Below are 68,894 nucleotides of genomic sequence, written 5' to 3'. Positions count from 1 at the left end.
CTCCCCCTCTCCCACCTTCCTCCCTCCTCTCACCCCACCCAGCCCCCTCCTCTGAGCTTTTCAGTACCTTGGGTGGCTGATCCTGATCCCAGGATGGCTAGCTGTGCTTAGGGTTCAGCATCTCATTTTCCCCTCCACCTTCCTGCAAGGGGCTTTGTGCACAGTAGGAGCTTAGCCAGGGCTTGTCGCTGAGGGCAGGCCCTGTGCTCTAGAAGCTTAGGCTCTTGTGGAATTAGATAAAGATAGGGAAGGGAGGTTCCATCCCAGTCCCAATGTCTCTTTGGAGACATCAGGATTTCTTGAAACAGCCTTCTTCCCCCATTTTAAACTCTGACCAAAGTGAATATCAAGTCCTACCTAGCTTTGGAGCAGAAAGGAAGGCCATTTGGCCAGTGAGGCCATTTAGCATAGCCAGGGCCTCTTCTGAGTGAGGCCAGCCAGTCCTCAGTCCCCCAGGCACACACTGTTCTGTGGAGACCTAATCACTGAAGTGGCTGGTGAACACCAGTCAAAGCCTGGGACCAGCCACCCTTCCCTGGAATCCAATCTTTAACAGTCCTCCACTGGCCTCTTTCCTCCTCCACCTCCTCATTCTGCTCTTATATGGGCTTGTACTATTCCTCAATGTTAAACCATTGGCGCCTGGTCCTGGGCCTGGCAGGGGTTTTGTAGAGACAGGGTCATGGGGGTCTTGGGCTTCGGGTCTGAAAGGAGGGGATCCTCTCCAAACAGTAGAGCCAAGATGTAGTTAAACCATCCCAAAAGCAAAGCAAAGTGAAGTTTTCCCCCTCTCGCATTAAAAAGATGAGAGCCTTCCAAGTAGCAAAGTATACAGCCCAGCTAAGTGTTAGGAAGCCAACCTAATGGATGGCTACGATGGGCTCGCTTCTCCTGTTGTGGCCACGAATGGCACCATGTCTCCCTGGGGAGCCCCACAACAGAGGCCTGGATGCCTCCCCAACACTCTCTCTAGGGCACTCTGTCATGTGGCCCTGTCGTGGTCACAGGCCCTCCCACAGTGAGCTGGCTTTCACCCAGACGCTAGACATGGGGCTTTCTGGGGCTGAGTCTGCCCTCTCCTAGCCTGGCAAATCTAAGGCTAGAGAAGAGGGTGCGTCAGGGGCTCTGGGCCCTGGACCTCTGCTCTTTCTGGTATCATTCAGAAATCCCAGCCTTGGCCACCACCCCATGAGAACCGGGTTCAGAGAAAAGCTTCTCACGGAATGGGCAGGAAATCCCAGCTAGCTATCCAAGGATATACACTTAGAACAGGTGCTGAATGGCAGCTGGACCACCCACCAGTCTGTCCCCTGTGTTTCTGCATGGAGGACAGGGGATTTTCATTAAGTCTCCAGGCTTTTGATTGACTCCCCATCCCTACATGGACTTTTAGGCTGTGTCTCCTGAACCCCTAAACCCACACCTGTTCACTCACATCACTTTGTGCCCAGCTGGATCAGTGGAGATTTCTCTGCTGAAGTGCCTGACATGATGTCATAGCCCCCACACCAGACTACCCTCTCCCCAAGGGGTCTCACTGGAACCTTCCCGCTCCCCCCCCCATATAAATTGTTGGGTCATTGGATTCAATTTATGAAATCAAGCTCAGGCTCTAGGCTGAACAGACTGGCCCAAGCCAAGTGGGAATGATTGTCCAGTGCTGTGAGCATCTGGTCATTTGTGTTTGCTTCCTGAACATTTACAATGTATTTTTTTATTCTTCTTCCAGTCCCAGAAAATTAACCTCAACCCCCTGTATGTCATGCTTCCCTGCACTCTGAGTTCATCTCTTGCCTTCATGCTGCCCGTGGCCACGCCACCGAATGCCATTGTGTTCTCTTATGGCCACCTCAAGGTTGCTGACATGGTAATCTAATTGTTCTGAATTGTAAGATAATGAGATAAGCTAAGGTGTGGGTGCTGTCCATGGTGGCTGAGTGTGGCCACCCGCATGGGAGGTGTGAACATATAGCTCAGGGATCTCTACTCCAAGCAACACTGATTCTGGCTTGAAAAAGAATTGGGATAAGGGGGCCACAAAGCCAGCTACCTGGAAATATCTATCTGCCTCCCCAGAGATTGCTCATCTAGGTTAGATCCAAGCTGCTTCCTGTCCCTTAAAAGAGAAGGGATATAGTTTAAACCCAAAGGCTTGATTAGAGAGAAAGAAGGCAGGTGGGGGGGGAGAGGGAGAAGGGAAGGGAGAGAGAGCCAAATTTCACTGGGGGTGGAATTGGGGGGTTCCTTAAGGTCTCTAGGGAGACAAGAGGATAAAGAGAGACATGTTGGGGGTGGGAGGGGCCACTTTCCCAAGTTTGTTCTTTTTCCTCCTGGATTCCTCTCCAAAGAAAGTCTGGAACTATATGTCTTCTCATGAAGTAGGAAGGTTGAAGGTCTCTCTGCTTCCAAGCTCTCATGCCAACTCTGACCCTGCTTCAGGCCTGTAATATCAAGTCCTCGTCCTCTCCACCAATAAGGGGAATCATGCAAATACCAGCATTCTTGAGCACTAGAAGTACAGTCTCGGAACCACTGCCCTTGGGTCTGAGGAATTTCTCAGAGTTCATGAAGATGGCAGAGGTGCAACAGGACTTGGGGCAGGCAAATATCTGGACTTTCCCAGAGGATTCCAGAAGTCACAAAGGATTCTGGTTAGGTGCATCTGGAACAGAGTTCTAGAGCTGTGTCAGGGACAAAGCAGGCCCTGAGGATGTAGAGCTGGGCACGATTTTAGTCTGTCCCAGATAAGCCCCCCTGCCTCCAGACTCAAGTTTCAGGTGGGACCTGGGAGGCCTGTGCTAGGCCCAGCTCCTGAGAAGCTCTCTCCCTCCCTCAGCAGCACATGCCCTCAGGGGGAGCTTCTGGCTGTTGGCCCAGTGGTACTGTCAAACTGTCAAGTCTGATTTCAGTGGTCCCTTCTTCTCTCAGCCCAGGCTTACTAGCTTTAGTCCTTGGTTACTTGACCACTCCCCTGCTTTCTGGCCTTTCTTCAGGGAGACCAGCCACCTCAAATCATTCTGAGTCCACAGAGCCCTTAGAAACCAGCCATGACCATGGTAGCATTTTAGGGACCCTGGATTCTTAGTGGCTCTCCCAGCTAAGGGCATTAGAAAAGGGACTGAGCTGTTTTTCCAAGGATCAGCCTAGCCCAGTGTGGAGAGACTCACTATCACAGGGCTTGCTCCATGGCAAAAAGTTAGAAGCAGCCCCTTGTGATGAGAGCAGAGGGGGCAGAGATGGGAGCCTTCATTGAGATGCTAGTGCTCCAAATGCGAGGTCTTGTCTAGTGTCCAATGAGTGCAGGTTTGTTTGTTTTTCCTTTTGTCCAGACCTAAGATTTCATCAGAACAGATAACCCCTCAGTGAGAGAACTCCAGCTTCTCTGAAACTTACAGCTTGGAGGCACTGAGAGTCGAAGGGTTTCATAGCCAGTCAGTGTCCCAGGTAAGACATGAGCCCAGGCCATCCTGACTTGGAAGCCCTCCTGCCTGTCTGACCAGCATTCTGAATTCAAGATTCCATGCTCCCCAAAGCACTGGGTCCTGACCATCTTCAGATTCTTGAGGACAAAAGGATTACCCACCTTGAAGAAGTGGAAGACGTAGTACCTTGGAGAAGCAGAGAAAGGCATTAGCACAGTTGGCTTTAGCGAGTGTGCAAAAGTAACCAGAAGAGTTGCCTCATGGACACTTGGGCCTCTGTTGCAGGGCTTAGGATGAGTTACTTGGCATGGAGGATTTAACAGTGGGGACTTTGACAATTAGTGACTGCAATGCAAAGGTGGCACTAGGCTGGGAGTGGGGAACCTGTGGCCTCAAGGCCACACGCAGCCTTCTGGGTCCTTGCATGTGGCCTTTTGACTGAATCCAGGTTGTACAGAACAAATTATTTTATCAGTCAAAGGGCTGTACCTGAGGACCTAGAGGGCCACACGTGGCCTGAGGCCACCCTGGATAGGCAACAAGAATGAAGACTACATTGGAAAGCATTATGCGGAAGTGAGAAATGAGTGAAGCCAAAGGTTTGTAGACCTATATATTGCAAATTCTTCAAGAATGGAGGCTGGAAAAAACATGGCAAACCCCAAAAAGTGGATCCACACACTGGCTGAAGTCTAGCCAGCAGCAGATGCTGGTCTCCAGTGTCTCCAAACACTCAGCGGGGAGTCATTGGACTTCAACTCTGTGATTCTCAACAAATGGATGAAAAAGCATTTTATGTGCCAAGCACTGTGCTGAGTGCTGGGTATACACGTATGAAAAAACAGGCAACTCCCGTCCTCACGGTGCTTTTGCATTCTAATGGGAGAACAGTGGCTGGGGGAGGGGGTGGAGCGGGGAGTGGGGGGGGTTACGTGGCTCCTGAAAACTGTTGTTGTGGTTTGTCCTTCATTCTCGAAAGAGGACCACGTCATGGGGAGGGTGAGCACGACGTGCAAGCGAGTTCGATTTAAGTGAGGGAGGGCTGTGCCAAGTCACCAGCCTCACCTTCTCCTCTGGAGCCATCTGGGTCCGGTGGCTTGATGTAGATTACGACTGGAGATGGACCTGCACGCAGTGGGAGACCTTGGCATTTTTAAGCTAAGGTCTTTCCCAGGTCTCAGTTTGTCTGAGGCAACACCCATTCAGTGATTAAGGCTAGGTAAGAAATGAGGCAGAGAATGACCTCTTTAACCTACTCAAAAAAAATAATCAGGGAGGGGAAGACCCTCAGAGTTTCTGGTCAAAATAGAAACAATTGCTATTTATATTCACTCTGCCCATCAGAACCTCAAACAATGACCAAAGTAGGTTTGGGCTTATTGTTAGCCCATCAGTGAGAACCAGAGTGATTAGGTTTAAGGCCTGGTCCTTAAAAAAGAAATCTAGCCAGTAAACCCCAAGATATCTTGCCAGTTTCATAGGGAACCAGGATGACATGCCCCACCCAGGCACAGTGGCTGTGCTGATTTGATCAAGGATTGTGGGGACAGACGGCTACAGAGTGTGAGTGGAATGGGGCCTCCAGGAAGCAGTTCCATAGCAGGTTTGAGTAGCAGGTGTGCTTGCTATGGATTCTCTGTGATTTTGGTCAGCTCTCAGGTTTTTGTTGCACAATGACAGGTTTTCTCTGCTGCTGTGTTAGTGTGTTCTCAGCGTAGGCAGAGCCTACCTAGGGCAGTTTAGTGAGGGGTAGGAGCTCGGGGTGGGGGTGTTTGGGAGGGTGGTCTGGCTTTGCTTTTGCTCTGTCCCCCCCACCCCAGCCTGGCCACTGCCCAGTTGCTGACTTGGCTTTTTTGTTCCAGGTGAAAGCAGGCTTGGTGATGAACATAATTGGCTTGATCGGTATCTCTCTAGCCATCAACACCTGGGGACGTCTCTTATTTGACCTGGATGAATTTCCAAGCTGGGCGAATGCCACACAAGTCAGCACTAGCAACTAAAGGTTCAGCTGGCCAGCTTCTGTGGTGTGGGAGGGGCAGGGGGAGGGGGGTGGGGGGAGGGGAGAATGGCAAGAGTCTCAGTAGTCAGTGTCCCCAGCCTGTGGCCTGGGAGCTCAAGGCTCTGTGGCTCCCTCAGCGTGGCCTCTCGGAACAGCCTGTGTCTGCAGGTAGAATTGAGAAGTACTTGCCCCAACTGGGCAAAGATGTACAGAGGTGATGTATCTGAGCAAGGCATGTGAGACAGAAGAAGGCCAGCTGCTCTTCCTAGTGTCCACTCTGAGTGGCCCTTCTGGCTTCCCTAGTAGCTGATGGAGTATCCCCTGGGCCCCCAGTGACCAGCAGCTTCTCTCTGCAGCAGACCCCAGAACCCACTGACCAGGGAAGCTCTGGCGCTCTGGTGCCTGTGTGTGCAGACCCAGGCTGTCTTGAAGCCTGGAACCATTCCCCACTGGGTTTGGGTATTTCCTGGGTATTTTGGGGTCTGCCCCTTGGGTTAGTGAGGGAGCAGGGCCTCATGGCTCTACCAAGGGAGTACCAGGCAGTAGCCACTGAGAGCCTCCTTTCACTGACTCTCAGCTGGCTCTGCTAGAGGGAAGGTCCAGGAAACCCTCCTCTTTCAAAGCCACACAAACCATCTCTCTTTCCTGAGCTCTGGGAGCCCTTGAGCTGTAGCCTCAAACAGCAGACCTGGAGCCCAGTTGCAGGACAAAGAAGGGCTCTCAGCCCTGCTCCGAAGCCCTAGGTAGATGTCATTGGCCCTCAGGAATGGTGCAGATGGCCAGGGTCCTTTGGCAGGTGTGGAGGTCTTTGCCTCTTCTGGCCCAAGACAAGTACAACTTCTCAGCACTCACTCCCTTGGTCCACACGTGGTCAGCAGCTTCTGCTCTGGCCCAGAGGCCCCCCAGCCCCTGAATATCTTGCTGGATTAGGGATGCAGGCAGAGGAGGTGATCGAGGCCTACTTCAAGGGGAAGTAAAAGGTCCACTTGGGCAGAGTGGGTCCCCTGCTCTCCTATGGTGGCTGGCCTGGAGCCTGAGCCCCAGAATGCATGTGGCATAAAAGAAACAAGGCCTGTTTGCACAAGAAATCTGTTTCCTATTTCTCAGCCATCATCCATGGGTGGTCAGTGGCTCTTCAATGTATGCTGGAGAACAAACCAAAATGCCTTCCCCTGTCCAGGCTTGTTGTAGAAGGCCAAGAATAAAGTTACCAGGCTGAAGAGATCACATCGCCTGCTCCGTGTATCTCAGCTGCCCAACACGCGTGCGCACTAATGCTGGCTCCCCTGGGAGGGGACTGCCCCACAATCCGGGGGGGAGGATCTAGGCAGGGTGAGTGGCAGTAAAGCTGTCCAGCAGAGGCCTGGTCTACCTCGACATGGGGTAAGCTCCTTCTTACTGGGGCTCTTCAAACAAAGGCTGGACAGCCATGTGGCCGGTATGTTGTCCAAGGTGGGTTGGCATGGATGTGCCATCAGTTCCCTTGTTCCTTCCCCCTTGCCTTCACACCCAGGATTGGTCAGTGTGGAAGGCAGGAGAGGGTCCACACAGAAGTCAAGGGCTTTTGCTGTTACCCAAAGGGGTGCAGGACATGGTCCCACCTGTCAGCTGGATGGAGGATGGATCGGAGTGGGAAGAAGCAAACCATCCATGAAGTGCCTACCGTATGCCAGGCACTGGGGATGCAAAGGCAGGATACAGTTCTTGCCCTCAAGGAGCTCGGTCTATGGGAGACACCATGCAGACAACACTTGGCTCTTGGAGACAACATCAGGGGGAGGGCCTAGAGTTGGAGGCTGGGGGAGGTGAAGAGAATCCCCAGAACTGATACCCAGAGACTCTTGTCAGAGGAGCAGGAAGGGGACCAGAGCTTTGGGATCCCAGAGTTTGGAGGGGAGGGAGAAGGCTTCTACCTGTCTTGTGGCCAGATACTAGTGGAAGCCAAGCAGGCAAAGCGGGGTGTATTGGAGAAGCTGCCCTCTGGTGTCTGAGCAGAGAAGGGATGGGAGGGGGCACAGATGAAGCAGGGAGGCCAACAATGAGGCAGCCTGGGGGAGAGGTGATCATGGCAGATGAGGTCTCCTGCTTGGAAGTCTGGCTTCCTGGGAGATTGAGAAGGCAGCTGGGAAGAGGGTGAGAAGAGCCCCAAACAGGGTGGAGGGCCCGCAGTGGGACTCAGCCTTCCACTCCAGCCAGAGGCCCCAGGGTGCCCTGTACCCACAGGCTGAGGTGCAGGTCTCAGGTGGCCGGCCCCACCAGGGAGGTACTAACCTGCCACAGTGCCCAGCAGGATCCTGGAGTGGTGAAAGGCCAGCCCCACCCCCATCCACCCCCTTCGACAGATTTTCACACCTGACTGCTCAGTTCCCCCTCTTGTAAGAGGCCATCCCTGGTTTTACCAGTCCATAGTGATCTCTCTTTGAACATGGGGGAAACCCTAACCATCTCTATGCCATTCAAAGAAGCCTATTTAAGAGCTGGAAACATTTGATTGTTGAATTTCCCTCAAGGCTTAGGACCCAGCATTGGCAGGTTGGACCCCTGGAGGCATGATTACTCCAGGTTCAAGGCACTCTGATTCTGCACTGCAGAGCAAAGCTCGCAAGCCCCCACAGGTGTGCTTCCGTGTGGTAGGCAATTTGTTTACACAATTAGCTCACCGTAAAGACATTTACTGAAGCGCCTAACACAAATAGTAGTTACAAACCGTTCCCCCCAGAAACTCAAGCCACACTTTGCCAGAAATACACACAGCTGGCACAGTAAGGAGAGCAGACACACACCTACAGAACACACACCATAGTGAAGTATGTGATCAGGGAAGAGTCAGTCAGCAAACATTTATTAAATGCTTGCCATGTGCCTGGCACTGTGCTAAGCAAAAACATTCCCAACTCTCAAAAATATTATTTTGGTGGGGAGATGAAATGTAAATAGTTAAATATATATAAGATACCTATAAAGTAGATGGAAAGTTACCTTAGGGGGGGAAGTCTGGGGGACAAGGATAAGCACCCCCATGGAAGGCTGAATTTTGAAGCAAGCCAGAAGGAGAGGTGAGAGAGTAGAGCTCTTCAGAATGGACAACATGAAAATGGGTAACAGGGCATTGTGTTCCCGGACTGGCAAGGAGGCTGGCACACTTGGAGCATCAAATGTCTAAAGGCGTAGGGTGTAAAAAGACAGGAAAAACAGGAAGAGATCAGGTCACCAAAAACCTTGAAAATCCAAACAGGATTTTATAGGAGGTTCTGGAGGGCCACTGGCGAATTCTGAGGAGGGGGGAGGGGTGACGTGGTCAGACCCAAGCTTCAGGTTTCTCTCCTTGGCAGGCATGTGGTGGATGCCTTGGGAGGGGGAAAGCCTGGAGGGGTAGAGACCACCTAGGAGAGAGGGGATGAGGGCCAGAGCTGGGGGAAGGTGGAAATGACATTTGCCTGATGCCAAGGTTTCAAGCCTGAGTGACCCTCCCTCCAGTCCGGAAGAGGGAGGGTGGGGGAAGGAGTTTTCTTTTGTAGAATGCCTGCAGCCAAGATGATGATGCATCTCTGGCACTATGGGTCCCTGCTGGCCTCCCCCTTCTTATGGCATCCTCAGGCCGCTTCCCCTGGGCTCAGTCTCTTCTGAGCAGGTCACTCAATTGGAGTTTGGGGTCTGCTCCTCTCTGAAGCTGCACTCCTGGTCAGGGCTAACTCTCTCCTTGGGGCTCATGAAACTCATGCCTTGACTTACCATGTGCCTGCCTCTTGCTGGGCAGTATCTATCTTCTGCTGGACAAGAGCTGCATTGCAAGATACCCCAGCCAGTGGTGAAATCTCACCTCCCTTCCCCACTACTCTACATAGGGAAGTGAGGAGCGAGAACCTGGAGGGAGGTTCTCTTCGGACTCAGCAGGGCTCATGATCCTCAGAGGGAGCCTAGCTCAACTGCCTAGAGAGCTGGCTGTGCGCCTGGAAGACCCTCGAGGGGCATGGATGACTCTTTGCCTCCCATGGCTCACTGAAGAGTCTCTTCCCGCCGGTGCAGAGATTTCATTTGTGCCTCAGCACTTTTCCTGTCTTGACAGAGCTTGAGGGTGGGGGGTCCCAGAAGGAAACATCTGGAGATGTTGCAGCAAGCTCCCCTGTGACCCTGACCATTATTGCCTCAAGCTCCAAGGGCCCCCTGAGAGAGTTCCTCCCTTCTCTCCCCCAGAGCCTGGTCACCAGGGCCATGCCCCCCTCCTACAGGAGCCACAGCCTATGTGGCCACATATGACATTATCCCAGCTCCAGCCGCTTTGTAAATGAGCCAGCCGGCCCATTGCCCTCAGGGCTGCTGTAACACTTATCAGAGATCTGAGCAGGATCTAGAAAACCCCCCAGCAGGTGCAGAAGTGTCTGCCTCTTTCTGCCACTTTCACTAGGGTGGACATTGAGTGTTCTAGGCAACAGGAGTTCAGCCTGGAACTCTTTGGACTCAGAATATGCTGTCTACTGACAGAGCCTGGAATGTGGTCTGTCCTAGCCCTGGATCACTCAGTACTACCCATCCCTCACCTCTCCTCCTGAAGGGACACCATCCCTGATGGAGTGGGAGGAGCTCAGAAAATGCCCATTTCAGGAAAGGTGTAGGAGAAAGCTCTCCCTGGCAGGCTGCCATCATGGCCCAGGGCCCTGAGAGTCCCCCATTTCCCCTCACACATTCACTCTGAGATCAGGGGTCAGTGCTAGCAGTGACCGGCCAGTTCTGCCCCTGCTCTGGTGTTCAGCCTTCCACTGAGCGGCCCTAATTGCTGTCCTTCCTCCCAGCTCCTACTTTACCCTGGGGGCTTATCCTTCACCCTGTCCCCACCCCCAACACCAAGGCCCAGAGCCTTCCCCAGGGTCCCTCCTGACTCCATACAAGGAGTCCTTCAGCACTGGCCCTCCAAGCGCTTTTCCTCTCCCAAATGGCGCCAGAAGATCCTGGACCTTGGACAGGGCCTGAGGGCAGATGAGATGCGACCTTTTTTCAATTGGAAAAATCACTGCCTTCCCTTGGGATTTCTAACCCAGGGAAATGTGATGGTAAGGCTCCAACTGGGTGACCTGGGATTAGAGCTCTGTTGCTTCATGCCCGCCCCGCCCCTCCAAGTCCTTCCTCCTCTCTACACCTACCCCAGGCCCCGGGACTTTATTCTGCTTCCTGCCTCAGTTCCACTCATCTGGACCCTGTCGAGGCCTCTTCCCTCCAATGCTTACTGAGCTTTCCAAGAGGCTTCAGGGCTCTCACAACCTCCTATTCTCCCTGTGACAGCTCCTCTGGCTCTGTCCTGGGAGCTCTGGCTATTCAGAGCCTAAGAATGCATGCCATATTACATAATTTGCTCACATTGAAACTTGAGGTCCGCTAATACCCCCCAGGTCTTTTAGGAATGGTTCATGCTTGGAAGTTGACTTTTTGAACCTTGACTTTTTTACTTTGCATTTATCTCATTAAAATTTCATCTTACTAGATTCACCTGGAAGCTCTGGCCTGTTGAGAACATTCTGTCTCCTGGACTCTGCCCTGGTCATGCCTCAGCTGGAGTTCTGTGCTCAGGGCTTGTGGGTGCCAGAGCTGAAGAATGACATAGATGATCTGGAGAAGAGGCCAGGGACTGAGTAAGCAGAGAAGACCGAGGCTGGGGTGGAGGTGAGAAAGGACTCATGAGCTGGCTCCTGGTATCTGCTGGATGGCTGGTACTGGGGGGAGGCTGACTAGATCTGACTTTCTCGGCCCCAGAATCAGGAACAGTGTGGGGAGTTACAGGGCTGGAGGTGAGCCAGAGTGTACCTACTATGTGCCAGTCCATGTTCCCCATGAGAGAGAGAGAGAGAGAGCCAGATGGAGTTACAGAATCAGAGTGTACCTACTATGTACCAGTCAATGCCCCCCATGCTAAACACCAGAAAGCCCTTGCTCTCAAGGAGCCCCCACACTAAGAGGGGAGGGGAGGGTTCCTCCCATGGCTGCCTGGCCTGAAGGATGCAGACAGGTGGCACAGAGGTATGCTGATAAGTGTTTAATATCTATCTCTCCAGAGGAAAAAAAATTAAGCTTTTAAACTTAATCTGCCTCATTAACATTCTTTCCACCTCTGTCTTAGGTCTAGACAGTAACAAAACAGTAAATCAAGCCTGGATGTGTAGCAATGTCCAATTTGTGAGATGTAAATGCACCTCCTGAAAATTTTAACAATCGGCTTTCAAGACATGCCCGGAGGGGGGACACCAGCTGAGAGGGCTGTCCTCAAAGCACTCTCAGACCAGCCCCTACTTCTCAGAGGCTGTGATTTCAAGGCCCAGGACCTGTTCCCTTGGCTCTCCCTCACATGTGACCAGATGGAAGGAACTCTTTCCCTACCTTGTTGTCTGGCTCTCCTCCCATCTTGGGTGCCCAGGCCCCCAGCGGTAAGGGCCAGTGACCTGGCCCGACCCTGCCTGCCTACAATGGGGATGGTGATTGTCTTGGGGCTGGGAGAAAGCTGACCAAGGAGGAGGGACCGGCTCCCCAGCCCTGCGGGAGTGCTCGGGTAATGACAGACCAGAGGTATACTTGGGGTTTACCACTTGGCATTTTTAGCTTCAGACCTGCCCAATTTATCATCATGCTGTCCTGACCAGCACTCCACAGAACCCCCAGGGCCTGCCCAAGAGGCCTCTAGCTTCTAGCCCTCCCCCCTGACTGTTCCCATGACATGTTACTCTTCCTCAGTGGGTCCTGAGTGACCATTGTGAAAAGCCAGCATGACCAGGCCTGGGGCTTCCTCCTGTTCAGGCCTCCTGACAGTTCCTTGAACCAGACCCTCCATCTCTTGGCTCCGGGCATTCCTTCTAGCCTGGACTCTCTCCCTCCTCTGCTCTGACCACTGACCTGGCTTCCTTCAAGTTCCAACTAAAATCCTCCTTCTACAGGAAGCTCCCCCATCCCCCTTTCCTTCCAGGGCTTTCTCCCTTCCCTACGATTGTTTATCCTGTATAGAGGTTGCTTTGTAGTTTTGTTTGCATATTGTCTACCCCAAGCTCCTTGAGGGCAAGGACTGTCCTTTGCCTCTCTTTGTGTCCTGAACACTTAGCACAGTGCCTGGTACATAGTAGGTGCCCAATAAGTGTTGATTGACTGATTGATGCCCCATGGGGAGCAGGAGGCAATCGGCAGGCAATCCAGCCTGTGAGGGATGTCTTTGACCCATTAGTCGGGGCTGGGATTGGCCGCCCACTGCCTGGAGGTAGCTGAGCACTTGTCCCGTTCAGGATGTGTGGGCACATTGGGCAAAGCACTGGACTTGGAGTTGAGAAGACCTGCATTCAAATCCTCGCTCAGACACTTACCAGCATGACTCTGGGCAAGTCTCTTCCCCTTTCTTTGTAAAATGAGGGGATTGGACCCAGTGGCCTGGAAGGTCCCTTCTTGCCCTAACTCTAGAAGCCTTGTTGGAATTGGGGGGGGCTCGGTCAGTGATGGAGAGGGTGGCGAAAGGCCCAGGAGCCACAGACTCCCTGTGTCTGAGGTGTTCCTGGGGCCAGAGTCATTGATGGGCTTCATGAAACCAGAGAACTCTCGAGGGCCCTGGCAGCAAGAGCAGCAGAGCCTTAATGCCCCCCACCCTTGGGTCTGCCAACTCACACGCAAGACTCCCTGAGTCTTGCCTGCAGACCACAGGGACTTGGACATGTAAACAAGTCAAAGAGATAAAATGTTTTCAATGTGGCTCAACCCTTCAGCTCCGCTGGCCCTGCAACGTGGGCCTTTAAGGGGACCTCAGCAGAACTGGGAGCCCAGAATCCCCTGGGGCTACCATGCACTGACCAGCTTGGTCACCTTGGGCCAGTTCCTGGCCCCAGTTTCTCCATCTGTCGAATGAAGGGGCTGGACTGGGTGACCTCTAAGGCCTTTTCCAGCCCTGGTAACAGGATCTGGATGGTCAAGGACTCCTGGTGCCTCCCCCCCCAGCCCAGCTTTCTTGCTAAGCCTGGGACCTTTCCTGGTCTCCCCAGTGACTGGTACTCTCCCCTCTAAGGTGAGCTAGTATCAGTTTTGTTGGTGTCTTGTAGAGACTTCTCAAAGTATATGTCATCTTCCCCAATGGGATGGAAGCCCCTTTAGGGTAGACCTTCCCTCTGGCCTTCCTTCTGTGTATACACAGCCCCTCATAGTATGCCCCTGGTGCTTAATAAATACTTGCTGATGGTCTGATCTTGAGGAATCAGCATGGTTTGGTGGATAGAATGCTCATCTCACTTATATTCAGTCAAGAAACCCTGGGCTCAAGTTCTTTCTCTGAAAAATACTGATAAGCCATTTCACCTCTGAGTTGACCCAGGCACTAACTCAAGGGGCATAAGTTATGGAGCAGGTGTTGCTGGGAGTTCCCTAATCAATGTAATCCTAAGCCCGGTCCTCAAGATCCCCAATCTTGGGAACAGTCATGAGGAGCAGTGTGCTGGGCTCCCTCTCTGGCTGCCCTGCCTGCTTTGAGAGTCTGGGCTCAGGTGGCCGCATCTCCAGAAACCATCCTAGGTTTGCTTGAATGTCAGCTTCCAGAGGGCAAGGGCTGTCTCTTTTTTGCCTCTGTTTCCCTGACACGTAGCAGTCTCTGGCACATCACAGGGGCTTAATACATCTTGTTGATTCAGATGGGGAAATCGGAACCACAAGGGAAGTAACTGATCACAGCATTGAGAGGTACCAGAAACTAAAGCTATCTAGTTAAACCTTCATTTCACTGAGGAGACAACAGGCCCAGAGAGAGAAAGTGAGCTATCCCAGGTTACCCTGGCAGAAAGGAGCCCAGGAAGGACCCATTAGAGCCGAGAGGTTTCTGAGCCAAAAGAAACCTAGCAAACAAACCGACCTTATCAAACAGGAAAGGGCTTTTGGGGGAAGCTTTCTGGGGCATTCTAGAGACTTCCCTCTGCCCCTTCTCCCTGAACCAGGTTCAGGATACCCCTTGAGTTGGGGGTGGAGCAGGCTGCTGGTCTCCTTCCCAAAGCGATGACAGTCAGCCTGGCCCGAGTGTGGTGGTCTTGTCCCACACAGCAAAGCTCCCAAGGGTCCATCTGAGTTACTCAGTAACATCAAACCTATGCGAAGTGATTTTCATCTCTCCTTAGCCTTCCTCTCAGAAAGATGGGTTTCATCTGACCAAACTGGGAGGGCTGGGCAAAAATCACAAAGGCAGGCAAGCCATTGATGTCCAGGGACTCCATGCTCCTGAGAGAGACCTGGGTGGTCAGCTCTAGGAGATCACACGAGCCAAGCTGAACTGAGCTCAACTTCCTGGAGGTGGGCACCTCCTGGCACCCCCTGCCCCCAACTCTACCTAGCTCCCCCCAGCTTTCCTCCTTTGAGAGAACTGCAGCTGACAGTCTGACTCATAAAGTGTAGCACTGGACCAGATTCATTCATTTGTTGTTCATTTGTTTATTCATTTGTTCATCTCTCATGCACTCAGACCTGAGCTAGACAGTCTTCATACAATGACCGTTTACTCCCTAAAGCTGAGCACATGCTTGAAGGACATTCCCTTTACTAAAAGTGTATTTGCTTTTAAATTGGGGGGCTAGACGAGGTGTCACTATAATTATGGAGGATTCCAGAAGCTAGAAGGCAGGTTCCCTACCTTTCAGAAGTCATCCACACCTATGAAGTTAGAAGGGACACTGTGGTCCCTGGTCTCTTACTCTGGCAATCCTGACATCACCTCATCTGCCCTCTGCCTGCCTCCAAGAAGATGCTAGGCAGAGGATGAGACAGTTTCTGAAGGGGAGAGATTCAGAGACAAGGAGAGACTTAACAGCCAACCTGTCCCAGACTACTGTCTGCATTGGACTTATGTGCCCCCCCCCCGGCAGTCAGCTGGGTATTAGGCTTGAGGTGTTTGCCCAGCATCTCCGGTTTAGTGATGGGTTCACAGAGATAGACAGGTGCAAGGGCCAGAGTCTGGAACTGGGAGCCAGTGCCCTGTTGGGGCAGCCATGAGCATCACTGAAGACTTCTAGAAATTCAATAGTTTCATCATGTCCAACTCCTTGTGACCCCATTTTGGGTTTTTGTGGCAAAGATACTGGAGTAGTTTGCCGTGTTCTTTTCTAGGTCATTTTACAGATGGGGAAACTGAGGCAAACAGGGTGCAACGATTTGCCCAAGGTCACACAGCTAGTGAGTATCTGAGGTCCGATTTGAACTCGTCTTCACGACTCCAGGCCTACCACTATCCATTAAGCTGGTAAAATGTTTAGACAAGCTGCCATGAATTGGCTATACCTTACTCCCTCAGTGCTGGGAGAGAGGAGGCCTCTCTGATTGGCCCTGCCCCATTCCTTAGCTGGGGCCCAGAGGCAGATGGGGTTGAGAGTGGATAGATGGATTCTCACCTGGGAAGGCTGGAAAAGGAAGCCCTGCCATGATGCATGTTTCTAGCACCATCATATTTGACCGTTTTTAGTCTAATCTAATTAAGTAGCTCGTTTAGCCAAAGCCTGGAGTGAAGGCCATCAGGTCGAGTTCTTATCCTAGAGGAAGGAAGCAGCATGACCTCTGTTTGTGGGGGTGGTTCCCAAGTGACTGATAGCTCTGACCGCAGGCCTCCCCACTGATGACCACAGCAGGACCCTAGAGTTGGAAGGGTGAAGACAGGCTGCTGAATGCGCTTCCCTGAGGCCCTGCCTTGCCCAAGGCTGCTCCCTAGGTCACACGGGAAGCACTCCAGGCTTCTCTGGTACCTCTCCCCTGGTACCCAGCAGAAGAGGCCCACACAGTGGCTGAGGTGCAGCAGCTGTGGGTCCACTTCATTTTATTCTCCAAAGTGAGGATCGAGGGAGATCTTGGGTGTTTATTGTGATACTAAGGATGAAAATGGATTCAGTGTTTGTTGGGGGAGGGGAGGAGGCACAGGGGTGTGTATGGGAGCCTGGCCTGAAATTTTCAAGGTACTACCCAAGCTCAAAGGTCAGCTCCAAGTCCCTGGTCCACAACTGTGGCCTCTCCTGGGATGTCCATCCAGGTTCTCTGAGGGTCCCTTGGCCATCTCCTTTTCCCTGCCTATTTCACAAACTCCAGCCGGACTTCGTAGATGACCAGAATAAGGTGGCTGCGGCCATTCCTGGCCCCAGCTAGCAGGAGTGCCTTCAGCTTTCTTCTTTGTACATCTCAAGGTACAAGAGTAAACAGCATGTTTGGGGAGCTCACACCCTACCATAACCTGGGTACCAGAAGCCAACAAGGAAAGCTAAATCCTCTGGTCAGACTTCAGGTCTTGCGCTGCCCAGGGCTTTCTGGGATGAAAGGGGCTCTGTCTGGGCTCGAGGGCACAGCCCACCTTGAGTATTGCTGGGCTTTTAAAGAGAAGTTTACTTCAGGTGTATTTACAGTACTTAATTTTGGCCTCTAGCATTCCCTGCCAGCAACTTTTACAATCCCGGCTCCTGTGGGGTGACCTGCAGTGATGGCTGGGGAAGAGACCATTCTGGGGAGGATTCAATGACGTGGCTGCTGGAAAGGAGGGAAGGTATGACAAACATCAACTGCTCCACCTGGCCCTTTTCTGCCTTGTTTCCAAATGATCTCTGGGTGTCTGAGGAATGATGGGGGTTCATGGAATCTTGTCCCTCAGATACGCTCCTTTGCAGATTTGTCAAGCAGTCTTCGGGAATATTTGAAGGGACTCAGGGTATGATAAGAATTGGAAAAAAATTTTGGACTGTGTCTCAAACAAGAGTTTGGAGGAGGCGAGGGACCTGAAAAGGCCTCTTGTCTTTGGTGGGATTTTAGGTGAGTTTTGAAGGAAACCAGAAGGGGAGGAGGGAAAACATTCTAGCTTTCCCTGAGGCCAGCCAGAGAAAATGTAGCCCTGGTGGGTCTTGCAGGAATAATAACCAGAAGGTCAGTGTCATTTGGCTGCAGAATCCAGGAGGAGGACTCCAGTACCAGAACATCAGGAGGGGACAGTTGTGGAGTTCTTTGAATGCCAAACAGGATTTTATATCTGATCCTGGAGCTATTAGGGAACCACTGGAGTTTACTGACCTATTCTTGGATTCCATTCCCCTTTAGAAATTCAGAAGCCTTTGTTCACTGAGGCTGACTGCACAGGCCCCCCACTCTGGCCCCGTGGATCGCATATCCCTTCAGGAGAAAGAACTTGAAATTTCTAAAACTTGGCTAACCTTGACCCCCTCTGCTGGCTATGCTTGGCATATTCCCATTCTCTGTTAGTTTCTCAGGCTGTTGACCCGGTTCAATGGAATTGGGTCACTGGTCACTTCCAGCTAACAGTCGGAGAACCATACTGAAATGGGGGCTCAATCCATTAAGCTGTTGGTAAAAATGCCAAACAGTACAGAGTCCAGCCCAAATGCCTGGGATCCTCCATGGGAGGCCTCCTTCCAAGTTGGCATCAAATCATTAGTGCAGATGGTCAATTAGATCTAGATCTGCCTAATTGTACCATGGACCAGTCTAGTTCTCTCCAGCTTTTCCACAAGAACAACATGAGACATCTTGTTAAGTGCTTAGCTAAAAGGTAGGCAAACTCTTATCTGTATGACATTTCCAGTTTAGTAACTTTATTTAAAAAAGGAACTATGCCTCATCTTCCTTGACTTCTTTCAGTCATCACTACTTCCTTATCTAGATGGTCACTGCCAGGAATTGAAGTCGAGCTCACTGGCCCATAATCTGTAGACTTCTTTCACATTCCTTTTTGGAAAATCAGGACAACCTCTTCTGAAACCATCTGACTATGGCCTCATCTAATCTGTATTTCTCCATCTTCTCCAAGGCAACAGTATCAGATACTTTATTAAAAGCTTTACTAAAATCTAAGTAAATAATGAACACAGAATTCCTCTCATCTGCAAGTTTAGTAATCCTGTAAAAAAATAAAATTAGGTCAGTGAGGTATAGTACACATGTTCTGATCTCCCAATCCTTCCAATGTTTTGGCACACTGGGTCCCCAGAGAGAAGCTGATTACTATTCCCCTCAGGGTTCTGGAGGCAGCCCTGAGGGGCTGTGGCTTCTAAACAATATTGCTTATAAGCCCCCATCCAATAATAATTTTTTTAAAAGTTCTGAATTCTCTCTCTCCCATCTCTCCCTGCACCCAATGAGAAAGCAAGAAAACAAAACCTATTACAAATATGTCTAATCAAGCAAAACAAATTCCCACATTAGCCATGTCCAGAAAATGTATACATCAATCTGAAACCCTGATTCCTTTGCCTTTCTATCTGAAGGTGGGTAACATGTTTTTTTCATAAGTTCTCTGAATTATGATTGGTTACTATGTTGATTAGAATTGTCTTTCCAATATTGTTATTATTGTATAAAATGTTCTCCTAGTTCTGCTCATTTCCTTCTGCATCAATTCATACAAATCTTCCCAGGTTACTCTGAAATCCTCCCCTTCATAATTTCTTTAGAACCATAGTATTCCATCACATATATATATATATATATATACATATATATATAATATGATCAGCCATTCCCAAATTGATAGGTACCCTATCAGTTTCTAATTCTTTGCCACCACAAAACCAGCAACTATAAAAATGTTTGTATATATGAGTCCGTTTCTTGTTTCTTTTATTTCTTTGGGGTGTAGACCTATTAAAGGAATTGCTGGTTTAAAGAGTATGCACAGTTGAATAGCTTTGGGGGCATAATTAGGAATTGTTAATGGCTGGAGGAGTTCATTCAACAATGCACCAATGTTCCTGTTTTCCCATAGTTTGTCATTTTTGTCACAGTTTTTTTCCAGCATTTGTCATTTTCTTTTTTCGTCAACTTTGCCAATCGGGCGGGTGTGAGGTGGCATCTCAAAGGCTGGAATTTGCATTTCTCTAATTAGTGATTTAGATATTTTTCCTTATGGTTATTGATAGCTTGAATTTCTTCCTCTAAAAAATGCTTAATCATATCCTTTGAACATATCCATTGAGAAATGGCTTTTATTTTCATAAATTTGGACCAGTTCCCTATATATTTTAGAAATGAGACTTTTATCATTTATGATGAAAAATGCTACCCACATCTAGAGAAAGAACTGATGGAGTTTGAATGCTGGTGGAAGCAGACTATTTTTTACCTTTTTTCGTGTTTTTTTTTGTCCGTGTTTTCTTTTACAACATGACTAATATGGAAATATTTTGCATGACTGCACATGTATAATCTATATCAAATTGCTTGCCATCTTAGGGAGGGAGAAGGAATTTGGAATTTAAAATTAAAAAAAAAAGAATGTTAAGAATTGTTTTACGTGTAATTGGAAATTATCTATGTATTGTGCATATGCATGTATCTACATATGTACACATGCGTATATGTGCATATATACCTACATATGTGTGTATATATACATATATGAAACTATCAGAAATACTCACTACAAAGATTCCTCCTCCTCCAAATTTCCTGCTTCTCTCATAATTTTAGCTGCATTGGTTTTATTTGTGCCAAAACTTCTTAATTTGATGTAATCAAAATCTACCATTTTACCTACTGTGAACCCCTCTATCTCTAGTTTGGCCACAAACTCTTCCCTTATCCATAGATATGACAAGTGATTTCTTCCTTGCTCCTCTAATTTGTTTATGATGTCATTCTTTCTGTCTAAATCATGCACCCATTTAGAGGTTGTCTGGGAAAACAATGTGATCTTTTGGCCTGTGCCTAGTTTCTGCCAGGCTACTTTCCAGTTTTCCCTAACTGTTGTTGTCATACAGTGAGTTCTTGCCCAATAGTTGGGATATATGGGTTTATCAGTCACTAGGCTATGATGATCATTTGCTTCTGTTTATGGTGTACCTGATCTGTTCCACTGATCAACCTCTCTATTTTTTACCCAGTACCAATTTTTATTATTATTATTATAGCTTTGTAGTATAGTCTGTGGTCTGGTACTGCTAAGTCTCCTTCTTTAACAATTTTTTTTTCATTAATTTCCTTGATATTCTTGACATTTTTTTACTCAAGATGAATTTTGTTATGTTTTCTAGGTCTCTAAAGTAATTCCTTGGTAGCTTGGTATGACGCAGAATAAGTAAATTAACTTAAGTAGTATTGTCATTTTCAGTGTATTGGCTTGGCCTACCCATGAGCAATTAATATTTTCCTATTATTTAGACCTGTTTTTATGTATTTAAAGAGTTTTTGTAATCATGTTCATATATCATTTCACATATATAGTCATATATATAGTTCCTATGTCTATCTTGGCAGATAAACTCCCCAATATTTTATATTGTCTAGTCATTTTAAACGGAATTTCTCTTTTTATCTCTTCCTACTGGATTTTGTTGGGAATATGTAGAAATGCTAACAATGTGGGTTTGTTTTATATCTTGCAACTTTGCTGATGTTATTAATTGTTCCACTTATTTTTTTTAGTTGACTCTCCAAGGTTCTCTAAATAAAGTATCATATTACCTGCAAAAAGCAGTTATTTTGTTTTCTCTTTACCTATTCATATTCCTTCCATTTCTTTTTCTTATCTTATTGCTAGAACTAGCATTACATTGAATGGAAGTGATGATAATGGACAGCCTTGCTTTATCCCCAGTCTCATTGGAAAAGTCTCTACCTTATCTATATTACAGACAATGTTTGCTCTTGGTTTTAGATAGATACTACTTACCATTTCAAGGAAAGCTCTAATTACTCATATGCTTTTTAGTTTGCTTCTAGCAGTAATGAGTGTTGTGTTTCATCAAAAAGCTTTTTCTTCATAGATTGATGTAATTATATGTTTTTTATTATTTTTGTTGTGGTCACTTATATTTATAGTTTCCTAATATTGAACCAGCCCTGTATTCCTGATATAAATATAGCCTAGTCTTGGTACAGGATCTTTCTGATTCTTAGTCCTTTTGCTAATATTTTATTGAAAATTTTTGCATCAATATTCATAAAGGATGTTGATCTATAGTTTTCTTTCTCATTTTGACTCTATTCGGGTTAGGTATCAATACTATATTTGTGTCACAGAAGAATTTTGATAGAATCTCTTCTCTTCAAACAGTTTATATAGTATTATAATTGATTGTTCTTTGAATGTTTGATAGAATTAGCTTGTAAAAGGATCTAGTCCTGTTTTTCCCCCCTTGGAGAACTCATTTATGGCTTATTAAATTTCTTTTTTTAAGATAGGGTTATTTGAGTATTCTATTTCTCATTCTATTCACCTGGGCAATTTATATTTTTGTAAATATTCATCCACTTCATTTAGATTGCTAGTTTTATTGGCATATTGTTTGGGCAAAATTGCTCCAAATAATTGCTTTTGTTTCATCTTCACTGGTTGTGAATTCATCTTTTTAAATTTTTGATACCAGCAATTTAGCTTTATTCTTTCTTTAAAAAAAATCAAATTAGTCAATGGTTTATCTAATTTGTTGTTGTTTTAAAAATATTTCTTACTTTTATTTGTTAATTCAATTTTTTTTTTTACTTTCAATATTGTTAACTGCTACTTTGATTTGTCAGGATTCCTATTTTGGTATTAAATTAAGGATTTTTAATTTTCTAGTTTCCTGATTTTTTTGGTTGCATTCACAATTCATTGATCTGCTCTTTCTTTTAGTGATGTAAATGTTTAAAGATGTAAAATTTCCCTTAAGTACTGATTTAGCTGTATCCCACAAATTTTGATGTTTTTTCATTGTTGTCATTATCTTCAATGAAGTTATTGATTATTTCTATAATTTGTTCTTTAACCTACCCATTCTTTATGATTATGTTTGTTTCCAGTCAATTGTCAACCTTTGCTTCAAATGTTCTTTATTGAATATACTTTTTATGGTGTTATGTTTAGTAAAGGGTGCATTTAACACTTCTACTTTTCAGCATTTGATTGTGAGGGTTTTGTGTCCTAATTCATGACCAATTTTTATAAGTTATGCAAAGTTAATTGAAAAATAGGTGTACTCATATCAGATTGTGCTCAGTCTTGGGGAGGGTGGGGGGAGGAAGGGGGAGAAAAATTTTCAACTCAAAAACATATGGAAGTGATTGTTGATAAATCAAAATAAATTAATAAAATAAAATAAATAAGATAAAATAAAAAGAACTCCAAAAAGAAAGAAAGAAAGTAAGAAGGAAAGAAAGAAAGAAAGAAAGAAAGAAAGAAAGAAAGAAAGAAAGAAAGAAAGAAAAAAAAGAAAAATAGGTGTACTCCTTTCAATTCCCATTTAATATTCTCCAGAAATGTATCACATCTAACTATCCTAAAATTCTATTCAGGTACTTAATTTCTTTGGTTTGCTTGTTTTTGGTTAGTTATCTATTTGAATTGAGGTCCCTCATTATTGTAATTTTACTATCAATTCCTCCTGTTACTCACTTAGCTTTTCCTTTATGAATTTATATGCTATGACATTTGGCGCTTATATTGACATTAATTCATCGTCTGTGTGGTACCTTTTTAGCAAACTGTAGTTTCCATGTTTATTTTTTTAAATGGGTCCTTTCTCCTCCCCACCCCCCACCTCTCTAGGGTCATACTTAGTTTTGCTGGATAAGTTATTCTTGTTTGCAAGCCTAGATCTTTTACCTTCTAGAATGCCACATTCTAAGCTCTCTCCTGTTTTATGGTGGTGGCTGCTAAGTCTTGTGTAATTGTGACTGTGGTTCCTTGGAACTTGAATTCTTTCTTTCTTACTTACTGTTTGCAATATTATTACTTTGACTTTGGAGCTCTGTATTTTTGGCTATAATATTCCTGGGAGTTTTCATTTTGGAGTTACCTTCAGGAGGTGACCAGTGGGTTCTTTCAACTTTTACTTTACCCTCTGGTTCAAAGTGATCTGAGCAGTTTTATGATTTCTTGAAATATGATGTCTAGGCCCTTTTTTTTTCTTTGCAGAAGGAGAGGCATTTTTTCCTCATTCTGTTTTCTAAATCAGTTTTTTGTTATGAGATATCTTTCATTTTCTCCTGTTTTTCCATTTTTTGGACTGTTTTTCACATATTTTGATGACTTCTGGAGTATCTTTAATCAATTTTAATTTTCAGGGAGCTATTTTCTGGAGTACAGTGTTGTGCCACTTGTTCTAAGCTCTTCATTCTCTTTTCATGTTTTTCTTCCAAAAATTTCGTTTGATTTTTAAATCAGTTTTGGCTTTTTTTTTAATTGCTTTCTTTAGCTCTTCCTGGAATTCTTGTTAGGCTTGTGTCCAAGATGCATTTTTCATTGAGGCTTGGATCATAGATGTTTTCAAGTCAAGTGTTTTTGTCTTGAGCTTACCTGACACCACAGTAGCTCTTTATGATTGAGTTATTATTTTTTTATTTGCTCATTCTTCTAGCCTACTTCTTGATTCTGAACTTTATATTAGTGCTGGGATCTGCTCACCTCTGGAGATGTCTGGCTTGAGGTTCTGTCCTTTTGTATCCTGCTTCTTTCACAGTTCAGTCTAGGAGCCTGAAAGCTTTCAGTGCTCCCAAAAATATATGATTTGGGGAAATGTCTGTTCATGGTCCTCCTGGTCTGAACTCCACCAGTTCATGACCCAAGTTTGGGTCTGTTGTCTTGTCCTTAGTTGTCGGTGTCAGCAGGCAGCTGTTGGACTCACCACTAACAGTGGTGGGAGTTTCTCTATGTCCAGAGGGACTGAACTCCCCTTTGATCTAGGACCTGTGCCCTGGTTATCCCACTGCAGGCTTAGGCACTGGGTTGCTCTGATCCTGGGCTCAGAGCCCCATAATGCTGCTTGCTTCCAGACTTAACCTTGCTCAGTATGTAGCTAGGACTCACACTCTTTTTTTTTTTTAATATAAATTTATTTATTTTTAGTTTTCAACATTCCCTTCCACAAGTTTTTGAGTTCCAAATTTTCACCCCATCTCCCCCCTTCCCCCACCCCAAGATGTCATGCATTCTGAATATCGCTTCTCCTACTCTGTCCTCTCTTCTATCTCTCTCCCCTTCTCTTATCCCCTTCCCCTTCTATTTTCCTGTAGGGCAGGATAGACTTCTGTACCCCATTTCCTATATTTATTTCCCAGTAGCATGTGAAAACATTTTTTTTTAAACATACGTTTTTAAAACTTTAGGTTTCAAATTTTCTCTCTTCCTCCCTCCCCACCCACCCTCATTGAAAAGGCAGGCAACTCAACATAAGTTGTACGTGTGCAGTTATGCAAAACACATCCATAGTAGACGTGTTGTGAAAAACTAACTCTGTTTCTCTTAATCCTATCCTGCCCTCCCATTTATTCTTTTCTTTCTTTTGATCCTGTCTCTCCTCAGAATTATTTACTTCTGATTAAGTCCTTTCCCAATCTGCCCTCCTCTCTATCATCCCCCTGCTCTCTTGTCTCCTTTCCCCCCCTATTTTCCTGTAGGGTAAGGCAGATTTCCATACCCAATTGAATGTGTATGTTATTCCCTCCTTAAGCCAAATCCTATGAGAATAAGATTCACTCATTCCATCTCACCTTCCCCTGTTTCCCCTTCCACTGTAAGAGACTTTTCTGTTGTTTTTTTTGTGAGATAATTTACCCCATTCTACCTCTCCCTTTCTTCTTCTCCAAATATAATCCTCTCTCATCCCTTCATTTTATTCTCCAGATATGACCCCTTAATCTTTGACTCACCCCGTGCCCTCTATCTATCTATCTACATATAAATACATATAATTTTTTTCCTCCAACTACCCTGATACTGACAAAGGTAGGACTCACACTCTTGAATGCTCCTTTCTGCTCTGGGTCTATGACTGGGACATTGTTAACAGACAAAAGGGCTGCCAGACAGCTCCCACTCCTGTGTCCAGTACTTGTTCAGGAATCCTTGGGATCTCTTGCTGTTCTGCTGCCCCATCTCAGCTCTCTTTAATCTCTGGCTATTGGAATGCTCCCTCCTACCCAGTGTACCCCTGGACAGATCCCCATCTCTAGGGTCCACAGAGCTCTCTGTCTATCTCCCCAACCCACTCTGGCCTGGCAAAATGATTCACAGTGACTTTCTTAGTTGTCCTGATCAGAATTCATTCTGAAGCATTTTCCAGATCTTTATTGAGGAGATATGCTGGGCAAGCTGAGGCTAAAGTGCTTCTCCTCTCCCCTGACCACCTTGCCTCTGCCTCTGCCCCAGGCTCACTGATGAATGAATCCTGGGGGGTGGGGACACCCTGGCACCTTCAGTATGAGCTGGCTTTTCCCAGTGGGCATCATCCAGTTTTTCCAGGAGTTGGTGGGTAAATCATATCTCTTCCTTGGGAAGGTCCCAAGTCAGGGCCCCAAAGGTGCACAGTTAGGGTTTGCTGAATCTATCACAGCACTTCACACATTGTGGGTCCATCCCCCGCACGGAGCAAGGGACCAGAAGCCTACTGGGTGTTCTGAATGTCTTCTTGGAGCTTGGTGAGCAGCTGCTTTCAGTGAAGGATTGCTTTGCTCTGCAGGGTATGTCCCAACATCCAGACCTCAGAGGTCTTCTTAGCCTTATCTGTCCAGAGCTTTTGGGGTAAGGGTAAGTAAGGTCTCCAAATGAGTCTGTGACAGAAAGCTTTAGGATAGGACTGGGCAGAGATGGATGGTGCCACACCCCATCCCCCTTTTCCCCACCTGGCCTCGATGGCTGGGGGAGTCCAGGCGGAGAGCAGAGCTGTTCTCTGAGCCATCTGAGCTTGCCTGGGCCTGAAGCATTTTGAGCAGGGCTTGTGGGGGGCTGCGTATGAGAGGCTAACACGCGGCAGACCTGGCAGCATATGGCTGGACAGAGCCCGACATTCCAGGCCCCTCCCATGCAGCCGCAAGGGCAGCCTCAGAGCCAGAAAGCTCAGGGTCTCGCCCTCAGAAAAGCCACAGGAGCTGCCTCCTCACCTGTGGCTGCGGCTGCCCTATGGGCCGAGTCAGCAGCTCCTCCCTCTCACGTTGGGGCTATTGGGAAGGCAGCTTACCTGCTCAGCACTCCCCTTCCAAAATAGAATCCCAGCAACGAGCTCAGCCTCTAATTACCTCCATCCTAACCATCAGTCCGACCAGTGATGACTGTGATCGGCCGGTCTCGAGTTATAATTATAGAGCTAGAAGGAAAAACTGCCGACTTTGTCCCGGCTCGTTATAAATATCACGTAAGCCATCTTCTCCTCTCTATGATTTACTGTATTGGAAGCAGACTGTGCTAGAGCCAGCCCCCATCTGGCCCAATGCTCTGGAAATCCCAGCATGGGTGCTCCAAGCCATCAGCCCTGACCGACATTGGCTTGGGGATGGAGGGTGGGGGGGGCACGGGGTCACAAGGTATGGCCTGGAGTCCGGGGTCTCTTGCTGGCAAGTTGTGTGGACCTGGGGAAGTCACCTATGGCTGCCATCTGAGGAACCTCACTTGCTCTATTTGTCTGAGGCAGGCATACAGTGGGAAACCCCAGGTACCTAACAGCCAAGGCCCAGGTTACATTCGCCACCACCACTGTCAGCCATCGGTCACTGCATGCTCTGTGCTTGCTCACATGCTGATTCTCAAATTCTCTCAGTCTTTCCTGAGGAATGCTTGTGGTTTACTACCAGAACATAGTAGAACATTCAAGTACCATGGCATGCCTGCCTGGCAGTGCCTGGTATAGCATTCTGAACTCAGCTGGCTCATTAGGTAAAGGCTCAGTTAAAAGGCCCGATGAAGGCAGGGCTGTATGTGTGTGTGTGTGTGTGTGTGTGTGTGTGTGCGCGCGCACACATGCATGTATGTGCACTTGTGTGTATGAGTGTGTGCGTGCATTTGTGCCTACATGTGCATGCACGTGTGTGTATTTGTGTGTGTGTGTGTGTGTGTGTGTGTGTGTGTGTGTGTGTGTGTGTGTTGGGGGAAAGTGTTGGAGTGGCCCCCTTGAACTATTGAAAAGCTTTTCTTTCACTCTCTCATTATTTGGGTTCCCTCCCCCAGTAGGGTCTCCATCCCTGTGGGTTCTACAGGCATAGAAGCTGGGCCAGGCCGCCAGGCTTCAGGAATGGAATCTGCCCATGGCATTCTTCCTCATGACAAGTGAACGCCTGTCCAAAACTTACTTCTGGAACTTGCAGTTTGGCTGGCTGCCTGTGCCTTTGGACTGAGCTCTAGGAAGGCTAATCAGCTGCTACAGTTGCTGGCCCTCCAGGGAAGGCCAGGCATAGGCACACATGTTAGACCTCAGGGATGAGACTTCAGAGATTCCCTGGGGCCAGCAATCACATCTGACACAGGAGGCCTCCGAGATCTAGACAGTGAAATCAGCCTGACCTAAGCTGATGGCAAAGCCAGAATTCAAACCTAAAGTTTTAGGACTTTGTTCTAAAGTCTTAGCATGACTTTCAGCCATGTAGTACTCAGATCCACCTTCTGATGAACTCTGTCTCATACTCAGCAGGACAACAAGAGATTTGACATCAAAAGGCCCCTGGTATGCCAGGTAAGCTCCTGACTGCCTTTCCCTGGTCAGCCCCCAGGTTCACAGAACAGGTCAGTTAGGTGTCTAGAGCACTAGAATTGGGGGTAGGAAGACCTGAGTTCAAACCTTGCCTCAGACACTAGCTGTCTGGTCTTCCTAGCTTACTGACCCTGGGCAAAGCCCATAACCTGCCTAAATCTCAGTTTCCTCACCAGTAAAAGGCGACAGCAACCATATGTGCCTCCCAGGGTTGCTATGAAGATGAAATGAGATCATGTGGGTAAAGCATTTTATTCAAGCTCTTATGAGACAGGGAAGCAGGAAGGACCAGTGGGGACTTGGGATTCTCTCATGCTTCGTGGGAGCTTTCCAAAGATGCTGCCTCCCTTCCTTTGCTCAAGGCAAAACTCTCTGGGCAGTACAGCCCCCACTGTGTGTCCTCCGCATGTCTGAGAACAATTTCATCTTTCACAAATGATGGCCTAGGTTTCAAAGAGTGGCCCAGGTTCCAAGGGATGGCCTGGGTTCTGAGGGTTGGCCCAGATTCTTAGGCATAGCCCGGGTTCTAAAAGGTGGGTCAAGTTCTTAGTGGTAGCCTGGGTTCCAAAGGATGGCCTGGGTTCTAAGGGATGACCTGGGTTCTTAAAAGGGGCCCGGGTTCCAAGGGGTGGTCTGGATTCCAAGGGGTGGCTCAAGTTCCAAGGGGTGGCCCAGGTTCTAAGGGGTAGCCTGGGTTCTAAGGGGTTACCCTGTCCTGGCTGGGTTTCAGGGCCTCGCTCTCACACACACTTCTGCTGCCTGGTGGTTCAAGGTTCACCTTCCTGCTTTCAGGGGTCCAGATCAAGCACCAAGTGGGGCCTCCCTGTGACTCCAGCCCCTCCCCCTCTCCTCTTCTAGTCTAGGGGTACATTTTGCAAGAAGGCCCTAAGCCAATCTCCACACTGATTTCTACTCTCCATCCAAGAACTAAGAGCAGAAACTAAGCCCATTCCCACATCACACAACAGTGAAACAGCCCCAGGAGACAGAAGGGCCCTCACCAAGAAAGGGGCTCAGGATAAAAGGTAAAGGAGGAAGGTCACCTTTGGGGAACCCCTCAGCACCATCCTCATCAGAGGAAGGTTCCATGCAGGCCAGGGGCACAGGAGGCCCTCAGGGTCTAAGAAGCCCCTCATGGCTAAGGCAGGGCCGACTCTTTGGAGGGTTTCAGGGGGCTTGGTCAAAGTGGCCACCTTGACCTGGGTGCGAAGTCTACCACTGCTATTTCTCAGCAGGGTGACCCCTGACAAGTCATTTCCTCTAGGTGGACCTCAGTTTCCCTGGCTCTAAAAAGAAGAGTTGGACCGGAGGACATTTAAGGTTCCTCCCAGCTCTCCATGCGTGATCCAAGCTGGAGACTGAGGATGCTGAAGCCACTGGCCAGATGGCTCCTGCCCCCTAGGCCTCTCCCAGGCCTTCTCTTATTGCCCAGTGAAGCATCTGCTTGAGCACCTGCTGCCCCCTACTGTCCATTTTTAGCCTTAACGAAGGGCACGCTTCTGGCTGCTGGCATCCCAGGAGCCGACAGCCACAGCAAGAAGGCTCAGGCTGGTTCTGCTCAGCTCCGGGGAAGTACTAGGGCCAGTAGGGGGAAGGTGAGGGGCAGATTAGGCTTCATTCCTCACCATGAGAGCTGTCCAGTGCGTAGTGGAGCAGAGGAGGCTCCCTAAAGAAGTAATGAACCACAACCCCGATTCGTGAGGGTGCTGAGTGCTTTGGGGGGCTGCTGTGGGGCATCCCTGCAAGAGGCACACAGGCCAGTCTGGCTGCCTTGGAGAGCATGTGAAGGGACCAAATGAGGCTGGCAAGGCAGGCTGGAGTCAGACCGTGGAGGCCTCTGCCCACCAGACTGGGGCATTCACACTCCATCTGAGAGCCAGTGGAGTCATGAAGAGTCTTTGGTGGTGGGGAGATGGTCAAAGCTGTGCTTTAGAAAGATTTGGGCCTTTCCTGCCCACCTTCATCCCTTGGCACACAAGAAGCTGCTCTGCTCAGGGACAATCCAGTCCTCCCCATGCCAAAGAACCTTGGTCCACAGCTCTAGTAGGCATGTTTCTCCTCCTTCCCTTCCCCCTCTGTTGCATCCTTTGACCCCCAGCCTCCTGACATGGGTCTGGATTCTTCTGGTCTCTGTGCATCTTGATGACCTAGAGCATAGGAAGGCCAGCCCTTTTGCCTTGCCCTCTGGGATGCAGATGACCTTGAACCTTCTGCATACAGAACTGCTGTTTGCTCCAGGAAGAACTTTAGGCCAGGCCACTGGAAAGTCCACCTGCCTTCCATGCAGGTGGGATCCTTGGCCTTGGTCGGCCTCCCTCAGATAGCCTTCCTCCCTAAGGAGCACAGTGAGCTGGGCACATCCTGTCCCTGGCTTGTGAGCTCTGGTTCTGGGTCTGTTAGGGATGCTTGGCCTCCCTCTGCACTGTCACCATTTTGAAGCTAAGGAGAAGCTGCTCCACAAGGGGAATCCAGTTTGCTCCCCAAGTAGACTAAGGAACAATGACTCACATCCAGGACCCCTGATTCCTTTCCTCCAAGACTTCTTTCCAGCCTTATTCATTCCAACTTCTCTGGATGTGCTAAACTGGATTTTCCTATAACCCATACCCCTACTCCATTCCATGCTTTCTGAAGAGCTCCAGTCTCTAGAGAACTATGCAGACCAGCCTTGTAGGGGGAGGAGGATATATTACCTAATGCATGTTTTTCTGTTATCATTTTAGCTAGAGGAAGTGATAAGCTCAGGTGACAGGACCAGCAAGGGATAAAGCCCGGACTTTAACTGGAATCTTGGGAGTGGGGCACTTCCCATGATGTCTTGCTCATTCTTCTGCTTCGATGCCCTCTCTCAGCCCCGAATCTCAGCTCTGCCCACACAATAAGGGAGAAGTTGCTATTCCAAGCCAATCCAAAGGTGACCCACCCTACCAAAATAGGCTGGATTTCCCCCAGCCAGAGGGGATGTTTCCCTTGCACTGACTTTGGAATGAACATGTCATGTTTCCTCTCCTCTACTAGAGTGTAAGCTCTATGAGGACAGAGACCTTGCCATCTTCATTTTATATCACCCCCAGGGCCTCACACAAGCTATAAGCACACAACAGGCATTCCAGAAGTATTTGTTGAATGCATGGATAGCCAAGTAAGTAAGAGAATGGAGGAAGGAAGGAAGGAAGGAAGGAAGGAAGGAAGGAAGGAAGGAAGGAAGGAAGGAAGGAAGGAAGGAAGGAAGGAAGGAAGGAAAGAAGGAAGGAAGGAAGGAAGGAAGGAAGGAAGGAAGGAAGGAAGGAAGGAAGGAAGGAAGGACGGATGGGAGGGGAGGGAGGGTGGAGGGAAGGGGAAGGAGGAAGGGAGGGAAGGTAGGAGGAAGGAAAGAAGGAATGCTGTGTGGGAGGGGCTCAGAGACCAGTGTGGCTGGATGGCTGAGCGCAAGAGGGAGATTAACAAATGAGAAGTGAGTCTAGAAAAACATATTGGGGCCAGCTATGAAGAGCTTTAAAGGCTAAGTAGGTAGCGGTGCCAGGTAAATGTTTAACAACCAGCTCTTTAGGGAAAAAAATGCCACACTTTATAGTTTAATTTGTATAATTAATATTCTTTTCCATCACTTCCTTGAGTCTAGAAAATCAGCAAAACAATGCATCCAACTTTGATTTATAGGGTTTATTGTCTTCCAGGGTGCAAATGCTCACACTGAAAACTGAACAATTAGCTCCCCCAAGCAACTGAAGAGCTGTAGCTGGCTTCAGCATAGCCCTGTTAATAGGAATTTTATATTGATCCTAGAAGCCACATGGAATTGTTGGGATTGTTGAGTAGGGAAGTCACATGGCTAGATCTGTGTTTAAGGATATTACTTTGGTAGCACATCATGGGACTGACTGGAATGGCAAGAGACTTGTCTCCACCTTGGGTTTTTCTGATCCCCTAGGAGGGCTATTCCTCTGGCTCTCTCTGCACTGGCAGCTGCTCCCACATCCTGTGCTCAGGAGTCTGATTTGTTGTGCTGTTTAGGCTCAATGCTCTGTTCAGAATATGTAAAAACCTGGGGGTGGGCAGAGGGCACTGCACAGGCCTGGAGTGCCCTGGGCTTTGCCCCCTCCCACCTCAGTTATGAATGTTTGACAATTTTCCTGGACCCTCATTTCTAAGCCGAGTAGTGGCTGCCTCCTCTGGCCACAGGAAGTCCCAGAATTGTGTCCTGCTGGGGCCAGTGCAGCCATAGGGAGGCCTGTTCAAGTCCTGCTTTAGCTAGAGTGTCCTTGCCCTCTTCAAGGGTCTGAGAGTCTGTGAAAACCACTGCACTGGGCTCTCTCTGGGACAGAAGAGTAAGGAGAGCTGAGCACAGGATCAGTGTTCCCCACTGTTAACTGAGGTTAACACTTTTGTAGGTGACTTTGGATGAAGGCCCAGAGTGAATGCTCTAAAGCACTGAGCTGTTCTCAAATCAGTGTCCAGCTACAAGGTGGAATAGACAAAGTCTTGTCTGCCAAAGACCAGCAGGCTTAGTGGTTAGCGAGCCCTTCCCCTCCCCAGGAATATCACCTCAATTCCTCTTTGGTCCCCAAAGTCCTCAGAGTAGAAAGTTAGGAGCAGCCAGGATGGAGAGGCCAGCTTCTTTCAAGCCTTCTGGGAAGCTCCTCCTTTGGTCTCCTGCTGGGGGCTTGGCTTTGTGCAAGCTTTTCTCTCAAAGCCGGAAGTGGAAGGAGATTCTTGCTTGGAGAGGCCCTGAAGGAAACCTGCCACTAATAGGGTGAAGAGTCCCCAAAGTGGGACCAAAGGAGAGTCCAAGTTCTCCCTTCCCAACAGCTCCACCTGCCCCTCAGAGCCTTCATCTCCACCAGTATGGAGAGAGTCCCACACCAATGGGCCTTGGGACAGTGGTTACAAATAAATAATAAGATCTATGTTTAAAGACAAAGACAACATTCATGACTTTGATTTGAGTGAGGGAGGGCTGTGCAAGGTCACCAGCCTCACTTTCTCCTCCAGAGCCATCTGGGGCCAGTGGACAGATATCATCAGGATGACTGGAGATGGCCCAGGATGCAATGGGAGATCTTGGCCCTTTTAAGCTAAGGTCTTTTCAAGTTCTCACTTTGAGTGCTGGCAAAGCCCATTTAGTGAATTGGCCTCTTTAAGGAGTAAGTCAAGAGATGGCCACTTAAGAAAAAATCAAACCGGGAGAGGTCACTATTTACATTCACTCTGAGCCAGGAGGATCCAAAAAATAACCATTAAGGATCTATTGTTGTCCAGTCCATGAGAGCCAGGGTGAATTTGGTTTAAGGCTTGGTCCTTTTTTTTTTTTGTGAGGGCAATTGGGGTTAAATGACTTGCCCAGAGTCACACAGCTAGGAAGTATTAGGTTTCTGAAGTCGCATTTGAACTCAGGTCCTCCTGACTCCAGGGCCAGTGCTCTATCCACTGTGCCACCTAGATGCCCAAGGCTTGGTCTTTGAGAAAGAAATCTTGCCAATAAACCCCAAGTTAACTAGATAGCTTTTGGCCATCAAAATTTACCTTCCTCTGGGCAGAACAACCTCAGGTAAGGACAGGGGAGGAAAGGGAGGAGAGAGGAGGAGAACAAGAGGAGAGGGGAAGAGAGGAGAGGAGAGGAGAGGAGAGGAGAGGAGAGGAGAGGAGAGGAGAGGAGAGGAGAGGAGAGGAGAGGAGAAGAGCTTTCTACAGTAATAGGAAAGTGAAGGAAGAGGGGAGGCCTCAGAATGAGTTCAGTTTGGGACATGTTGAGTTTAAGAAGTCTACAAGACATCCTTGTAGGAGATGGCAAATAGATAGTGGGAGGTATCTTAAAAAAAAAATCAGTAACGCAAGAGACCCACGAGGAAGACTGAGCAGGAGCCCGGCGGGCCTTACAGTAGGATCAGTCAGGGATTACTCGTTTGTTTTTCCTCCGGGGCGTTTTCCAGGAGTAATAGATGGTAAAGTAACAGTGTAGCCCTCATGCCCACCCCAGGGATTAGTTTTTGGGACCTGTCCCCTTCTAGTTATTTTGCATCTATCCTCCCCTCACATCTCCCAGCATAGACCGTGTTAGTTTCAGGGTTGTTGCCAGCCTCCCCACGCCATTGCGGCAGTTACTTTTGTATCCAGTCCACCTGGCGAAGTCTCCTGACCTAGACAAAGTCAGTTTCAGCGTCTCCCCGCGCCCCGCTCCGCGTAGCAACATCTACTTAGGCTGGTGCCTCGAGCTGCCCGGCGGTGGGCACTTAGAAGGCACCCACCTCCCACACGACCCGGAGCCCAGGAGGGGCGGAGCAGGGCGAGGTGCAGCGATCCCGAGGTAGGACGGTCTCCGCTCCCGCGCCCCACCCAGGCAGCTGCTCTCCTCTCTTAGAAGCACCGCCCCCGGCACCTCCCCCGCCACTCCTGTCCCTCCCCTTCTCCCACAAGGCGCCGCGGCGCGCAGGCACGCGGAGCGGGACGCGGCGGCAGGGTAATCACGACTCGCGGTGTCGCTGGCGCTGTTGCGGAAGTGGGGCGGGGCGGGGGTTCGCTCATGGCCGCTGCTGTCGTCATGGAGACTTCAGGTGAGTGCACGCTCCCGGCCCTTTCGGGGCTAGGTGGGAGTGAGCTCCCGGGGGCTGCCCATTTCGCGGCGGGGAGACTGCGAGGCTTGGCTGGGGCGGGAGCGGGATCTCGCGCGGCTCTGCGCCGAGATCTTCTGTCTTCCGCAGACGACGCCGGGAACCGGCTGCGCTTTCAGCTGGAGCTGGAATTCGTGCAGTGCTTGGCCAACCCCAACTACCTGAACTGTGAGTTTCCAAGGCTGCGCTGTCGGTGGCGTGGCGAGCCCCGAGTCCTGGGCTACAGACAGCCGGGGAAACTGGGGCGGGAAAGGGCAGGATCTTTTTGAGTCAAGATCAGGGCTTAGAGCACTTGGGCTAGGAGGGAGAGGAAACTGAGTCTGCAGCCAGAGAATGATTTTGAGACTTCGTGTTAATAGTGGGGCTATTGGGATTCTCGGAGGCTGCCCCAATGCACTAGGCATCGTTAGGTCATGTTCAGCACAATATGCCAACTCCTTGGAGATGCCAAAATGCCCCATGTGGCTCTTCACCCAAGTCCTAGACCCTGCCTGACCACCTAGTAAGCTCTTCCTCCAACCCGAGCTTCGGACTCTGGTAAATGTGCTTTGTCCAGCCTTTCTCTCCAGTTACCTGTTTCTGCTCACATCTGTATCTCTCTTCATCCATCCATTTCTGTCTGCATCCCTCCCGACACCCTTTTCACTAGGGGTGGTGATTTGGCCTAGTGGAAAGAGGCCAGGCATGCCTAGCTGAGGGAAACCTCTGCCCCTTGGAAGGCTTCTCCGGTAGGTGTCCCATGGGTGGGCAGGCAGGCCCGAGAGTGACTTTTTTCCTTGTCTTCCAGTCCTTGCCCAAAGAGGGTACTTCAAGGACAAGGCCTTTGTCAATTATCTGAAATACCTGCTTTACTGGAAAGAGCCAGACTACGCCAGGTACCTGAAGTAAGTCTCACCAGCAGATTGGGATTGGGAGGCTGGTTTTCCTTAGACGAATCACACCTGATTGGCTTCCCTGGCGCCTTCCAGGGCTTTGCTCCCACCTCTAAGTGGGAGGTTGGCAGAGTGCCAGCTGTACTTCCATCCTTAATTCAGCTAGGCAGCTGCTGGAGTCAGGAAGACCTGCTTCCTAGCTGAGTGACTCTGGGCAAGTCACTTCCCCAATGCCCTTCTGTTTATTCTACTGTGTAAAGGGGATAATAGCCCTTCCCTTCCAGGGCTGTTAGGAGCAAATGAGGTAATAATTGTAAAGTACTTAGCACAGTGGCTAGCATAGAGTAGGGACTTAAGGAGCCTTCTTCCTTTCCCTTCCCTTGTCATAGAAGCACAAATTTAGGGTCACCCAACACTCCTCTTTGCCTGTTGGTTTCCAGGCCAGGGTCAGTGTAGACACCAGCTCCTCCAAGGGGCCTCCCCAGTTTTCCCTCACCCTGTGGAACAAAAGTTCCCTGATGTCAGGATTGTCCCTGGGGGCCCCCCACTCCATGGCACACCTACATTTGGATGGTTTCTAGCCCACTGTTCTGAAATGACCTGGGAAGTAACAAGCCCATAAGTGTCCCACAGAGGGAAGTAAACAGATTTAGGGCAGAGGAGCAAGGTCGATGACAACCCCCCCATTATTGGACTTTAGGCCTGGCTCCAGAGAGATGGGGTGGGCTGTGCCAGGCTTCATCGGAACTTGAATTCGGGACCATCCCTCCCCAGGTACCCTCAGTGCCTGCACATGTTGGAGCTGCTGCAGTATGAACATTTCCGAAAGGAGCTGGTAAACGCCCAGTGCGCCAAGTTCATTGATGAGCAGCAGATCCTGCACTGGCAGCACTACTCCCGAAAGCGGATGCGGCTGCAGCAGGCCCTGGCAGAGCAGCAGCAGCAGCAGCCACAGCAGAACAGCAGCAGTGCATCCTCAGCGGGAAAGTGAGGGTGGAAGGGGAGCCTCACAGGGGCTCCTTGTAAAGGCTGTTCAGTGACTCTGTACAAACCACCTTAAGGTTTCTTTATTCTAATTCCCAAACTGAAGCAAAGTAAAGTTCTTGGTCAGAAGAAGCCAATGGGTGAGCCTGAGTGTTTAATCTGAGTAGGCCTGTTAGATCCAAGGACTCCAGTGCTCCTACATGGTAGGGAAGGGCCTGGCTCTGGGGGAGGCCCTAAGAGGTGCTAAGGAGCCCAGGCAAAGCTGGGGGTGGGGAGGACTTGGTCCAGACCTTGAGAGCACCCACAGAAATAAAGGGAACTATAACAAGGAAGCCCTTCCATCATTTACAAAGGGTGCTGTATTTGCAGAACATTCATTAGAGGCTTTCTAAACATTTTTGCTAATGTTACTATCACACAATTGATCACGAGGTTCCTTTCTAATCGAGACATCGGGGCTGGCGCCTCTTGCTTAATCCTCCTCTGAAAACAGCATCTCCACCAGACTGGCTTTCTGACACTCTGACTCCACCAGCTTCTGAGGCTGGAAGAGAAGCTCTGAGTCAGCTAAGTCTCCCCTCAGCCTCTGGCTGTGACTGGTCCTAACTAGTCGGATCATTGACTTGGCGGCTCCCCGAGGGCACTTCTTTAAGACTCGGCACCACCCTCCACCCGCACCTAGGCCCGGGGGCAGAGAAAGAGCTGGGGAGGGAGAGGCAGGTATCACAGGGTGTCTCGTTGGCAGCGGGCGCCCCAGCCAGACCCGGAAAAGGGGCACAGGGCACTCACCGTCCCGTACTTGAGCAGGGTAGGCACCGAAGTCAGGTTTAGTTTCTTTTTGAAATCATTGTTGGGATCTTTCCAACTATGGAGCAAAGAGCAAGTAGCCCGTGCGTGCTGGGTCCCGGACCGCCCCCAGCGGCCCCCTCCCCCCTGGCCTCCCGGGTGCACTTACTAGGGCCGGTCCCCGACCTGGCAGTAGATGAACACGGCGTTCTCGGGGATGTGCTTGAGGGCCTCCAGGACCACAGGCTCGGCTACTCGGGGACGGAAAGAGGGAGGGAGAGAGGGGAGGTCATTGGCCAGCCGGAGAGTGAGGCCAGAGCCGGGGCTCGCTGGCTTGCTCGCCTTCCCCGAGCCTCGATTTCCCCCTCCACCCCACCCCCAAGCCTCAGTTTCCCCCGGCTCACCCTGCACGCAGTCCGGGCACCAGCTGCGGCCCTCGGCGTCCTTGTTGCCCGTGAAGTAGACGAAGATGGTCTTGTCCCTGTGCTGCTCCACCGCCCCGCAGAAGTCACCGAAGCCCGACACGCGCACCTCCTCGTAATGGGCCATGCCGGGTTGGCGGACCTGGACACTCTCTGGCCGGGGCGGGGCATCCACGTGGGGGGCGGGGCAACAGCCACTTCCGGGGGTCTTCGCTCCGCCCAGCACCGCCCTAGAAGCCGGAAGTCCTCGGCCGAGTCGATACGGGAGCCGCCCAGGCCTTCCGGCGGCCAGACGACATAGCGCAGCCACTGCTCATGCGCAAAGCCGGCACCGCCCCGCTACTGCCCCCTCCCCCCTGCCCAGCGTCTGGCCCTTCTCGGCTCCAGTCGGCAGCCTCTCGTCTTCCCTTCCCGGCTTCCCGGCAGCTCCTGCGCCGTCGTCCTGGTAACGAGCTGCGCGGGCCGGAAGCGCGGGCCCGAGCACCGGGAAGAAGGGCCCGGAAGCCCTGGGGCAGGACGCAGGGGCTGCTTCATCACCCATCTCCACGCCTTTGCCCAGCTTGGCCCTTCCTGGGTCGCCATGGGCCCCAGCAACCTGCACACCCAGGTACCCCCGCCCTGTGCACCATCCTCAGAAACTGGCCTGCATGCCTATGTGCACACGTGTCTGTGTGCCTACGCATGGGTACACATGCGTATGAATGTGCATGCTCTAGGTATACACGTGCCCGTGTGCGTGCATGCCCTGCACGCCTATATGCACACATGTATGTGTACCTATGCATGGGTGAACATATGTGTGAATGTGCATGCTCTGGATGCACACATGTATGCCCTGAATGCCTATGGGCACACGTATGTCTGTGTGCCTATGCATGGGTGCACACGCATATGAATGTGCATGCTCTGGGTGTGTGTGTGCATGCCCTGCACGCCTATGTGTACACACGTATGTGTGCCCGTGCGTGTGAATGTGCATGCTCTGGGTGTATGCGTGCCTGTGTGTGTGCATGCCCTTCACGCCTATGTGCACACACGTGTCCATACATATTTGCATTTGTGTGTACATGCGTACACCCAGAGCATGCAAATTCACACCCATGTGTACCCATGCGCGGGCACACAGACACATGTGACCTTGTTCTGTCGCCCCCACTCTCCAGCTGCAGTTCAACAGGAATGTGCCTTCACTGCCTGACAACCTGGGCATCAGGTACTCGGGCCCACGCCCCATCATCATTGAGAAGCTGAGGCCCCCAGACAAAGCCAGCGACCCTGGGCTTCTGGAAGGGCCCGACCACCGGGCCTCGATCCCCTTTTCATTTGTATCTGAAGAAAAGCTCAGCCTGGCTGTCCACTTGGCTAAAAGAGATGTCAAGAGAAAACAGCTGCAAGAGCTGGTGGTGGGGCAGGGCCCCCCAAAGGGCAGCCGGAGCAGGACTGAGCCGGCGGAGAAACCTCGTGGCCCCCTCCCAGGCAGGCAACGCACCTCTCAGGTGGAGACAGCTGGCACCAGGGCCAAAGTCTACCTCTCTCCGGACCCTGGGTGCAGTTCTCTGCCCACGAGGGACCCGGGCCCTCAGCTCTGTGCCCCAAAAGTAGCGCACTCTCAGAGCGTGCTCGAGCTCCGGCGGCTGCAGAAAGAGATGAGCACCTGTCTGCAGAGGATCGAAGGGATGGCCACCAAAGGTGAGAGAGCCAGGCTTAGACCCGGCTGGAGCAGGGAGGTCTCCCCCAAGGTCACCTCCCTGCCCAACTGCTGGCCCAGGTTTATCTCCTTCTTCAGAAACCTTTCCCAAAGCCTAGGATAAGGGTAGAGTCAAAGGGAGGGATTCCAAAGTGTGGTCAGGGGCTCCCCTGCTGGGGACCTTTCAGGGGGTACCTGCTTGGGCCTAATGATGGATGGGCCCCAGGGGACCCTTCCCCCCATGGGCTTTTCCCCATAGGATGCCCTTCCCAGAGCTTGAGCACAGCTATTTCCAAGAGGGAAGTCTCAAGAAAAAGACAGGTGGTGAGGCTCCAATCTAAGCAGGAGTCCTGTTCTTGTCCCGGGGGACATTGGAGGGGAAGGAGCAGACAGGGATGGGAGCAGCCAGATGGCGGCAGGGCTGCTGGGGCCACCTCCTCCTCTAAATGCTTGGGTGGAATCCTAGCAGTGTGGCCTCATAATCTGGGGCCTCGCCAAAGATTCTGGAACCTTGGCACCCACCTCCCATCCAGCCGGGGGAAAATCTCCTTTCAGAAAGACTGGAGGAAGGCCTGGATCCGGATGAGGCTGAGCGAAGTCGCGTGCGGAGTCAGGAGCAGGCCGTCCGCACAGCCCGCACACTCTACACGCTCCAGCAGCAGGTAGGGACAGGCTTCCCCACTGCCCGGGGCCTGTTGACGGACTTCTTGGTTGCCTGCCCTTCCCTCTCCTCTCCTCCCCTAGGCGGGTTGGCTCACCAAATGCTGGGTGTGGGGCTTTTTAAGGACTGCCTCTCCCCTCCCCAGGTTCAAGGGCCCAGTTCTCCATTCTTGCGGACCCTCTTCCTTCTTCCCCTCTCTGTCCTTTGGGCCTTTGCTGTCCCAAGTTCTGCCCCACCCCACTCAAGTCTGCTTCCTCTGCCCCAGGTGGCAGCAAGCATGAGACCCCTTCATTTTACAGAGAAAGGACTTGAGGTGACTCGCCCCAAGGTCATAGAGGGAGGGAGCCTCCAAAGTAGGATTCGAACCCAAGTCTTCCTCCTACCTCTCTCATGGCCCTTGAACTTTTCTAAGTTTTAGTTTCTTTCTTATTACAAACTTACCTGCCACAAGGAAACACAAACATTTCAGTCTTGAAAGACCTAAGAAGAAGGTTGGTGAGGGACCATTTGTATTGAAAAGTGGGTCCGTGAAGTTTCCCCAGTGTCTCCCTGGTTCTTTGTGTAGTTGTTCTCGGTGTAAGATGGGTGAGCACATTTGGCAGGTGGTTTTGGTCTGTATCCTCAGTGCCTGGGATGGCGCCTCACACGTAACCAGGCACAGATTAGATTGATGGGTAGGATTTCAGCAGCTGGCAGAGTGAGTGAGAGGCATTCTAGGGGTAGAGAATGCCTTGAGCAAAGGCATGGAGGCAGGAGAATGCCTGGTGTCCAGTTTGGCCAGAGGAAAGCACCTGTGGAATGGGGTCATGAGACGTGACGCTGTAAGGGGCGGGGGTCCTGTGTCAGAGAAAGAGGCATCGTCTGATGGGAGGATGGTAGAGAAGTCTGAGGTCCCCCCCCCCCGGGTGGGGCGGGGCAGGCTGAGGACATCTGGTTTTGGGGGCCTACTTGGGAGGGTGCTCTTTTGTGTGTGTCACTCCCCCCCCACAAAGGGATTTGGTTGGTTTCTTCGTGGGCCAAATGCCCACAGAACTGCTTGGGCCCCAGGAGCCCCTCCCTGATGGTTCTGTTGGGGGACTGAGAAGTGTGGGGGCCAGTAGGACTCATTCCCAGATCCCAGAAGTCTCCCCTTGCTTCCTCTGTTTGGGAGGGAGAAGCAAGGGTGTCCAGTTGGAGTTCTTCAGGGAGGAGACCAGAGGAGAGGGGTGTTTGTACAAATGGTCACTGGTCATCTTGCCTCCAAGCAGCATCTGAGGAGGGTGCCATCTGTCATTTTCACCACAAGAATGTTGGGAGGAAACCAGCTCTCCAAAGGAAAACATGCCAGCAGTCAGCTTGGGAGCTGCTTGTGAGAGCCCTCGGGAGGACCCCCCAAGGGGTGAGCCTCCTCCCTCCTCCCCACCTTCTCTTCCCGTGTGACTGGGGCACTGCCATCGTCCTCCACATCTCTTGGGAAGGCCAGGGAGCCCCCGGGTTCTTTTCAGTTCCCCGCATTCTCTCCGATGGCCTACTCATATGGCCCTCCCTGCCTCCTCTGCTCTGTTAGTGAGCCTTGAAACTCCACATGCTCCCTACAAGGCAATGGGTGTTAGAAAGATGGACCTTTGGTTCTGCCATCCAGTCTCTGCCTCCTGCCCAGCTCTGGGCTCTGCCCCCTCTTCATGCACAAGATCTGACCGAGGTGGGCGTCTCGGCTCAGCAGCAAAGGCCTTGTTGGTAGAGGTGGGCTGAGAGCCGAAGAGTGGTGAGCCTCTCTGGGCTCGGCTGGCCTCCTGAGGTAGCCTCCACTGGCCTGACCTAGAATCATGAATAGATAATGCAAGGACAGCCGCAGCAAGCAGCTCTGAGAGTCAAACAAATGGTGCGAAGCTTCCCTTGTGTACCTGACCCCCGGAAGATGGAGGATGGTCAAAGCTTCCCCAAGGAGATGGCAGCAGCCCGGGCAAAGGCAGGGAGGTGAGAGATGGCCTGTCCTGGGCCCACACGGAGGCTGGTGTGGCTGGAACGTACAGAGAATGGCCGAGAGGTGAACCAGGGAATCGGTACAGAAAGATGGGCTGAAGCCGGACGGAAGGACTTGAAATGCCAGACAGAAAAGCTGATTATTGAGCGGGTCGCATTGGCCACTGTGGTGCGTGGTCTGGATACAGGAGAAGCAGTCAGAAGGCCGTTGTGATTGTCCGGTCAGAGGGGATGAGGGCCTGAATCAGGGTGGTGGCTCTGTGTATGGAGGAAAGGGGATGGAGGGCAGAGGTTGGCCACCCCTTGAGAGGCAGATGAGGAGTTCAGGTGTGGGTAGGAGGACCCTGGTATGTCTTCATTAAAGATCTACATGGATGCTTTCCCAGACCTAAAGTCTATGGAAGAGTACTTGGACAGGAAGGATAAAGGCTATGGGAGTGGGGGTGGAGGCTAGCCCTTCTGGCTTGGAAACGTCGCCTCCTGATGAGTGGACTGGCTGCCTGGGGAGGAGCCCCAAACACACTTGTGAGGATTTCTGACAAGCTTCTGCTGGTGTTAATTAAACAAGAGGCCTTCAGGAAAAGGGCCCTCCCAGCAGGCCAAAGGCCCAGCCAGAACACTGTGCTGATCTCAACCCTCCTGACCCTGCCTGGGGCGGGGCTTCTTCCACGGCTGATCCACCTGCTCCTGAGGGCTCCTGGACCCTTGTTTGGCTTTGATGGATTTAAAATGTCACGTGGTGCACACAAAACAGAAGAACAAAGACTGAATTTCTCTGTGAAGCAGCTGGATAAAAACTTGGCCTCTGGGTCTCCTGGGAAGTCTGTGGTGGACTGAGAGAGCCCAGTCAATCCCAGAAACAGGCCTTGGGGATGATCGGGGTGGCCGCTGCAAGCTGGCAACATCCTTCCTGGGAGATGTGAAGCTTATGTCCCAGGGATGTGGGGTGGCAGGAGGAAGCAGAGCCTGAGAAGAAGCTAGGATAGCCTTAGCATTAGGGATGGTGGCAAGCCTCTGGCCTTATGAGGACCTCGCACCATCGCCAGCGTCTGCGGCACTTTGGGTGCTTTTTTTCTATGGAAATGTGCAAAGATTCAGCACAAACACACAGCAGGGCAGGGCAGGTGTTAGGGGGGGCGGAGGCCTCATTTCCTGATCTGTGAGAGAAGCTGGTGTTGAAGCCCCCCCTCCCACACTCACACATACACATATACATGCACACGCATGTATACACTCACACATATATACGCACTTAATACACTTGTACACGCTCACATACACACCCTCAACACACACACATACCGTAATACACATGCACACACATACACTCACATCCATAGTGCACTGATGCGCACACTTACCCATATATGCACGTGCACATGTACACACGTTCTCACATGTACACACACAGTTCACATGTGCACCGACATGCACACGCACCCCTACACACGTGCATGCACACATGTACGCACACATTTCTCAATGTACACATGCAATTCACACACATACTCACATGTGCACCGACATGTACCCTCACCCCCAAACACATGTGCATGCACACATGCTCACATGTACACGTACAATTCACACATATACTCACACTGCACTGTCATGCACACTTACTCCAAACACATGAGTGCACATACAGGTATGCACACATATTCTCACATGTACACCAACATGCACCCTCACCCCCAAACACGTGTGCATGCACACATGTATGCACACACGCTCACAGTACAATTCACACACATATACTCACACTGCACTGACATGCGCACGCATCCCTATACACATGTGCATGCACACATTTCTCACATGTACACACGTAACACACACATACTCACATGTGCACTGACATGTACCCTCACCCCCCAAACACATGTGCACACACACATGTATGCACACACATTCTCACATGCACACTCACCCCTACACACATGCGTGTGCACACACACACACACACACACACATGTCCCTCACAGCTGACCCAGAGAGTTGGTTACAGTTCCACCTACTGTGTGCTCCACTCCGATGCCCTGTACACTCACCCTGGGCTCCTCCCGCTGGACTCCCTTGTCCCAGCCAGCTCTCTGGGCCCATTCTGCTCGCTGACTCTTTTTCTTTTCTGATGAATAGGTGAAAGAAATCCAGGAGGAGCTAGATAAGTTGAGTCCACACAGAATCAAGCACACTCAGAAGGTCAGTCCTGGGATGGTCAGTCACCACGAGCCCCGGGGGAGGGGCGGGCCTGGCCATCCCACGCTTGCCCGGCAGCCGTGTCTCCTGCTGTCTCCAGTCCAGGGCGATGTCTCGATTGGCGGCCGCCCAGCGGGGAGCCATCCGTGCTTTACAGCTGTTTGTCAGTCAGTTCGCAGACTCGATGGAGCAGGCGGTTTCTGAGCGTTACAGAGAGCTGGGCAGTCTCATTCGGCAGCTTTCCATTTGCTCTGCCAGACTGGACACAGATCCTTCTGTCCCAGTTGTGGTCCTTGATCTCCTGCAGCAGATCGAGGTATGGCCGCGGGGAAAGGGGCCAAGTACGTGTCCCCAGGAGAGCACTAGCTCTGTTCCAGCTCTGGCCCCTGCTGACGGAATGCAGGCTCCTTGAGGGCAGCCTGTCACTTGTTAACCTGGCTCACCTGCTGCCTAAGCCCTGATCGTGGTGATGGGGCCGTGGGCTGGGGGTGCCCCCTGCAGAGGCCCAGCTGGCCAGCGTCCATCGGGGAGGCGGGCTGCTTTGGTGGAGCCCTTCAGACAGGTGGGGATGAGTGAGCTCCCCCATTAGAACGCGGGCCTCAGGTCCCCCGTGTCTGGCTCCTCCCTTTCCCCCCATTTCCATAAACCTCCACCAGGCAGCTGGCCAGCAAGCTAGAGGCCTCCCTCTGAATCGGCCTGTACTTTGTGGATTCCCAGGCATTTCTTGGGCTCTGGTCTGTCTGTAGCCTTTCATTCTGGCTTGTGTGTGCATTCCAGGTTGTGTGCAGGTTTGGGGGGGGGGCGGGGCAGTGTACAGGTACAGAGAAGTATTACTTTTCAGAGCCTTGAGGGGAAGCCGGGTCAACTTTCCACAAATTAATTGTAGAGGATTTTTTTTTTTTTGCCATGGAGCCAGAGAAGATCTGGGAGAGGCCTCTAGCTTGGCCCCCTCAGTCACCTTGGTGGTAGTGATTTGTTGTCAGCCTCAGAAGGCTCTGGGTTGTGGGGGGCCGTGTCTTACGGGTTGTTCCCCGGTTCTCTGGGGAAGGCCTTTCGTGGTAGCTGGCGTGGGGCCGTAGAAGCCCTCCTCGTGCAGGCCTGCTGATGTGGGAGATGGCACACAGGTCCCCAAGCTGGTGGGCAAGCAGGGGACTGCCTGGGCCTGCCGATGTCTCCGTGAACCCCTCGTGTGGTTGTCGGCGACCCAACGAGCTGTCGTGCAGTGCATTGTCATCTGATTTTTAAACGCACCTGTTTGGGCCAGGCTTCTGCTGGTTACAAATCGTTCCCATAAAGTGCTCATTTGGGGTGGTTGAAATTTAGATATCTGTTTTTGTCTTTAAGAGTTGTCACCTTCTGTTGCTTAAGGGCATTCCTGTGTGGGAAGCAGATGGTAAAGAGGGGCTTTAATAGCTGGAGAATAGCATTGACTTTTCACTGATTTCACAGAATTCTTTCATGAGTTGAAGAATCCCCTTGCTAGGGGCTGCCATAGGGGCCAGTCATTTTCTGGACCCTTGAGTGTGTCCTGAGTCTTTATGAGATAAATTTCATGTTTCCTGGCAGGAGCTTGATTCCCTCCTGGAAAGGAAACAGTCACTTGGAAAGGTAAAGAAGCGCTTCCCTGGAGTTCGAAGCCAGTCTCCATTGAGTTTCCCAATGGCCTCGGAGAGGTCCCTTAGCACATCACGAGTGAGGGAGAGGAAGCGCCTGGTGGCAAAAGAGAGACTTCCCCAGGAAGGGAGGCGGCCTACTGTGAGAAAGCTCCTCGAGGGTAAGTATTCTACTGTTCGGTCTCAGGAGCCCTTCTGGAGGGCTTTTGGAGGCTCTCAAGAAGACAGCATTGCTGCTGTAGGCAGCCTTCTCTGGGTTCGGATGAGATTATGGTCCTAGAACCTCGTGGACTTCTGGGAGTTACTTTCAGTAATATGGGACTGGGAGGACACCCTCTGCCTTGATTTCTGCGTAGTCTTCTTCTGGCGTGGAGAGCTTAATACGGTAAGGTCCTCCCTTGCCTGGAGCCAGGGAGACCTCTTCCGGCAGAGCCCTGGACCTGTGGGGGTCCAGTACCTCAGGAAGTGAGGGTCTTCCTCAGGGCACAGGAAGAAGAGACAGAAGCAGAGCAGTCTGGGGACCAGGCCAAAGAGGCTCCTGAGGTCTGTTCTCCAGGTTACCCAGTAATACGTGAGGCTCCCTGAGGAGGGCCAGCAAGTGCCCAGCTGAGCAAAGTGGCCATTGAGAGGGCCTTCCAGTGACCAACAGCAGGCGGAGGCAAGCTCAGCGCTCCCCTCCCCCACACTCGGCTCCTTGTGGCCTAGTGAGCAGTGCTTGATGGTGTGGGTGCTGCACGTAGCCCTCAGATGGCAGTGGGGGGCGAGAGCACGGGGAGATGGGGGCCTCCCCCAGGACGGTGCCCCTGCCTTGGTCCAGGAAGGCTGGGCCAGAGGCAGCTCAGGAGGACAGGGGGCAGCTGCCCCAACCCTGCTGGGCCCCAAGCTCAGAAAGGAAGGAATACGCTTCGGGGCTCCAGCCCCTCACTTGACAGTTAAGGACTGGGAGGCTCAGGGGGCTTGACTTAACGAGAGGCGTGGTGCCGATTTGAATCCTAGCTGGGCCTCCGGCTTTGTTCTTAGGGAGGGGAGGCCTGGCCTCAGGGAGAAGGGAAGAGGAGGCACCCAGGGCTTCCTTCCCTTGAGGCTCTGTCCTGGGCAGACTTTACTTTAGAGGCATTAACCACCGTTCTGATCTGGGCCTCTCTAAAGTGGGGGCTGGGAGCTTGGGGTGTGCTTTGAGATTCCTCCTCTCCATCTGTGGGTCCTAGGACAAGGCGTGCCCAGTACCCAGCCTGGTGAGGGAGCCTGCCTAACTGCAGCAGGTGCCAAAGTTGGGGGTTCTGGGGGGCAGTCTCCCCAGCTCAGGGACCCCGGCCTCAGGGCAGGAAGTCTTGCAGGCCCTGAGGAGGCTCAGGCTGGCCTGGGTGGTGTGGGGTGTGGCAGATGAAGGCTCACAGAGGGGAGCCCAGCCAGCTAGGTTGGAAGCCGTGGGTCTCTAGCTCTAGGGCCAGACTCTGTCGCCCCAGACGTGGGCCTCAGGAGGGGCCGGGGAAAGAGGTAGCGCCCTGTAAAGGGAGGGCGGCGTCTCGCACCAGCCCACCTCTTGGGCTTCCTCCAAGGCTGATCCCCAGAGACGGAGGGAGGGGGTGCCCTGGCCTGACGCGGGCATCTTGTTTCCTCCAGACTGATCGTTCCCGTGTTTCCTTCTGTACCCTCTGCGTAGATGAGTGCCCATCTTTTGCATCGAGTCCTCTGCACCAGATGTTGGGCCAGCCCAGAGAGGACCTCGCCTCCGACCAGAATGCTGCTTTCAAAATGGGGCTGGCCTCGACGAAAGGAGAAGCCGTGAAAAAGTGGCTGCCCGCCACTGCCGGGACCCTCCGAAGGCGAGGAGCTGAGACAGCTGCGAAGTCAGAGCAAGTACGTACTGGCCTGGGGTTCAGGACAGGTGTCCAAATTCGGGCAGTGGCTGTCCTCGGGGCTCCCAGAATGGGGTGCTTTGAGAGGGCCGCGTCGCTGCTCCTGAGCCTACTGGTCCCCCCGACATGCCTGTTGACCTTGTTGGGTTCACTCGGTGATTGCGAATGTCTCTGGGCCCTGCAGGCTGGGGAACTGAAGTGTGTCGTAGGTACTTGGGGGCCCGTCCGATTGTGGGGAGTTCTGCCCCTGTGGGATGGCAGGACCTCTTGAGTCTTTCATAAGTCCCAATTGCCAGAGGAAGTGAGGCAGAATAATCCATGGAGGCTCTGAGTTTGCTCGGTCAGAATTCATTTCCAGGTAGATGGTCGAGACTCTTTCTCCCAGTGTATTATTTATTTTTTCAAATAACTAGCATTTATTTTCTCTCTCTCACCTCTTATCTCTGCCCCTCCCCCCAAAAAAAGGGGAACCTTGGTAATCACTTTGCATAGTCAGGTCAAGCCAACCCCCCCCAGTGTGTGTTAGGTGCAGGGGGCACCTGCTCCGGTGTGGGGGCAGTCACTGTCCTCTGCAGCGGGTCACACCATCTTCCCTAGGATTGGCACATGGGAAGGGGACAATGAGTTTGTTGGGGGTGGGCCAGGGCCAACAGCCCACCTCCTCAGGGCCCAAAGGTGGTACCCGATGCCCCAAAGACCAGAGAGGGTGCCCCACAGCAGAATTAAGCCTGTGGGCAGAAACCCTTCGCTTGTATGGGACAGAGGGCCCAGCTACTCTGAGCCCTGCCTCAGTCTGGGATCTCAAGTCACCTGCCGTCAGCAGGATGGTGAGTGACATAATGAGGGCTGGTTGAGGGACCTCATTCACCCCCCCCCCCGCCGATGCCACCTAATGCTTCGCTTCCTCTGTGCCCAGCCATCTCATGGGGCAGGCGGCCAACCAGGAATGGTCAGGCCCACACTCTTAGTGCTGTCCCCCTCTCAGGGCCTCGTTCTGGGCTACAACCCTCTGTCTCTCCCTCTGTCTCCCCCTTCCTCTCCATCTCTCACAGCCCATTGCTTTTTGAGGGGCTACCTGGCCACAGTGAGCCAGCTTCATTTCTACACCAGCTGCTCTGGCCTTTATTAAGTGCCTCCTGTGTGCCAGGCAGCCTCCAAGGTGTTGGGGTTGCAAAGAGAACAGTGAGAGGGCCCCTGGCAACGTGATCCATACGAGTGGAAGTGAAGCAGGGGGAGGACTTCGTGGGGAAGGTGGCAGCATGTGTGGAGGTTTAGAAATCGGTGATGGAATCGCATGGGGAGGGACCTCAGGGGTCCCCTCAGCGTCTGAGGGAAGCAGAGGCTTTAGGTGGTGGGCAGTGGCCCCTGGAGGTGACCCAGTCAGAGCTGGGCCACTGTCAGTATCACCGGTGGCTTTTGTTTTTAGGGGACAGACATTCCTCTCGTGACCTTGTCGTAAAGGGCATTCGGCGTTCCCCGTCAGTAGCCCCCCACGTCGTCTCCCCCCACGCCATTGGAGAATAAAAACCATTTTTGTAATTGCATCCAGAGCCAAGCAAAACCATTCTTCCCGTGGGGGCTGCACGTATGCACGCACACATGTACAAAGCACCACATGCACACGTGTGCACACACACACGCACACACAGAGGGCTGGCGTGAAGAAGGAGCCATGGCTGTCTCTCGGTACCACAGAGGGATGGGGTAGGATGCGGGCTCCCTCTGGCTCGTTCCTTTGTCACCCTGCGTCCCCTGGCTTCATGCGGGGGCGTCGTGTCAGTGGGCCCCTCGTTCTTCGGGTTCTGCTTGGTTCTTTCCTCCTCGTTGTATGAATGGCCTTGAAACTGTCCTTAGTTATTGCTGTGTAGACGTCATGGCATGAGCAGTTCTGCCGCTTCCACCGCCTTCCTTCGGCTTCTGCCCTTGATTAGGCGGCTTGCGGTGCTGGCGCTTCAGCTTTTTCTTTGATCTCTTTTGGGCTAGGGCCCCATGGGGCCCGTAGCCTCTCCAGCCTCTCTTGTTCTGAGGAGTGGGAAGGGGGCTCTCAGAACTGCTTTCACTTGCCTTCGCAGAACCCAGCTTTCTTCCCTTGGGAACTACCCGTTCATACCCTTAAGCGAGGACTCTTCTCCTGGAAATTTCAGTCGATTCCTCATCTAGCTTGAAAATGAGACTTCTCTTTCCTGAGAAACTCACTGGGGGGCAGCTAGGTGGCACAGTGGATACAGCACCAGCCCTGAAGTAAGGAGGGTCTGAGTTCAAATCTGGCCTCAGACCAAACACTTGCCACTTAATAGCTGTGTGACCCTGGGCAAGTCACTTAATCTCAATTGCCTAAAAAATTAAAAAAAAGAAAAAGAAAAAAAAAGAGAAACTCACTGCTCAGAGTCTCTCCTCAGTTCATTTCTTTTTTAATCTCTGTTTTCTTGGGTTTGTTTGTACAAAACCATTTCATTTTTATGTCATCAGAATGATTCGTTTCCTCTTCTCTGATCCTGTGTTCCTTGTTTGATTACAAACTCTTCCTGAGCTTAAGCCAGCCCTGCGTTCTTGGTATAAAAGCCTCATCTGTCATGGTATATAGTCTCTGGGAGTCGCTGATGGTTTATTTAAAGGGCTGCATCTTGTTCAGTAAGGCTACTGGCTCTATCATTTCTTTTTCTAATGCGCTTCTCCCTGGTTTGTGTCCTAGAAGGAATGAGGTGAGATATGAGACAGGGCAGGTCCTTGCAGTGGGTCAGGTGTGACGAGCATCTCTTGGGGCCATGGTGAGAGAAGGAGACATATTCAGGTGCGAGAAGAAAAGTCAAGGGTGCTACTCCTAGAGATGGGGCAGGGCCGTGATCGGGTGTCGAAGGGGCTTCAGGGATGTCTACAACGAGATGGCCACTGGGCAGACTGGAGGTCAGGAGAGAGGTTCAGGTTGGATCTATAGATCTGAGCCTCACCAGCATCCTTCACGCTGGCACGGAGCCCACAGGAGACAGCATGTTGGGGCTTACCCCTGCTTAGTGGGGGAACGTCCTGGGTGGAGATCCCATAAAGGAGCCACGCCAGTGACTGTGGGGAGGTTGAGATGGTGCGAAGACCCTCAGAACTGGAAGTTAAGGGAGTCGTGACAAGTGGGCCCCGAGCACAGTATTTTCTTCCACTGTTTGCATGGCAGCCATTGCACACTCCCCCTGCTCTTCCTCCTGTGCTGTTCCTCTCAGCTCTTGAGCCTCTCCCTCTTCTATTTTTATAGAGACAGAGGCCATTTGTCACGGGCTTCCTTTCTTCTCTTCTATCCCTTCCGAGCCCCTCAGCCTCCCACCTGCCTCCCATTTTCTCCCTTCAGTCTGTGACAGAGATGGGGCCCTTGCCCAGAACACCCCAGCACATGTGGGGGAGGGGGCCTCCCTTGGTCCCCTTCCTTCCCTTCTGATTTAGCAGCCTCTCTTATCTACCTGGTGCCCCCCCTCCTGCGGCCCACTCCTGAGAATCCTTCAGGTGACCCTCCTGGCCCCTCAGGCACCACCTCTGTCTCTCTTCCCTTCCCCCCTCAAATGCCCAGAACTAGCTGCTGGCATCCCCCGTTCTGGCCCCTGTTGAGGAATGCCGGGTTCTGGCCCCTGGCCTTCTGTGTCGCCCAGGCAGTCCCTCCAGAGCATTGGACCTCCCATCCCCGCTCCCCGCTCTCCACCTTGGCCTCTGGTGGGTCAATATCCATGGGCATCCGTCATGGCTGTGACCTGGGCCCTTTTCTTTCTCCATACTCTGTCTCTGTCTCCCTCTGTCTTCCTCTGGCTGTTTTTGGCTGTCTCTCTCTCTGTCTCTCTCTGTCTTTGTCAGTCCCTGTCTCTTTTTGTCTCTGTCTGTCTCTATGTCTCTGTGTCTCTGTCTCTGTTAGTCCCTCTGTCTCTATCTCTGTCTCCCTCTGTCTGTCTTTCTGTCTCTCTCCTCCCCGCCCCCTTCCCTCCCCTTGCTCTGTCTGTCTCACCGTTGTTCATTTCACCTTTCATGGTGCCTGCCATCTCCCTGCAGATAACCCCAGCCCCCTGGGCTGGTCCTGCTGCGTCTGCTGCGGCCTATCAGACAACTCCGTCATGTCCCGTAGACATCTCATGCTCCCCATCCTTCCTGCTGGGGTTCCCCATGCAATCCCATTTCTCCTCCAGACTGGTCTGGTTGATCCTGCCTTGCTGGCTTGTGCCCCTCACACAAGCCTGGAGAATGGCAGCAGCTTCTGGGGGCCTCTGGGATCCCAGTCTCTTCTCTGATGCTGCTTCCACATAGCGGGCAGAATGGTTCTCTCAGGAAGTACCCCTGGCCCTGTCTGTTAGTAGGATACAGGAGAACCTGGCATCAGATGGGGTCGATCCGGCTCCCGCGTCCCCTCCCCCACCCTCTGTGCTCAGCCAGGTGGCCCTCCCTCTCCCCCCTCCAGGCCTTGGCACAGGCAGTGTCCTCCTCCCTGCCGCTTCTGGTGCTCCTTCCTGGTGTTCCTGGCTGCCCTCCAGTCACCTGGTCTCTCCTTCTCTGTGTGGCAACTCCAAACACAGTGCCTGGCATGTGGGAGGGACTGGATAAGTGAAGGCTGTGGGATTCACTTGGATGTGAGTGGCTGAGAACATGGGCTTTAAGAGCTCGGGTTCTTCTTTTCTGGAGCCTGGTGACAGTGGAAGTCACCTAGGGGTGTGTGTGTGTGTGTGTGTACGTGCGTGTGTGTGTATGTGTGTGTGTGCACGCATGTGTGTGTATGTGCATGTGCACACATGGCCCGTCATGTCCTGTCTTGCGCCCCCGCCCCAGCCGCACACGCACACACAAGCACACTCATACAGGCCCTGGGGGAGAGCCTGGCCTAGCCCAAGGCCTGGGGGACATGGGAGCAGCGGGGAACGGGGCTACCATGGAGTAACGGGTCAGAGTTCCCTTCAGGGCCTCCGTAAAGCGGAAAGGCTGAGACCCCGCCAGGCACAGGCCAAGGACCGCAGGTTCCAAAGGACGACTGTGTCATTCCGATTGAAGAGGAACCAGCCCCCTGTGAAGGAGCGCTGCGCACCGTGGACCCCTCCCAACCCCACCTCCCCACCAGCCTCCCCTAAATGGTAGGTGCAGAGGGGCGTGGAGCCCCCTGGGATGTCTAGGGAGGGAGGGCTGGCTGCATCCCCAGGCCCCGGGAGAGCCCTGAGCCGCCGTGCCCGTGTCTGTCCATGCGGGACCCATGTCGCAGCCCCTTCCATTCCCAGGCTCTCCCTTGTGTCCCAGCAGGCACGGGCCTCGAGAGGCCATGGCCATACTAGCACCCTCCCCAGAGCCTGTGACCTGCCTCGCCGGGCCATGCTGGCCCCGTTTCTTGAGATGGAGTCTCTGCCGAGTCCTGGGCTGGGGGGAGGGGATGGTAATCGAGGCCTGTCTTTCTGCTTATACAGTGTTGCTTGGGGAAAGGGGAGTGCCAGCCCCAAAGATGCCAAAAGGGAACCGTCTCTCCAGCAGGAGGCGATCGGGGAGGAAGGGAACCGCGCAGACCCCGTGGAGCATGAGGCCCTCAGGTTGGCACCAACAGCCCCTGTCTGTGCATGGGTCCCCCAGCACAGGCCTCTCAAACTCTTCTTCTGTGTAGGGAGCTGGCCTGGCACCATCCAAAGACCAGGGTAGGGGGGCCCCAGCCCCAAAGGAGGGGAAAGCAAAGGAGCCACCTTCAGACGCCCCTGGTACCCTCGCTGCAGATGAAGTGAATGGGGGAGCTGGGCATGGGAAGCTCCCTAGGAACCCCCACGGCTCCACGGGGTATTGGTGGAGGTCACAGCTGGCTTTCTCCTTGGGGGCCCTCGGGTGAGTCTGGCCCAGCCCCAGCCCCTCCCCCATTCCTGGCCCTGCCAGTAGGAGGGTGTAGTCTCTGGGCCTCAGTTTCCCCTGCAGAAATGGCCAATCAAAAACCAAGCGGTTCAAGCCCCAAGGGCCCACATGGGTCTGGATGACGGGGGATGCGGGGCTATCCTAGGGCCCTCTGAGAGCAAGGACCCATCACCATGGGGCAGGGTGGAAGGACAGCCTGGCGGACAGCCTGAGCACTGATGGATGCCCTGGTCTTCTCTCTCAGGCTTGCCTGGCTAGATGCTGAGAGTGCCCGGAGGCTGAAGGAGCTGGCCGAGCTGAAAGCCCAAGAGCTGGCCGACATCCAGAGGCTCAGGTGAGGGAGCGTGGGGGGAGGAAGGGCGTGTGCACGCCCAGAACACACACGTGCACACGTCCTTACAGTGTGCTCACATGTGCATGCATGCTCATACAACCACACACATGCACACACAGGCACCTTCACAGTACATATACACACATACATGCACACACACGCATACAGATGCACACACACTCATACGTAGGCACACTCATGTGTACGCACACGCATTCACATGCATCCACATATACATAGTACACATGCTCACAAACATACATGGCACTATGCACATATGTGCACATACCTACACACACTCATCCATGTTGACACACATGTCATATATGTAGTCACACTCACACTCACATACAAACACATTCATTTCTAAATCCAGCGTCCAGGGCGGGTGTGCGTGGGTGTGTATATTACATATCATTACAACCGTATGTAATTATTGCATAATAATCTATAATACGTGACCTCACACACCACCCATTCACGTCCCCCCCCCCCCCGACAGTGGATTACAGATGGCAAAGTTTTACCTGGAGAAGCCTTGAAGGGGGTTAGTTAAGTCGATTTGCAGCACGCCTGTTCGTGCTCCCTGGACAGCATGGCAGGGTGGGGGGCGCCAGGCCGGCTCCCGGGTCGGCCCTCAGCTGCCTCGCCTGGTGCAGGGTCCAATGTGGGAAGACCGCTGGCCTGGCATTCCCCCACCCACATGGGGCGGCTTCTTTTCCCATCCCCCTCCACACAAGCCCATGCTGGTGCACAAGGAGGGTGTCACCAGGCCCTTCCTCTGTCCGACGCGAGGGTTGGACTCTGGCCGCTGCCACCCCCTCAGTGTGCTGGAGCACCATCACTGGTGAGTGAGGCTAAAGCGAAATGGCCCAGATACAGAGTGCCACGCCTGGAGTGGGGAAGTCCCGAGTTCCAGTGCAATGCAGGGTGGATCTGGGTAGGTCACTTCCCCTCTGTCCACCTCAGCTTCCTTGTCTGTGAAGTGGGAATCATAATAGCACCTTTTTCTCAGGGCTGCTGTGAGGATCAGAAAGCTAGTATCTATAAAGCCCAGTGCCTGGGCATGTAGTAGGTGCAATATAAATGCTTGTTCCCCTCCCCCCTTGAATCTTGAGAACTTATGGATGGTTTGGGGGCAGCTGGACCCACCCTGAACTGAAGGCTGCTCCTCAGTGGCTTTGTTTCCCATTTTATGGTCCGTCGACAAGTATTTATTGAGTGCCTGCTGTGTGCCAGGCACCATACAAAGTGCTGGGAATTCAAAGGAAGGGAGAAAAGCCAATGGTTTTGTTTCCAACCAGCACGTCTACCGCCAAGCTGGCAGACAAGGTAGAGAAGGCAGTCCTGGAGCGTCTGAAGCCCCTTTTGGACCAAGTGAAGGTAACATCCCCCGCCTGCACTCATTGCCGAGGGCCCAGTGACCTTCCCTGGGTCTCTGGAGACTGCAGGCCGTGTCTGCTGTCTTCCGTGTGGAAGGCTGGGCCCATCCGGGTTCCTGACCTTGGGAGGACTCAGTGCTCAAGGGGGTGCCCTTGGGGCCACTCTTGCCGTCTGGCATCCTTCATCTGGCCCCCTTCCCTCTCCAACTGCCCCTGTGTGCAGTCGCACGTTTCCCACAGCAGCCCCCAGTGCTGCCTGGGAACTTGTTTGCTTTTGGGGCGACCTCCCCTCGGGCCCAATCATAGGCTTTCTCTGTTTGTCTGGCCTTGCTCCTAACTGACCCCCCCCCCCACCTTGTACCTGCACAGCCGGGGGTTGGGAGCCAGTGGAAGATGACCTTCCCGTGGATTCAGCCCAGGGCTCTTTGGTCACTGAAGGTGCTGGCCATGGCATCTGGGAAGGAGGCACTGCTCTTGGCACTCCTATTTTACAAATGAGGAAACTGAGGCACAGAGCAATTATGATCATGCATGCAGTGAGTGTCTGAGGCAGAATTTTAGCTCAGGCCTTCCTGCCTCCCAAGCCCAGAGCTCCAGCTGGTTCCAGGGAGCCAGGGGACAAAGTGTACAGAGTGGGGGACTGGGAGTCAGTCCTTCAGTCAACATTTATTAAGCACCTGTTGTGTGCCAGGCACTGTGCTAAGTGTTGAGGCTACAGAAACAGTCTAACCCAGGGGAGACAAGAGCAAGCTATGTACAAGACGAATGGGAAACCATTAACAGAGGGAAAGTGGCTCCCAGTAAAAGATGGGATTTTAGTTAGGAATTCAGAGGAAGCCAGGGAGGTTAGCAGTCAGACAGAAGGAGGGAGAGGGTTCCAGGCAGGGAAACGACCAGAGAGAAGGCTCAGAGCTGAGAGGTGGAACAGGCAGGAGGCCGGAGTCACTGGGTGGAAGAGTAGGGGAGGGGGAGGAAGGTGCACAAACCTGGAAAGGGAGGAGGAGCTTGTGAAGGGCTTTAAATGCCAAGCAGAGAAGCGATGGGGAGTCCCTGGCGTTTACTGAGTGTGTGCGGGGTGCTGTGGTCGGGCCTGCGCTTTGGTGGGTGAAGGGAGGATGAATTAGAAGGAGGAGAGACCCTCCCTCCCCAGGGGGAGGGGCAGGGCAGAGGGGATTGGATTATCAAGCCCTCACAGTAATGGAAATCCTTTTCTTTCTGCAGTTTCTATATTTTTAGGAAGGGTCTTGTAGGTGCCTGGGCTTCTCTCTGTCACACAAATAATCAGTCATCCCGCTCTGCAGGGAGCAGGCCTCAGTGGGGGTCCTTAGTCAGCTGAAGTCACTCCACAACTGCAGTGAACTCTGCCTGACTGCTGAGTGACCCTGGGCAAGTCACTCAACCTGTCTTGGTCTCCGTAAGATGGGGACAATAAGGAGAGCGCCTTCTGGGCAGGGTTGATGGGAGCCCTTTGCACTCCCTGAATGCTCGCTGCTGCTATTGGCTGCTGTGCCCCCTCCCCAGAGACAGCCAGCCAGCCAGCTCACTCCTCCCCCTCCCCCAGGATGGACAAGCACACTGGTCACTAGCTCCTCTGTCTCCTGGTAGGAAGCTGATGCACCTCTGAGGGAGCATTCCTCTGTACACAGAGCCATGGCCCAGGCTCCAGAGAAGGTAAGTCACCTGTGGAGAAGGTCGGTGGGCAGGGCAGTGGCTCAGCTCCAGCCTCGAGCTCAGACCTCCTGGTGCTCCTCACCTGTCATTGGTACCCAGAGGAAAGGAATCCACCTGAGGGTCATGCAGTATGTTCTGCCCAAGGCTCCTTCCAACCAAGTGTCTGCCAGGCCCAGCCTTAGGGATAATGGGAAGGCCTGTGGGGAAGGGGCACTCTTGGATGAAAACTGCCTATGTTGTCCTGCCTACCTCCCCCCCCCCCCATTGAAGTTATCCAGGATAACCTGGTGCTTCCCTCAGGTTATTTCTAAAAACCCTTCACTTGGCCACCACTGTGTGGGAAGCAAGCTGAAATACCATGTTGAGGTGCTTTGAGCGTTGTCTTTGCTGGCGGGCTTCCTCTGGCTGGGATGTTGGCCTGGCCGTCGCTGGGGAAGGCCCTGCTCTCCTGTCTAGGCCTTCGAGGTCTGACTGTGGCGGCGGCATCTGTCCGTCCCGCGGCTGGAAGGAAGCTGGACTGCTCCTAAGAAATGGCCACAGTCTGTGTCTGGGTCTGTTCCATTTTCTGCTTCAGCTGGTTGTTTAAATAGGTCTATTTGGAGGGGCTTCCACTTATGTGTGCAGTCTCTTCTTTTTGTTCTGATTTTGATCAGTTTGGACCTTAGCTCAGCCAGGTTGGCATTCTTGGCTGTATGTGGACCCCGATTCGTGGCTAATGCCCACATCGGTGGCCAGTTCATTTTGTGAGTCCCCCTGTGGCCTATGTGTCCTGTGCCTCCTGCCTCTGCTGAAAGAAAATACTGATTCTATCCCTAGGCTTGAACTGTGACCTCAGAGCCAGGTGCCCAGGATTGAGAGCTGGCCAGTAACCGGGAAGTAAAGCTATTTGTCTCATGAGTAATACAGGGAAGAGGCAATATTTGAACCCAGCACCTTGAGCTCCAGATCTAGGACTCTTTCAGCTGACTAATTCATGCCTGATTTTTTTTCTTTGGTGAGGCAGTTTGGGTTAAGTGACTTGCCCAGGGTCACAGAGCTAGTAAGTATCAAGTGTCTGAGGCTGGATTTGAACTCAGAACCTCTCAACTCCAAGGCCAGTGCTCTGTCCGTTGTACCACCTAGCTGCCCCCAAGCCTGTTTTTTAGTCAGCAATTCCGTTATCTGTGGCAGTTAAGACTGCTGTGTGATATTTGTATTTTACATTAAAACGTTGACTTCACAAGTACAATAACAAATACACACTCACTCTCCCCACGCATGGGAGGCGCAGTCCTCGTATCTGCCTGCGCCACCCATTCAGTCTCTGGTCCTTAGCTTAGCCCGGCTTTCAGAGAACTCAGTCCCACCTTCAAGTCCAGGCCCCTGGCTTCTCAGAGCTTCTACGTAGGGCTGGCTGTGCTGCCCCGCTCACCGGGTGGCCTCCCTGCCAGCCTGGCTCCAAGACAGACAGGGCTCAGACTCCTGGGTCTGGGGACAGAAGAACAGAAAGAGGGGAGCGGTCGAGGTCAGGTGTCTGGAGGGAACAGAGAAGGAGGCCCAGGACAGAGCCCGAGGGAGTTCGTAGGATTGGAGGGTGTGGTCTAGAGGACAGCCAGCCGAGGAGTCAGAGGAGGAGGAATGCCTGCCCTCCTCCCCTCTACTGTAGAAGGCCTCTGCCCAGAGGGCCTTCCTGATGCCCCAGGGCCTTTGTATTCGCATATGTCTCTAGTGTACCTCCCTCCCTCTCTCATCAGCCTGCATCTGGCTCTCCCCCTCCCTTCCCCACCTTCTCACCCTTCATCCCTCTGCCCATCCCTCCATCTCTGTGTCCCTCTGTCCATCCCTCCTTCCTCCCATCCGTCCCCTCCACCGCGCTCAGCTCTGCATCCTGGGATGCCTCTTCCTGGTCGTCATCCCCTTGGCCCCTTAATGTTCTGTCCTGCCTACTTCTCAGTGTGCCTGTCGTCTCCTGCAGGAGAGTAGAAGCTCCCTGAGGGTGAGGACTGTGTTGCTTTCGTCTTTCTGTCCCCTGTGGCCCAGCACAGGCTTGGCGCATAGTACGGACTTCACACCAATCCCTGTTGACTTGAAAGCAGTGGAGTCAGTGCAGTGACAGACGCCCCCCCAACTCAGGGCCGTCTCCTCCTCCCAAGGCCTCCCCTGTGACCCGGGCAAGGCCAGGGCTTGTGCTAGAGCCGCCCAGGTGATGGCCCCGGGCCGGCAGCTGCTGACGGTCACGGGTGAGGGGGCATAAAGGGCATTTTTGGAGATGTGTGACTGGAGATTCTCGGGGGGTCACCATGGGGCGAAATGAGAGAGGAGCAGGACTCGGGCCTCTGGCCTGGTGGTCAGGCCCTCAGCGGAGCATTCCTGGGGAGGAGTCACCAGCTTGGTAAGCTCTTCATCTCAGGCCCGGCGCAGACCTGGGTGGAGAGACAGATGGTGACCTTCAGGGGTGGGGGGGTTCTCACTCAGATGCTGCTGAGATGGCTCCTTTGTCTTGTCAGCGGCTTGGGCGAACCGTTGAGGTGGGCAGGTGGCTTCGAGTCAGGGAAACCACCATGATACAACAGCTCCAAAGCCCCGTAGATGGCAGGCAGGCACAGTGTTTCACGTTCTGTGCTTGTAGAGACAGGGTAGTGTAGTGGTTAGAGCACTGGCCTAGCCTCAGGAAGGCCCAGCCCTGAAGGCTTTTGAGGGGTAGGGGAGGTGCAGGTTTGTGTGGGAAGAGGGAGTTCCCGCCCTGGGACCTCCCCAGGCCCGCCTAGTCTGCATGTCCCCTCTCTTATAGACCTTACCCAGAAGGGAGCTCCCTGACTCTGCCCTAGGCTCACAGCCTGAGGCTGAGGGCTTCCAGGAGGAGGAGGACGGCCCCCATCTTTGGACCATGATGCAGCGCATGGAGGAGATGGAAGTATGTGGCTGGCGGGAGTGCTGAGCCCCGCCCAGGGTTGGGGAGGGGTTAGGCTGTGGCCATGCATCCTGGCTCACTCCTGGTGCCAGCTCCTTGGAGCTGGCGGAGGCCCTGGCCCTGGCCCTGACCAAGGCAGCTCACTTTGCTTTGGGCCCTTTCTGTGACCCTCTCCAATTGAGAGAGTGTACTGTGGGGCCCCTAGGGGCCAAGGATCTGGGTTTGAATTAAGGCTGTCTCCCTTGTCAGAGTCTTTAGGGCCTAGTCTCCATGTGTCCTTCAGTGTGCCCTGCACTGAGCCTCTGGACCCTCCTCTCCCTCTGAACTGGGAAAAGCTACATGCTCCCACATCACAGGGTCATTGTGAGGGTCAAGTGAGGTCATGCCTGGGAAACACTTTCTGCCCCTAAAAGCATGTTGGTCTGGCCTGGAGAGAAACGGGGGATATTCTGGTCAGAGCCAGGAGCTTTTTGGGGTGTTTGTAAACTTTTGGCGGCTGGCCTGTTTGTCTGTCTGTCTGACTGGCTGGCCGGGTATCTGGCTATCTGACTGGCTGGCTGGGTGTATGTCGGTCCGACCAGCTGGCCAGGTATCTGGCTGTCTGTCTGACCACCTGGCTGGGTATCTGTCTGTCCAACTGCCTAGCCGGGTGGCTGTCTGTCTGACTGGTTGGTTGGGTGTCTGACGGGCCGGCAGGATGTGTGTCTGTCTGACTGCTGGTTGGGTGTCTGGCTGCCTGGCTGGCCAGTCTGGCAGGGTGTCTGGCTGTCTGACTGGCTGGCCGGGTGTGTGAGTATGTCTGACCAGCTGGCTGGTTTTGTGTCTGTCTGACCAGCTGGCAGGGTATCTGTCTGTCTGGCCAGGTGTCTTATCTGTGTGACCAGCTGGCCGGGTGTCTGTCTGTCTGACTGGCTGGCTGGTTTTGTGTCTGTCTGATTGGCTGGCTGGGTGTCTGGCTGTCTGTCTGCCTGGCTGGCCAGTCTGGCAGGGTGTCTGGCTGTCTGACCGGCTGGCCGGGTGTGTGAGTGTGTCTGACTGGCTGGCTGGTTTTGTGTCTGTCTGACTGGCCGGGTATCTGGCTGGCCAGCTCGTTGTCTGTCTTTCTGTTTGTCTGCCTATCTGCCTGTCCTTCTGCTTGTGTATTTAGCTGGCTGGCTTGGGTTTGGTTGTTTTTCCCACAGCTTCTGCCCCTCGCGGTCATTGCTTGGCAGTTTTTCTCCTTTCTGGGTCTGGTTCAAAGCCCTGGTTGGCATCCTCTTCCTCTCCCTTGTCTGTCTCTCTCTGGTGGGGAAGGGCTGCTCCTTGCTGTCAGGTCATTAACGCCTGCTGTTCATCTGCTCGTCCTCAGCAATACCAGGAGGCCGTCCGGCAGAGATTCAGTCAGATGGTCTACACTGATCTCGATTTCGGGACCGCACAGGGGAGAAGCAGTGAGTAGTGCCTCCTCTTCACTTCCTGGGTACACGTGGGCTTTGCACTGTGGTTGCTAGGCTATGCTCCCCATGCTGCCTCTGTGATGGGGTGGGGCTCGTGCCCGTCAAGGGCTGTCTCTCTGGATGGGAGTTGGAAGGAAGGAAGCTCTGAAGGACAAGGGGTGCTGTCCCTCTCGTTGCTGTGAGAAGTAGAGGCCATGCAGGCTGAGCCCTTTGGTGCCTGGGAGATAAAGAACGGATACGTCCAGGAGAGGACTCCCGGCCGACCCAGGGGATTGGCCGTGGGTCAGCAACGGTCATTTGACTTTGCCTTCCTCGGTGAGCGGGTGTAACCAGAACAGACTGGCCCATGATACTGGAAGAGGAGCAGTCCAAAGAAGGAGCCTGAGGTTCAGAGTGGACCTCGAAGAGGAGGTCTGCAGTCCAATGACCCAGCAGTCTTTCTGTGATAAAATGTGCCCTGCTCATTGAGGCCTGGTGGAAGTGGGATTGGGGAGGGCGTCCTGTCCTCAGAGGAGTCACTGCTGCTTTTGCTACTGCATGGAGCTGTCTGCGCCTGAGGAGGGGGGGTCAGGACCAGGCCACTGCTTCGCCTTCCTGGGGAATGCTCTGGGTGGGCCCTGACTCCCTCAGGCTGCCTGCACTGCCTCCTGCAGCATTGGCCTCCCAAGGATCCAGCGTGCAGGGTCTCTTGGCAGCTAGCACCAGCCGCGGGCTGGCAGCACCACTTTGGGCCCCGGTGGGGGGGGATTATGGTCTCCAGCAGATCATCGAAGCCAAAATGGACTGAAAATGAAAGTTACCGAGCGAGCAAGCATTTATTAGGCACCTACTGTGTGCCAGGCCCTGTGCACAGGCAGAAATGACACCATCTCTGCCTCAAGGAGGTGACAGGAGCCTGGCTGAGGCTGGAGCTGTGCCTGGAAGGAGGACGGGCTGGGGCCTCAGAGGTGGCAGCGCGGAGCGGGACAGCTCCCTGCGGTCTTGGCTGAATGCTGGCCAGTGTGCTCAGCGCCTTCCCTTTGCTGCAGTCCGGCCTGCTCGGTCTGCTCCAGACACTCCCTGAGTCTCCTCTCCTTATAACCTCTTTCCCCTGGGAAGCTCTTTGCTTCTCTGGCCTAAGGGGCTGCTGCAACAGGCTGCATCCTCTAAGCCAGGCCAAAGTCTTAGCCTGCCATTGGGAGCCCCCGGCAAGAGGTGCCAGAGCTGGCCCTGGGAGTCAGGAAGGGCCGAGTTCAAAGCTGGCTGTGTGACTCTGAACAAGTCACCTCATCACTGTCTGCCTCAGTTTCCTCGTCTGTAACATGAGGAGCCTCATTTTACATGGTACCTCCCTTCCAGTGTCATTGTGTGGATGAAATGAGATCTTACTTGGAAAGTGCTTAGCACAGTGCCTGGCACATAGTAGGTGCTTAATAGATGCTGCTTCTCCTCTCTTCCCCCTTCCCATTCCTCTCAGTTGGAAGAATTCCCTGATGTTGGGAAGAGGGGGGGTCTTGGGGGGAAGGATGATGAATTGGGTTATCTCTAGATCATCCAGTTTGAGATGTGAGACTGAAGCTCAGGACAGAGACTGGGGCTGGGTATAGAGAAGTGGAGGGTCATCTGTGAAGAGTTCAGAGAGCAGCAAGAGCAGGGCCTAAGGCAGAGCAGGTGTGAGCCTGACAGAGACCCGAGCAGAGTGAGGAGAGAGGGCTGAGAGAGGACAGAGTCTGAGGCTGCAGACAGCTGGAAGAGGGAGAGGAAGGAGGGGGAGAGGAAGGCCATGAGGAGGGCAGAGGGCTGGGGAGCAGGGGGAGGGGAGGAGGCAGGCAGGCAGCGCCCGCGGACAACTCTTTCTGGGAGTGAGTTTGGCGAGAAAAGGAGGAAATTTGGGATGAGAGCCTGAGAGGGCGGATGGGAGGGTCTCCCCCGGTGACTTGGGCATGTTTGTGATAGAGGAGGCCTGAGGATGAGAGACAAGAGGCATAGGGGTCAGGATGGGTGACTCTGGCAAGAAGGGTCACCTCATTATCATTGAGTGGAGGGAACGAGGGGACGCTGGCATTAAACTGCTCACCCAAGTCACTCCTTTGGTTTCTCGGAAATCTCCAGTTGGATTTCCCACAGGGCTCTGAGAGCCAGGGTGGGCCATCACCCGAATTAATCGGCCCACCCTTTCCTTGTCCTCCTCCTGTAGACAGAGAAGGCCCAGCAGTAGATGAAAGGCCAAGGCCGCCTCACCCCTTCCAGCTCACCAAGGGAGCAGCCAGCAGAGAGCCCAAAGTCAACATTTTGCTTGAAAAACCTCTGGATGAGAAGTGAGTGGGGGCCAAAGATGGGAGGGTCCTCTCGGGGACATCTGGGTCTGTGCCCAGGCCTCGGCGGTCAAGGGAGCGAATTCCAGCTGCGTTCTTTTCTGGTGGCTTTCCAGGTATTTTGATGAAACTACAGACATGGAGGAAAGAGGGGAGAAAAGGGCCCCCTCTTCGGCCTGTGTCTTCAGCAGCCCTTCAGCAGCCAGAGGGCAGCATCCCCCTGTCCATGCCTCAGGAGATGCTCCGGAACCTTGGTGATTACCAGGACAGCTACCAGCAGTACCTCCGGATAATCTCTCACGAATCCATTGGCACCTTCAACCCGTGGATTATAGTGGAGAGGTGAGTGGCGCTGAATCCCGTGGCCAACACGTGGGCCTCGATGCTCCGCGCCTCAGGGGTGGGGGTGACCCGACGTGGCCCCGTCATGAGGGGAGGCTGCAGAGCTGGCCAGCAGTGACCACTCCATCCCAGGTGGGCTGCTGGGTCTGAAAATTATGTGGCAATCGCCTGTCTGTGGAGAGAGATTTTAAATGTGTTTGTGTGTATTGGGGGGGTGGGGGGAGGGGCAGGAGCCTCCTTGTTTCAAAGGATCCCCTGGATGAGTGATTCGTGTATGCAAATGTGGCCCCCGGCTGTCCCAGCTCTCAGGGGGGCTCCCCACCTGTTTTGTGAGCTGCTGGGTTGGGGCAGGGAAGACGGGCTGGCTCCTGACCCTGCCGTGGCCCCCCGCAGCCTGGCAGAAGAGCTTGTCGAGGAGGCCCTGGAGGATGTGGCGGCCGAGCTGCAGGATGTGTGTGAGGATTATGCCGAGGCCGTGTTCACGTCCGAGTTCCTAGAGCCCTCAAAGTGAAAGCCAGACCTGCCAGGAACATTCCTCACAAACCTTCCCTCTGTCTGTTGCCCCTTGAAATGAAGCCTGGCAGTGCCTGCCGCCTCTGCACACGGCATCTTGCTGGTCATGTCTGGTCACCTTGTAATGGGGGAGGGGCAAGAGCAGAGAGGACAAGCCAGCCCACCTCTTCTCTGAGCATTGGGCAAAAAGAGAGGGGCCCTGGCCAGGCGGCATCAGTCTTTGGGGGGCAGGCCCAGGGGAGCTTGTCCTCAGCCCATGCAGTGACCGTCTGACTTGTGAGGAGGGTCTCACCACTCTTGGGCCAGCTGGGGATCCTAGAATACTGAGTCACCCATAGAAGAGGGCCAGGCTGGGCAGCAGGCCCAACCCCTGGAGATGATGTGCAGTGGGGCTGTGCCTTAAGGTGGTGGTGGGGGGTGGGGTCAGCTTGGACCCCCAGGGTGGGGGCCAGAGTGGAGCACTTGCTGGGATGGGCTTGGTGGGGCTTTACCCCAGAACCTCCCGGGCCTTTCTCCTGGGGTGGGGGGCGGGGGCGGCACACGGTGTAGCCTCCCCTTTGGAGGAGATTTCAGGGCGGAGGAGTTGGTGTGGCCATTTTTTAAGGGCTGGTGATTGTCTGGTTGCTGGCTTGTTTTTTAAATAAAGTCTTGTTTTTGAGAACATCTCTGTCCAGATTTGTCATCTAGATTTCTGAGAAAATCCCCCTCGACCCTGCATGTCTTGGCATGGAGACTGCTGCCGTCTCTCTCTCTCTGCAGAGGGCTTTTGTTAGCAGACTCATTGTTGGTGTTAGAAACAATTGTGGAAACTTCAGGTTTTGTGGGTCCCAACATCCCTTGGGTTACGGTCCAGCCTGATCCTCCTCAGTCCTCCATCCTGAGCAGCCAGACCATGGCCTCTCTGCACGGGGGCTGAGCTCACTCGATGTTCCCAGGGGCCAAGCAGACCTTTCAGCCCCACCAGAGCTCCCATGGGAGCTGGTGAGTCAGCAGCGCCATCCATGGCTGCCCAAGCTAGCCCACAGAGGTGCCCAAATTTATTTGGCCTATTGCCCCCTTTTCAAAAAAAAAAATTACTCAGTGCTCCCCCCCCCAAAATCTACTTTCTTTAACCCTTTAATTTTTTTTTTTAATTTGCATCATTTTTTAAAAATACAAAATACATATTTTTTTGAAATGATGCATCTGAAATTTAATAATTTATTGTAAATTTGTGGGGATTTTTCCTGCATTGAAATTTGGATGACACAATATTGCGTTGTATAACCATATAGTATTGTACTGTAAATAAGTCATTACACACACATATTCCTGCCAGTGCATGCTGGACTCCTCCCCCTCCCCCTCATCCCCCCAACATTTGCTTGTTAAGACCTGACCGCTTGGCCACTGATCTTGATAACTTGCATTTTGTGTGTTTATTTGGAAAATAATGTAATCCCTATGACTTTAACTCTGTTACATAACAGATGAAACACAAAGGAGGGGATTTCCCGAATACTCTTCTTTCCTTATGCTTCCTTATTTTTATTCAATGCCCCCAGTTGTACCTGAGCTTACTACCGCCCCCTGGATCGGTCCGGCGCCCTCCAGGAGTCAGTATTGCCCACTTTGGGAACCTGTGATCTAATCCCAATAGACCAAGGTCTCCCAGGTCACCATCAGAGGCCAGAAAGGCTTTGGACCAGCCGACAAGCATTAAGAGCCTCCTCTGGGCAAGGCTTGTATGAGGCATAGAGAGGGCTTACCCACATAAGGAAAGCACCGCTGCCCTGCCCTCCAGGAGTTTGCATTCTCCAGGCCAAGGAGTAGAGAACCAGGGAAATGCCAGATGAGGGGGAGGGGCGATGAGAACCAGGATAGCATTGAGTACCGCCTTGGCTGAGCCCCGCAGAGAAGTAGGGATTCCAAGCCAGCCTGGAGACAATGAGGCAGGGGTGAGGATGAGCAGGGAACTGGGGCCCACACAGGTGCCCCGGCAGAGGTGGCATCAGTGGCAGAGAGGAAGATGGCCCCCAAAGGTCGGAAGAAAGGACCTGGCCCAGCCTCCTGTTTTCAAGCCCTCATTTTACGGATGAGACAACTGAGGAAGCCCAAAGGGCATGGGCGTGCCCAAGGTCACCCTGGTGGTCTCAGCTGAGCCACCATCCCAGTTGACCTGATTGCGTGTTGCCCACCTCTTGTGAGCCTCTCGGTAGGCCTGGTCCACTGTGCCAGTCTGGAAACAAGGAAGGAGAGCCGAACGTGACGTTGGCCATGCTCCGGGCCTGGGGCCTCACCAAGCGGCAGACACCTCGTGTCCCGCACCTCGGCCTTCGGCCTGTTTAGAGCACAAGAATGAGCAGTCCTATTGGAGCCTGAGTGCTCATCTTCTCAGGGATGGAGATGTCTAACCTCATCTATCTGTCTGTCTGTCTGAGCACAGCCCTGGGACCAGAGATCTGTGTCCATCCTACCGGACAGGCAGGTCATGATCTTGTCTTGCACGAAGAAGACTGGTTTGGGATTGAGCTGATAAGTCAGTCACCCACTATGACCTCAGAGGAACTTCCTGTGGAAACGCCCTGCACCAATGTAGTTAATTTATAGTCCTGAGAATCTCCTGCAGGACCGAGTGGCCAGGCCGCATCACCTCTGCTGGAACTGCTGCAGCAGCCTGCACCTGGTCTCCCTTGCCCGAGTCTGGTCTACCATGCACCTGACCACATCGCTCCCTCCAGCGGCTGCCACCCCACGACTGTCACATGAAAGGCAAACTCGCCCTGGCCCCCACTCACCAGGCTGGGCTCCCTCTGTTCATCACCCACAGCCCACCTCCCATCTCTGGCCCCATGAGAACGTGGACTCCCAGGTCCTTGTATCCCCACAGGGCCTTGACTCCCAGTGCTTTCTTTAGAAATCAAGCCCAACCCCCTTGTTCTACAGATGAGAAAACCGAGGCTTTGGGAAGCCAAGTGGTCGGCCAGTCAGGATCAAAGGCCTGGTTGTGTGGGAGGTGGGGAGTGTTTGTTGATTGCCTCATGGACGTGGACCACTGCTCCACATCACAGCCTAGGAGTTTTGTTGCTAAAATCTAGGTAAACGACACCCGCAGCAATCAGACCTCTTCACTGCTGGCCTCGCAACCCTGTCTGGTGGGACTTGGCCTGGTCCTTGGATTCACCCTTCTCTTCTCTAGCTGTTCATGAACCAGCCCTTTAATAGTAGACCCTAGAATTTTGCCAGGATGTGAGCTCAGGTTTATGAGGACAACATCGGCCCTTCCCAGGCTCGGTGATCGCACCTGGGCCCCGGGGTTGAGCTCTGCGAAGCTGGTGACAGACCCCAACTCACACGGGGCAGCCGGGTGCTCTCTGATGAGCTCTGCTTACCTCATGGCCCGCCCTCTCTTAGCCAAATGGATTTCCTTCTTGCCAGTCCAAACCCGTTGTTCTCCTGGAGCAGAAAACAGGAGCCACATGTAAGCTGTTGGTCTCTGCCTTCTCTGCCACCTGGCATCGTTGCGTCCAACACCAGTAGCTGCTGAGACCTCCAATGCTGCTCATGTCCCCAATATCCTATGCTGGAAAAGGACACACACACACACACACACACACACACACACACACATTACACTGACACATGTACACATACACACATATGCATCCCCCCCACACTCACACCATACACACATACACACACTCACACCTACACACATATGCACACCCTACATACACTCACACACCTACACACATGCAAAGCACACACATTCATACATTCACACACCACACACATGCACACACATGCACTCACACATGTACACACACACCATATTCACTCACACATCATACTGACACATGTACACTCATACTTATACATACTCACATACCCTACACTCACACGAATACACACATTCATATACACTCATACACTCACCCACCACACTCACACATACACACCATGCTCATACATATGCACAGCCACACACATACACACATACACACACATTCATACTCATACACATTCACGAACCACACACATGCACACACACTCACACATGCTCACACCACACTCACATTCATATGTACACTCGCACACCTACACACATACACCTATATAATATACATACCCATCCATACACATATTAATACACACACACTCACTCATGTGTACGCTAACACATACATACACCTACACGCATGCTCACATTCACACTCATACCACACACTCACACGTGCACACACACACACAGTCGGTTCTCCTCACTTCCTTTCCTCTTCTGTCTCAGTGCGTCCTGGCCTTGAGCCTGCCTGCCGGCTCTGACTGGACTACCCTACCCTTTGGCATTTCTCCTCTGCTCCTGCCCACTCTTTTTTCCATCTTATGGACATGTGTTTTGTTTTCTTCATCTCATTGGTTTGGGGAGCTCCCTGCGCAGCCACATTGCTCTCTTTGGATGCTTCCCGCTTCTCCTCTTCTGTCACATCGTCCGTTCCCTGTCACTGGTTCATCCCGTCTCAGTCACCGTTCTTGGGGGTCCTTCAAAGTCTGCCTTCCTGGGGTTGGTGGGTGTCAGACCTCGGCAGACTTTCCTTTACTTTATCACTAACTTTCAGTCTCCTTTCCTGTTGGTAAGAGTCCAGTTCAGAACAGAAGTTTCTCTTATTGATTCCTCCTCTTCTCAAAGGGTGGAATTATCATTAAGGCAAATAAAGGATCAGCTGCT

The 68,894-nt window shown here is 52.3% G+C and overlaps 4 protein-coding genes across 4 annotated transcripts in view; 3 read left to right on the top strand and 1 right to left on the bottom strand.

The window, feature by feature from the left end:
* Positions 1 to 6,645, top strand: part of SLC13A5 (solute carrier family 13 member 5) — a 21,113-nt gene extending 14,468 nt beyond the window's left edge. The window contains 3 exon segments of the mRNA XM_078147222.1: positions 1,730 to 1,867; positions 5,285 to 5,424; positions 6,529 to 6,645. Coding sequence (XP_078003348.1) covers positions 1,730 to 1,867; positions 5,285 to 5,422 — 276 coding nt within the window. The 3' untranslated portion in view covers positions 5,423 to 5,424; positions 6,529 to 6,645.
* Positions 6,646 to 34,233: 27,588 nt separating this feature from the next.
* MED31 (mediator complex subunit 31) lies at positions 34,234 to 36,429 on the top strand. The gene is made up of 4 exons (XM_020964693.2): positions 34,234 to 34,384; positions 34,532 to 34,609; positions 35,229 to 35,325; positions 36,088 to 36,429. The coding sequence occupies exons 1-4, from the start codon at positions 34,354 to 34,356 to the stop codon at positions 36,302 to 36,304; spliced, it is 423 nt and encodes a 140-aa protein (XP_020820352.1). The 5' UTR covers positions 34,234 to 34,353; the 3' UTR covers positions 36,305 to 36,429.
* A 209-nt stretch (positions 36,430 to 36,638) lies between these two features.
* TXNDC17 (thioredoxin domain containing 17) lies at positions 36,639 to 37,701 on the bottom strand. The gene is made up of 4 exons (XM_020964694.2): positions 37,488 to 37,701; positions 37,253 to 37,334; positions 37,087 to 37,162; positions 36,639 to 36,841 (listed from the first exon to the last, which is right to left on the bottom strand). The coding sequence occupies exons 1-4, from the start codon at positions 37,630 to 37,632 to the stop codon at positions 36,770 to 36,772; spliced, it is 375 nt and encodes a 124-aa protein (XP_020820353.1). The 5' UTR covers positions 37,633 to 37,701; the 3' UTR covers positions 36,639 to 36,769.
* Positions 37,702 to 37,792: 91 nt separating this feature from the next.
* KIAA0753 (KIAA0753 ortholog) lies at positions 37,793 to 64,852 on the top strand. Its single transcript, XM_020964696.2, is given in 20 exon segments — positions 37,793 to 38,112; positions 38,669 to 39,194; positions 39,748 to 39,854; positions 43,955 to 44,017; positions 44,115 to 44,330; positions 45,581 to 45,788; positions 47,291 to 47,487; positions 52,407 to 52,576; positions 52,901 to 53,020; positions 53,092 to 53,129; positions 53,132 to 53,303; positions 53,572 to 53,661; positions 54,966 to 55,044; positions 56,649 to 56,714; positions 59,485 to 59,607; positions 60,953 to 61,034; positions 63,217 to 63,337; positions 63,451 to 63,499; positions 63,501 to 63,676; positions 64,070 to 64,852. Coding segments are annotated over 20 exon segments (2,748 nt in total). The 5' UTR covers positions 37,793 to 38,085; the 3' UTR covers positions 64,188 to 64,852.
* The last annotated feature ends 4,042 nt before the right edge of the window (positions 64,853 to 68,894 follow it).

Source organism: Phascolarctos cinereus, unplaced genomic scaffold (genome assembly GCF_003287225.1).
Source record: "Phascolarctos cinereus isolate Bilbo 61053 unplaced genomic scaffold, phaCin_HiC Scaffold_7;HRSCAF=346, whole genome shotgun sequence".
NCBI lineage: Eukaryota > Metazoa > Chordata > Mammalia > Diprotodontia > Phascolarctidae > Phascolarctos > Phascolarctos cinereus.
Note: the sequence above shows the minus strand (reverse complement) of the source record. Positions and strands in the feature narration are given on the sequence as shown.

Bases quoted from the DNA above. Each gene is read 5' to 3' on its own strand.
- MED31 (XM_020964693.2), top strand. From the start codon at position 34,354: ATGGCCGCTGCTGTCGTCATGGAGACTTCAG. The intron at 34,610-35,228 runs GTGAGTTTCCAA...CTTGTCTTCCAG, and splicing joins CAACCCCAACTACCTGAACT to TCCTTGCCCAAAGAGGGTAC. The intron at 35,326-36,087 runs GTAAGTCTCACC...ATCCCTCCCCAG, and splicing joins GACTACGCCAGGTACCTGAA to GTACCCTCAGTGCCTGCACA.
- TXNDC17 (XM_020964694.2), bottom strand. From the start codon at position 37,632: ATGGCCCATTACGAGGAGGTGCGCGTGTCGGGCTTCGGTGACTTCTGC. The intron at 37,335-37,487 runs GTGAGCCGGGGG...GTCCCCGAGTAG, and splicing joins GTGCCCGGACTGCGTGCAGG to CCGAGCCTGTGGTCCTGGAG. The intron at 36,842-37,086 runs GTGAGTGCCCTG...CTTCTCTTCCAG, and splicing joins CCCTGCTCAAGTACGGGACG to CCTCAGAAGCTGGTGGAGTC.